Below are 72,089 nucleotides of genomic sequence, written 5' to 3'. Positions count from 1 at the left end.
CATAAAACAACTGTTTATGACTAAGCACTTAGCTCCAGATCTGAAAAGTGAGGCCCCATTTAGAGTTAAATAGACTATAAAGCAGGGTATGCTCTAGGACATGGCTACCTTGTGATTGATAATTCACTACCACAGTGACAACACTGGTTAGGTAACATAACCATGGCGTAACCCCAGATTCACCGAGTGTAAGGCATCGCCATAGCCATCGCTATTTCAGCATGTTTTCAGTTCATGGAACTTTTTCATTGTAACATTTTGCTTTCCCCCAAAAAGTCTTGAGCATTTGGTTGTACTAAAAGACCCTTTAAGGAGTCGGATGTTCAGTTTTTCTGTTGTATACAGTTGTTTTAAAGATTTCCTGTAATCATGTTTTTTGCCAGCAGCATAGACTGTAAATGCACCGTGCTAACCAAGCTAGCAGCTAGGGTTAGGGTCAGCTATACCTTCTCTTCTAAATATTGTCACTTTTGGCTTCAAAAATCCAAGATGGCGACAGTCAAAATGCCAAAATCGAAGCTTCAAAACGGGAGTCTGAAAACCAATGGATGATGTTATGGTGGCTACGTACATGCTTGTGCCTGTAATTTTTTTTTCTCTCTTGTTACCTGCCTCTTTCAGTTTATATTTTGTGGTATAATACTTTAATATATGCAGCAATTAATGTTGAAAAGCAATACTAATGAAGACTGAATCAAATGAAACATATGTAATCAAGTAAATGAAAAAGCTTATTCTACACCTGCTGATTTAATGATTAGATGCGTACTTACTGATTGAAATGTATTGTATTGTATCGTAATCTCACAGATGTGAAATGTAATCCAACAGTGTGCAAAATGTGTAACCAAATATATTCATCACTTCACATTATTTTTTTTAAAAATGCAGTAAGAGGAGAACATAATGGTTTATTTTAAAGAAGAAAATTGTTTTAAAAAATGTTAAAGGATTTGGAAAATGTATAATGGTGTCAGCAGCAGGCTTGTTGTGTAAGGTAAACATCAGGAGGGGCTCATAGGACAATGTTCGGACATGATTCAAAAATACCTGTGTCAGCAATAATTAGGATATAGCCATAGGAAGAGTAAGGATGAGACCATGAGGCCATGGGAGGATTTAGGTATTTCCACTCCCAGTTTTGGGGTATAAAAGAAGACACTGAATACTCAATGTTAGATCATTTTCCATAGACCTTGTCTGTGTATGTGGTATCGGGTTTTGCTGCTGGCAATAAAAACTCTACTGCACTCAGCTTTGAAAACTTTGAGGGATTTTTGAAAATCTGAAAAACTTTTGAACAACCAAAGTACGAGATGTCTTGACACAAAAATTTCCACTACACTTCCTCTGTGATTTTCAATGATTTATCAATGACATTATCACTTCTTCCACTTAAGTTAGTATTTTCCTTCATTTTTACTGTCCTCACTTGTTCATCCTCCTCTTTAGCATGCTCCTTTTTTTTCCTTGTTTACCTTTTTTTTTTTTACTTTGTCTCTCGCCCAGGGACTCCCCTCCCTATAGTATTATTTCTCTTCTCATTGCATCTTCACTTGCATATCTCTACCCTCATCTCTCTCAAGTTCTAGCGGTCAATGGTGAACAGGATTCGGATCCTTAATTACACCCCAGAGGAGCCTCCTCCTCTTCTCTTCTCATCTTCTTATCACTGCTGCTCCCTCATTCCCTTGCTTTGTTCTTCTCCACTTTCTCCCTCCTCTGCCTGCTCCTTGTGCACACTTACATATTATCCTACCTCAGTCTTTGTCTCCATTTCTTGAACAGTCGCTTAAACAATCTTGAACCCCAGTGGCTAACTGTGACGAAGATTAAGCCTCTGGGGATAATAGCCAATATTTCGGGGTTTGCTGGTGTAGCCATCTCAGACGTCATTTTTCAGTGTTACAAATGGAAACCAAAAGGCTATGTCATGTCTCAGAGAGTTAAAAATCAAATTGGCTTCCTGGTTTCCTAGTGCCTCACCCAACCTACTACTACTACTTTGCGAGACAGCATTCACCTTGACGAGAAATATCATCACGTTAATATCACGAGATCTCTTGGAATGACATCTTGTCACACCCCTAATAATTAACATAGGGTATTTGAAGTCAGTTACAAATGTAATGTTAGCATGGCAAAACATATTCTCATCAAATTTGCACTTGCCTGCGTTGTGCAATTGTGTGTAAGTCAAAAAACTACTGTCTGTGAACTTCACAGTTCAAAGTCAAAACTATTGCTCAGTGCTATTCAAAACAACATAAAAAATATAAGTAGAAAATATGAATCAAATCTTAAACTCAATTTAAGAAATCAAAATATATATGAGAAATATAACTCATTTTAATTACTTACTATGTTTAGAAATAATCAGAAACTCAAAATACATCACACATATTCAAGCAAATTAAATTCAAGATACCAAAATCTTGTCCCATTGACTATAAATTATTCATTCATATGCACATATCTGTTTATAGAGATTATCACTTAACCCTGCATTGTTACTCTTTTTCTCATGCAATAGCTTTCAGTCTCTGCTCATTGTCAGGATCATTTTCCCCTGCTCTCTCAATCACTGTTTGAGTACATCCCAAAAAATATCTAATCGCTATGCTGTCATTCTGTTTGTTCTTGTTGTTTATTTGTTTTCTAGTGACATGGTTTGATTTTCTTTTTTTTCTGCCATTCCATAGGGAGGTCAAAGTTCAGCTCAATAACAATTAAGCTGAGCGGATGTTTGCTGTCATGTGGGGATGAACCAGCTGCTATGCTGGCTACAAATGGTTGAGTAGCTGTTGTTTTTTTTTAAACTACATTGTCATTTAAATAACCCTGAGCAAGCTCAGTAGCTCAAAAAGTCTTCTTTTCTGATTTCTGATTCACTCAAACTGACACAATTGAGTTGAAGAATACAAGCACATCTGTACTCTTTATTGAGTTATACAGTGTGGACTTAGTGAGGTCACATTTGTAAAATGTCATCTTGTTAACAAATGTTCTCCTCTGGTTTTCATTGCTGTGTCATAATTTGAATGTGGCAGAAAAACTAGTCATAAATAAATGTTCCCACCGTGCTTAACTGATGTTGAAAAACATCAGTTACTTATCACACCATTATAAGTTACATGATAAACCGTATTGTGAGGAGAACATACAGTGGCTATGAAACTCGTGAAAAATATGACAGACCCTCTCTAGAGCCAGTGTTTGGTTTGTCCATTATGGGCTACTGTAGAAACATGGCAGGGCAACATGATGGGCTACATGGAAGGGGTCGCTCCACATGTAGATATAAAGGGCTCATTCTAAGGTAACAAAAACCGAACAATTCTTATTTTCATGTGATTATACACTAATTAAAGTATACTTATGAATATTATTCCATGAAAGGAAATATTTTTCATCTTTTATAGTAGTGCTCTAACACTCCACTGTGTATATCCAGTTTTTTTCGTGCTATTATCTTATGTAGCAATGAAATATCACTTTTGGGCTTAGGGCTCAACATTTTTGGTTTGCTCCTTACTTTAAGCTTCGCAAAGAATTGTACAATGTAAAAAAGTTGATCACCTGCAGTGTTTCTTCTTCTTGGTAATTACTGCTCCTCCAGCACACACACACACATACATACACACACACACACACACACACACACACACACACACACACACACACACACACACACACACACACACACACACACTTAAATACACAAAGAAAACTTTTCCACAGCACTTAAGAATATGAATGAAATTTAAACCAACCTCAGACAGACATCTTCTTCATGTCAAAATACCCCAAACTTGTCTTGTATCTTTATAAAGTATATATTTCCATGCATCTTTAATAGAATACCACAAGGGCAACCAAGGCTTGATCTATGCAAAACATTTCACAAGGATCTAGAGCTGGCACACCGGAAAAATTAATGTTGTAGGCATGAATTATGGCATTATTCATATCCATGTCTTGCTGCTTCAGCAATCCTATTGAAAGTGAAGCTAGCTACTGAAAGACAGCTTTAAATTTCATTACTTCATGGCGGGTGCTAGCCTCTCACCGGGCTGATGACTCATGGTGAAAATAGATAAATCAAACACTTTCCACTGTGTGTGTGTGTGTGTGTGTGTGTGTGTGTGTGTGTGTGTGTGTGTGTGTGTGTGTGTGTGTGTGTGTGTGTGTGTGTGTGTGTGTGTGTGTGTGTGTGTGTGTGTGTGAGAAATTCAATACCTATGTGTGTGTGTTAGCAGTCCATGCGTGAACATGTGTGCTTCGACTTGCTGTGCAGGGATTTCATGAGTGTGTGTGTGTGTCTCCTGTGTCTTTCTGCACACCATTCATATTCTTGGTGTGCAGCAGGGAGGGGAGACAACAGAGCGTAGCATTGCACTACCCTGCTTGTTATCAGGTGGAGAAGCCGAGGACAGAAAGTGGGCAGACAGGGCTAGCCGTTGAATGGAGGGATGAGCAGAGATGGAGAAAAAATGAGGGAGAAGGGCACAGATGAATAGAGAGACAAAAAGAAAGAGGATAGAGGGCAGCAGACATGGAGAAATGACTGAGAGAGAAGAGAGGCAGGCAGACACACTTCTCTGCTGAGAGCAAACCAGACATGAGAGGATTGATATCGATAAAGATGGAGAGAAAAGGGGGGAGGAAAGGGAAGGGAAAAACATTAGATAAGTTACAGGAGATCTTAAGTGTCAGACAGAACAGTGACAGCTATGCTATTAGTTTCCTGAAATATGAATCAGTACACTGACAAATATACAAAACTGCAATACAGATTTTGGGTTGCTCAGGCAGGCTCATATCCATATGTCCACATGTATAAAAATCCTCTGTTTAATACGGATACAAATGTACACATGTTCATGCACAAATATTGTGGGTTGCACGGCTTTGTTAGAATAAGTTTGAGAAAAAAATGCACTTGAATATTCAGTACAAATGCAATGTCTCAGAAGAAGTCCTGCTAACAGTCATTGTAAATAATGAGATTCTTGAGATTTTCATAGAAGTTCATGTAGAGGGCAAGTTATTCAAATATCCAACAGCTGTGAACTAGCAATTGGGCTGATGTGCCAGAAAACAGAAGAGTTCAAGGTTCAAATGTCTGCAGTAGCCTTATTGTATCACTGTATATACCTTACAGAAAAATGTATCATTTGTCCCATCCCTACTGTCCAGTGTTCAAAATAGTCAGTTGCAATCATGTCACTTGTGCTTCTTATTCACATTAGTGCGACACATTGCATGTGTCATCCCAGTGCTGCCATACATAAACGTTGTTTTCACTGTCTTTTACACACACTTACACTTTCAGCGTACACACACATATACACGTCAGCACATATCAAATGGAAAAGGAAGAGTATTTGTGCCCCCTGATGTTCTAATCCCTGTGAGATCCCTGTTTATACAGTGCTTAGGAGGAAAGGGGATAACAAGACAGCGTGCAGAGTCACAAATGTAATCAGGACCACATAATGCTATAGACTGACCTCTTCTAGAACAAATTCTCTGCAGTCGAAGAATTGGCCATGGGATATTATGTCTGGAAAAAAACAGCATTTATATAATCTATTTTGTGTGTGTGTGTGTGTGTGTGTGTGACAGAGGGTGTGTATTTTGTCTGTGTTTTACACATCTCTGCGTATAGCAGCCATATTTTATGTAGATATGTTGTTACGCATGCATGGCTGCGCATAGCATCACTGTGTATAGCTGCATGTGTGTGCAGCATGATAAACTTATTTATTAAAACACAGACTTTCAATATTTGATTTCCTGTGCTGAAGCTTCAAGTATGAGTGAGGTGAAAGTAGTATCTTAAATATTTGATCAAACCCAGGTAGTGCATACTGCCATAAAAAAATATGCTCTGACTTCTTGAAAAGGCTGTTCTGAGATCCCACAGGCAAGTAAATGATGCCTTATTTTCAGGCTGGCTTTTTGCATTCTTTGGCATTAAAATAAAGGGTACTTTAATTTCTGCGAGAACGCAATACAGCACTTTACCAGGCTTTAAATTGAATACACAGACAAATGCAGAGATGATTAACAATGTAAATTAAGTACAAAAATTGCATCCACCAGATGATCTGTATAGCGATCTGATTTACTGACACATTTCTGGATTTTGTGGGAGCACTGGTTTCATTGGTATCCCTATGCCTTAATGTAACTGCTTGAAAATCATATCTGAGTGCAGTTTTAAAATAAATATATCTTTTATACATTTGTATCATCCGGATGATAGCCAGGGAACTTACTGATGACATCACATCGTCCTCTCAATGGCACGATTAAAATAGGTCATGGACATGTGCACCGCAATATGCACTTATTCATATATGTGAGGCAGGTCACATCTTGTTAATTAATAAATAAAAACCCTTTTAGAATTCATTAGCTAGTATGTAGAGCATGCACTAACTAAGGGATAGCTTAGAAAAACATAACCTATGAAAAAGACAACTTTTGGCATTTCGCCTTTTCTGGAGCAGCCTGTCAGCTGCATATAGAAACCACAAACCTTCCATTAATACCAGGAAGGCAGTGGGAACACCTACCCCCAAGTGTAAAGATATTGTACAGATATTGTGTACAAGTAAGTAGTCTTGGCTTCTAAACAGCTTAGGCTATGTGTACATGATTTTCACTGACACTTTCAATGACCTAACTGCATGTCATTGAAAGTGTACAAGTTATTTTTTTTTTAAAACCCTGCGTGCTATTTTAGGCCATCTATAATAGCATTACATCCATGATTTAATCCATCACATATACATATGCACATACGCATTGACCTGTGTATTGACCTCGACTGACATAAACACTGCATTTACCTTTCAGACTGAGGTCTTGTTTGCAGTGTCTGAACCTTGTGTTGATATTTCAATTTGCAGACACTCAGTCAGACAGTGAACAAGAGTTGCAAAACTTACAGTGCCTTTTCACAGCGGTAAATAAACCATTTGCTCAAAGCTCATTGCAATGCCTCCCTCACACACAAATACAAATGGATGCACACGCACACAGACACTGATGAGAAAGGATGGTTCAGTAAGATTGTTTTATTCTACCACAGTTAAATTGTTGCCACTGAAATGGGGTTTGAAAAGATTTTTCCTCCTTTTTCATGCTACTTTTCATGCTCATTGCATAACTTCACAAATGCATGATGACTGACTGCATGAGTATTTTTTCATTACCTTTTCTTCTCTCTTCTTCTTTCTCCTCTTTTATTTAACTCCTCCTTCTCTCTTTTTTCCTGTAAATTGTATATAAATTTAAGGTACACAAGTTGTTCACAGCTCCCAACACAAACATTGACCTATTGAACAGGTCCACCATTGAAAAACTGACATTAGGCCTATCTGCATCCCAAAACGGATATAAGACTACGAGTTGTTATAGACATATTCAAGAAGACCGAAAACTACATACTAGATAGTTAAATAGTTATTGAAATGAAAAATGTCTCTCTGCTTGTCAAAGTTTCTCGGATAGGTAAAGTTTCTTGTCAGCAGTGCTGCTAAAAACTTAATCTGCAGTGCAGTTACTATCATGGTATCAAATTTACATACATATGAATTATTCATAGTTTGTTGAAAAGGGAAGAAGAAGAAACTGATGGTAAGATAGTGTGTTTGTGTGTGTCTGTGTGTTTCTGTCTGTGTCAAGAGGAATATTTTAGCATGTATTATATATTCATTAACATGCCTTGAAACACACATATGTATAGTATATTTGTTTTAATGCTCAGGGAATGTTTCACCAAAATCTAGGTGTTGAATGGTGTCTGTTTATCTGTGTGTACAACACTACATGTTTTCATTTAGAGAAGGAGAAGATATCTTAGAGACAGTGCTTCTCATTTGGTTCAAATACCCACTAGGATGTGTTTATTCAAAACAGGTTTTAATGAAGTCTCAGTGGTAACAGTTAATGCATCCAAATTGCACTCAGCATTTTAACTTAATCATGTGTGGCACAATTTTACATACTCTCATACTCATACTCATTTTTTTTCTTTTTGTTGGTGTTAGTGGTATTCTGATTCTGATATACTGTATGCTGATTATATTTAATTTCCATAAAACATGACTGTGATCTATGAGTTGCTGCTTGTGCTTTGTAGTGGAGCAGACTGTTAAGTGCTTTTAGTATGATCTGTTAACTAGGACTAAGAGTTCATCTGGAAGATTTGCTGAGGGTTACAAACCTTGCTCACACTCACACCCCCACTGACACATGACCATGACCTTTTATACAGCTACATAAATGTCTATTAGGTACACACTATTTTTGTTTCTGTCACAGTTGCATATTCTTTATCTCCTGTCACACACTCCAGAATACCTCAATGCACACATGTTCTCTACAACACATTCACTCTTTCTTTCATACACACAACACATACACGGACACAAAAAGACCCAACAGCATTTATCAGCAGCCAGAGTGTTGACAGAAAGTAAACAGCGCTGCCTCTATCAGCCGATGTGTATCAGGGCAACGGGGACCCCATTCATTCCTATTACCAGTGATTACCACCACGGAGTGCTCTTCCTCCTCCTGATTTTTATCTGTGCTTGCAAGCCAAAAGATCTTTATCAGACACACAGTACCTACTGCTTGAGGTATGAACATTCACACTGCATGCCATCATTTATCATCATCTATTGATTCATAGGTGCAGTAAGAGGATGAGGTACGTCGGCTGGGTGATGATGTTGAAATAGATTAAAATAAAATATTTTTTCTTTTTTTAAAGACTCTGCTGTGGACTTGAATAGGGAAATTTGCAGGACCTTTTTGTACATTTTACATGTCACAGTACATTACTTGGGAAATATGGGGGGGAAATATTAATGCTAGCTTTTTCCCCCAGTGTACTTGGATTATGGTTTATCCTGAACACATACTACACAGGATTGGAAACTGTTGGGTCCAATGGAAGGAGCTAGGTTTTCCTAAGAGCCTGGGACCATAAATGAATAGCTTTCAGAAAAATAGATGGATATTCATGCTTGTGAATAAAATTGTCTTTCCAGTCTCTTCATAATCTTGTAATTGAACCCTTTCGCCTATCCTGAATAACATGGAATTGTCTTTGCTTTCAGAGATTCGAAGTCAAGTTTCTATATCCTGTCAGTTGTCTCAAGCCATCAGATTTTATTATTGTCTGATGTCATAACATTAAACATCATTCAGGGCCATCTCAGAAAGGATCAGGTGATTGGGCTGACTCACATTATCCTTGACAGAGTGTTATAATGAAAAGCAAAAAATGGGAAAACGTGATAACATTTTAATTAAAAAAGAGGAACCATGGTTTGTTCAGTATGGTAGAGGAAGGATCTATATAACATAATGTGTTATATCATTTTTATATTTGAAATATATGATATTTATAACTTGCACTAACCAAAAAAACCTGCATGCCTTTTTTGTGACACCAGTGGCAGCCAAGAACACTATGACAAAAGACCATCTGTTGTTTGTAGCTGTGTTACCACACACACACGGGGGGGGGGGGGCTTTCTCTTACATTTCCCTAATCTTCCTGCTTTTTACCCATTAAGGTTTTGTATCAACCTCTTTACAATCTGATTACAACCATTATTGTCAATGTAGAAGGTTCTATGAGGACTCATCTATAAGTCAGCATATGGAGCAGGGGCACACTGCTCTTTTATCCTCTTAGCCAGCACTTAGTGACAGACACACTTAAATGTACACACACACATACACAGATGTGTGGACATACTGTAAGTCATTATCTCTATTCCATCCTTATTTTCCCCTTAGGTTCCTCTTCCTTTTTGCTTTCTTTAACAGAGAGTAATGGGAGAGATAAAAACAAGCTGCAGAGGGGATCATCTCAATCCATCTCAATAAATGACACAATTAGCATACACACATCTTGTATCAGTTATATCAAACAATACATTTTTTTCAACAAAAATATGCCTAAACAATGTTCTCTTTTGCATTTTGTTGCTGAATTATGTAAAACATACTTGACAGTCCTTGTTGTATGGTATTTTACCTTGTCACTGTCCACAAGTATACACTAAGCACAGCAGATTAGGATTAGTGGGAAGTGATTATAATAAAATATGTGCAGTTTTCTCCTAGTAGATGCATTATTCAATTAATTAAGATGCATGCAACTAAACCTGGCAATCCACCTGATATAAAGCAGGAAGCTATAAGGAATACAGCCATGAAACAGATAATAACTAAGTTAAGCATAAGAGAATTTCTTTGGAGCAGACAAACTTTTCTTAAAAAATGCTAAGTACCATTGAGAAGCAACAACTTGACCATCAGTACATGGATAAAGGCTATAAGTTGGCGATAGTTGCGGCTGAGTGCAGCAGATGTTAAAACCATAAAGTAGAAGCTCAGCAATTTATGACACGAAGAACAGTAAAGCAAGCTGTCACATACACCCACTTCTCAAACAGTTAGCTGAACATGAAGTGTGGCGAGAAAATGAAACAATGACAAACTATCATACAAGACGAAAGCCATCAGTTTCCCGTGATGCCGATATTACAGGGAAATGATTATGTAAATGAGCTGTGCACAAGACAAATCCCTAAAGCCAATGTACAATATTATCCTCTACTAGAAACCTGGTTGACAATGAGATGAAAGGAACCTCCCCACCCACCCCAAAACAACGGGGGGTAGTATACTACAAAAACTTTTTCAGCCCTTAACTCTTAATACACAAATATGAGTTCATATTACATTCATATTTCACTGCTACATAACTCGCCAGCATTAAAGCATTGTATTTTAAGTGCAAAACAACAACAGAAAAAAAGAATCTCAGCTACAATAATAAGTAATCAGATTATTGAAGAACATGCAATCCCACAGTGAGAGTTAAAGGCTCTGTTGGGTTCCATGGACAATGATTTGCTCAATTTTATTGCTATTACATTTAAAACAGATTGCACAATAAGTGAGTGAGAATGTATTTTTATATTACCAGCCACATCACAGTCTGCACTTCTGCACTTATGTCTCACTTTAAAATCTACATGCACAAAGGATTGTCTGATGGCTGGAGTATTGACATACTGTAAAATGACATAGATTTTTTTTAAAATGTGTATACAAATCTGCTAGTTTATAATGGATTATGTCCGACGTTATTTTTAGACATGTCAATCAACTGTGAGTTAATCTGAACAGGCACACAAACACATACACAGACAGACACTCCGGTGCACTGCAGAGCAAGGGGTTCAAGGGTTAACAAGCATTACATAGACAGTCAAAAACACAAAAGGGGGGTGGGGGTGGGGGCAGAGGTTAGAAGGATTTATGAACCTACAATATCCACTCATCTGTATCTATTACTAAGCCAAAAAAAATGACTGGCCTCTCACCCACCCAATGTCAGCAGATGGATAGAATGAATACAAATAGAGCATTATTACCATCACGCATAACAAGAAAAGACACTATAATGTAGGGAAATTTTCAAGCAAATATAAATCTATAATCAAGTTACCACGTTGCAGTTCTGCTGTTATATTGCAGAATTTCCAGTTTCTTTTTATGATGATAGTCTGGTGGGTGAGGTTTCTTTTAGCACTTTGTTAAGGGTTAGAAATAGAACAATTTTATTGCTGTGGTGCATTAATGCAGGTCTTTTATATGCCGCAGTGAAAATAACATCTACAAATTCTGCTGTGGCTTAATGATTACTATCTCCAATTTTAGCTCTGTATTTTACATTTCACAAATTTGCAAATCGTATTCCTCCCCTCTCCTTCATTCCCACATTCAGTGTTAGTTCCTTTGACGTTTGAGTCAATCATCTTACTCCCCTCCTGTACATCAAATCAACTCCTGCCAGCATGTTTGTATTTACTGTGTGTACTTTTGGCAGCTCACTGCACAATTTCCCAAATGACTTGACCTCCATAAATCATAAAACGAGTTTAGATAAAAAGGGAAAATGTAATATTTGTATAGAAGTGCATTAAAGATGTCATGATACCCATGAGACTCCTGTCATTCTTTCGCTTTCACTCCTCCTTCCTGCCTTGCCCTCCATGGCCTATAAATGACATATAAGAAAAGAAGGAACATATACAGCTAAAAACACACAGTCATAAGTAGAAAAAACAGCCATTGCTATAAAAACACCCAAGAGAAAGAATTTGCCATTCCAATGCATAGCCTTAGAGCCCCTGCCTGTAACCTTCAATCCCCCTCATCACAGGAAAAGTCCTCTGAGACTTGAGGAACAGCTGCGTGTAAGCCCCATGATCTAACCCAAGAGACTCAGCCTGGCCTAGCCTATCCTGGCCTTATATCCATAAATGATGCAAATTATCCCAATAGCAGAAGCCACATCATGGAAGGTTACATTAACCTGTGCACTCTGTGCTGCTGAGGGAGTGCCATGATATGACAGTGGAGTCATGTAGACTGTATCATGTTCTGGCTCAATGGCTTCAAGTTGGATGACACTGTGGCAGGATCCAAATGGAAATTTTATAATGTGGACATAAGAGAGATTCACAGCCCACTGTGATTTTATTATGCATGCTAGAAAAAACAGCACATACATATGATATGGTAAAGACACATAAGGATAGTATACACAATACCTACTGGATCCTATTGGAAAAGGTGAAAATCCTATACTTTTTGACTAGGGTATATATACTGCACAGATACATTTGGGCACACAAGCATTTTTCATAGGCATCAGTGCATCCTTGCACACTGGCACACATGTGGGCACTCTCTCACACACACACACACACACTGATTACATTTACAATATTGTCAAATGTGGCACACGTACATGATTAATTGTACACTGCCTGATGCAATGCAACAGCGCTATCTTCTGTCCTGAAGAAAAACTGCATGACTGCAGCAAATTGACTCAGTGTGAACAAGTGTTGCTCTGTTTCTTTTCTTCTCTCCTCTAACTAATGGTAACCTGCTGATTCATACGACTCAATACTTCATTCGTCTGATCCATTGAACAATAACACTTGAGCATGTGTGTGCTTGTACGTGTGTGTGCTTGATTTTGAGTACATGAATAACCCACACACATGTACAAGAATGTGAGCCTGAGGTTTTTGTTGCGTATGAGCCATATTTCAGAAAAATGCCTCTTTCAGCCCACGTTCTCTCTCCTCTCTTTACTTTCCTCTTTTTCACTGCAATCCTCACCTTACCCTTGCCCTTAATCATTCCCTCTTGTATAGCTGTAGACACATGTCTCCCTCCCCCCCCCCCCCCACACACACACACACACACACAAACACACACATACCCCATCTTGCTTAGATCTCTTGCTCATCCTCCTATATCTTTTTCTTTGGAGCTCCCTTTATCGCAGCTGGGTTTCTCTCCCCACCCTCTCCCACATATCCTTCCACCCTGTGTGTTTCTCGATCTCCGTCTGTCTCCTCACTCCTCCCCCCCCCGGCATCTATCTCCACGTCTCTCTGACGTCATGGCAACCGCAGTGTAAGATCCAGGGCTTGCTTGACAGTGCACATCATTCCATCAAAAAATTATGAAGACATCCAGACAGGGGATCACTGGAGGAGGTGGGAGGAGGAGGCAGAGAGGGAGAAACTGCCACACCCACATACTTTGACATGTAAGATGGGTGCACTGTTAGGGCTATGTGGCTGACAAGCTGTAGGCAAGGTCGACTTTAGGCTGCAGCATTTTAATGATGTGACTCACTATGGCATGGTGCAGTAAACGGAGCATGCAAGCAATGCAAGAGGGTTGGAATGACCACAGCAGCGTCATTCTGATGTGTCAGAAGGCAGAGACAGAAGGCAAAGTTTGAGGAAAGGAAAGGCTATGTAAGGTGATAGAGATTTTTGGGGGGATATCACAAGTTAACTTTTCACTGTATGTAAGACAGGATGGAGTAAAAATGGAGGAAGAATGCAGGAATTGAGGGATGAACTGATACGAAAGTAAAGACAGAGACACAAGTGATGAGCATAAAGGATTATTGGCTCCTGACTCAGGCAACTCAGGATACAACATATCTTTTCATATATACTTGTATGCACACATACGCACACGCACACACTCACAATCTTATCTTTTAAAACAAGAAATCAAAATGCAGTCTCTCTCTCTCCAAAATGTTCAGCTCAAGCATCAAAGTACCAGCTGCTGTCATGCATTAATCTTCTGAGAGATAGGAGAATAGCTTACCATTGGGTTCTAATGCCCATTTACAGTCACTCTACCCTAACTAATATGATATAACATATGGTACTGTCCCCTAAGGCGAGTCTGTGTAACATGAGCAACCAAGACTGCATTTATAATGTCTTCTCTTAGGTGTGTGTGCTATGTGTGGAGGTGGAGCAGAGGTAGCTTGTGGGGGCTGTAATAAAAGGAACATACACAGTACGCTGTAATGTTTGTCAGTGGCTGAACTTTGATGCAAATGCCATTGTGAAGAAGCTTGTGCACTCACTACAGACATATTGTGGAACAATAGGGAAAAATCATTATATCAATCATCAAGAAATTCAAGGTTTGTGGGAAAATGCAGTTCCTTGATAAAAGGTTCAACGTTGCAACCTAATTTTTCTACTTTTCATTTTGTACTGTGCTCACCTGTACTCAATCTTAGGGGTAAGTAAAGATATTATGCCAGCTTCCCTGCTGTAAAAAGCAGCATGGACCAGCTTTTTCATGCTGGTCTATGCTGTTTTTTTCAGCAGGGATATCGCTATCATTGGTTAATACATTTATGAGTATACATAACAAATTATCAATTGATAATTTGCACAGAGTTATTAAATTGGCTCCTTATCTTGAAATGGTCAAATCCGCACAATAAAACATAGGCTATAGCCTACACCAGTCGTGTCACTTGTTTTTTTCTCTTTTGCGTTTTTGGCAACATCTTAAAAAAGCATGACTCAAAGTACCATTTAAAATAGCAAAACAAACAAACAGACAAGTAACAGCCATCGGCACAAACAGATTTCCATGACCATCTGTTTTGTTGGCGTTACATTGTCTTGATGGTGCTTCTGCTTTAATCTCACATTATGATTAATACTGTGGTGAATAGTGACTGGTTGAGTTTTGTGCTGGATGAATGAGGTATGGGCCAAGAAATAATGAATGAACGGAACATACGCGTCGTGTACCTGCGTCATCCACTGCTGTGCGGAAGGATATTTTCAGTAAATAGTGTAGTTCCGGGATGTGGAGCTACTTTTCCCGATGGAAAAGAAAACCCGTGAAGGGCGCAAGGATACTACGGAGCTACGCGTCGCTAGCAGGTGCACAACAGAGGGAATTCACTAATACAGGACGAAAGATGGCATAGCATATGGTGTTTTCCCGTTTCCAACGACAGAGGACACGTCTGCCATAAACCATAACCGTGTGCTTTCACTAGAATTATGTCACAGTAAGTGAAGCTAGCAGGCTGTGATATGTGACTGTTAGCTTTAGGCTAATGTTAGCATGTATGATGGCTAACAGCTGACAACTTAGAGTGGATACATTATACGTTCTTGAGACGGATGATGGGGGTTTAACCTATTCTTATGCATATCTTATCATCGTGCTGCATGTTTTATGTTGTAAAATGCGTAAACACATTTAAATTCAGTCGACCAAACGTGTTGCCAATGAAAAATTAAGTTCTGTTCATTATACAGTCTTTATTGCCGCACCTGACGTCAGCCGGGGGTTTGACGTAGTTTTGCTATTGATGAATATATGCTGTCTATAGGGTCGTGACCGTGACATAATACAATGTACATACTTAGACACAAGTAAGCACAATACTTCCCTGATACCTCAGTTGATATGTTGCTTTATCACGTGAGAATAGCATCTTCAAATTATTGGTTTATGAGAGACCCTTTCAAAGCTAGTGAATGATGCAGTGTATAGAAAAAACTACTATCATGGTACATCCTAACATGTGCTGCTATGCTGTGTGTACTCTAACCACTAATGCCAAATCCAGCAGTCACTTGTTGCTGTATGTAATCTAATGTTTTATGGCTTGTTGTGAATAAAGCCGTGGTACACTACGCTGCACAGCTTTAAACTAGACTGATCTAGAGCTGCAAGTTGTTATAAAATCCCCTCTCCCCTGCAAAATGTGGTTTCTACATGTAAGCTCTCTGGAAAGTTGTGGATTTGGAGGGTTTTACAATATCTTCTTATTTCCTTGCTTTTGAGGAAGTGACAATCCAGTTAACTACTGTGGCACATGTCTAGACGTGATACGTGGCAGTGTGTGTGCGTTTGTGTGTGAGAGAGAGACGGAAAGAAACGGTCTGCCAAAGCGAACAAGGTCCTGTCTATCATTATTCAACCAAAGCTATCTTGGCGGGGATGGAGGCAGTAATTTGCGAACATACGCGGCCGTGTAGGTGGGCGTATACACGAAAGGAGAACATGAGTCACTATTGCTGGGGTTACTGTGAGGAACAACAAGGGGGAGGTATTTGGGAAGGGGAGGGGGTGTCAGCTGGGCAGACAGACAGGAAAACACTCAGCTTTGAAGCTAAAACTAAGATAAAATCCAACTGTTGTAAAAGGAGTAGTTTGCACTGCCCACACGTGTCCCCGTCTGTAGAGCAGGATGTAAATCTTTGCTTTTCTTGTAGCAGGGTGTTGACCAGTGTGTGCAAACACAGCTGAGCACAGCCGCACCTCAACAGTGAAAGAAATTTCCTTTTTGTACAGAGAGTATTGGGGAAGACTTTCTGTTACAGTCCCAGACAACTTTTGGTTCTATTTGGTTTCTTCTTTTTTCTGTTTCTAGTAGACTATTATATTTAAAAAAAAATATGCTAGTGCTCCTTTATGCAACTAACAACATGAACTGTAATGAATGGAGTTTGTTTTTCCAATAGATACGTTTTACTGTATTGCTCTGCTAGTGCCTTACAGGTTTTACAAGGTATAAATAAACCTATATTGCAGAAAGCAACTATTTTGATAGTGATTGTAATTTTTTTTAAAGTGCCAAATACTCTTGTCACAACTTTTTAAATGTGAAAATGTTCAGGTTTCCTTAGTCGTCTGTGATCGTACACTCAATATCTTTGGGTTGTGGACTGTTGGTCAGTACAAAATGAGACCTATAAGCTGTGTCTTGGGCTTTAGGAAATGGTGATCAACATTTATACAACATTTTATGACATTTCATAAACAAATTATTGATTAATGAAGGAAATAATGGACAATGAAAATACATTTAAATACACTTTGATACCTATTGAGTTTTGGATGCATTTTCTTAACTAAAGCCCAACTAATACTTTTGAATCAGAATCAGAATCAGAAAACTATTGATCCCACTAAGGGCAATTCATTTGCAACTAACCTCATCACACATACATCACCCAAACGACATCCAAACAACACAGTGTGTCAGAGCAGTCCGTACAGTCAGGGGTTGAAAAGGACAATCAATAATAATAATAATAAATATCAGTGAATACTACAATACGATAAAATAACGATGTAACATGTCATGTAAATAAAAAAGCGATGACACAACTCAATACTTAAAATCATTTAAAATAACTACTATCAGAGTTTATCAACCTGATAGCAGAAGGAATAAAATATTTGGAGAAACGATTAGTTCTCCTTGACGGTGCATAAAAATGACGGCCTGAGGGCATCAATGAGAACTGGGAGGACAGGGCGTGGAGAGTCTGGCTGATACTGATAATACTCTTTGCCTTCTTTACCACCTGATACTCCCAAAGAGAACATAAGTCTTTTTGTTTGACGCCAATGATCTTGGGACATATTTTAGTTTAAATTAAAAAACAAAAGCTAATAATATATGCCATCCCATATTTTCTTTTACATACTTTTTTGGTAAGGAGCATTCAAATTTGGTCATAAAATACTTAAAAAAAAAAAAAAAAGATATGTATTGAGACACTCCAGTATTTTTGATATGAAGCAATGAAACATATAAATATTATCTATTGATAGTAACATTCAACAACACAAATTAAACTTAATAATGGATCAAATAAACATTAACATGCAGCTTATTAAACACTTTCTTGCTGCAGTCCCCTTTTCCGTATCTGCCACCATATACTGAACCAACATGGTGCATCAGTATCTTAAGGTAATATTGATTTGCCTCTATTCGTGAGTGATGCTAGCGTATTACCCTGGGGTTTCAACTACTGAAACAGTCGTTGCCCACACCTAGCTACCTGCCATTAGACTCGATTTTGTCTCTGAAGTTTTTCAGATTTGCAGTAATTCTTCTCAGTGAACATAACCAAACTTTCCATTGACTCGGAAATCAAGGATTAGACATGAAAAACTGCTTTGTGTGCGCCATCACTCACTTTTGCAGCTGAATATTGCCGTTAGATTGTCAATATATGTGCAACAGTTTGCTGTAGGTGTTCTGTCATGTTGGCTTTCTTGGCAGGTGATTAAACTGTTCCTGTAAGAGAGTAACTAAAATCCCAGGACTCCCCTGAGCTATTCACAGAGCTAGCCTCAAAGTACTTGGCTATCCTCCAAACCTCAAATTGATTTCTCATCTCTCTTAAGTCCTAAATCCCTCTTCAGATGCCGCAAGCCTGCTGCTGGAATGAATCATTTTGGCGGGGTGTTTGCATGCTGCTGAGCCTCTTTTCCAGGTTATGGTTGTTATGCTGTGTCTATCTTTGTGTGTTTGTTGGGGCTTACATCACAAACAGTGTCCCCTCTTATGCAGTGCTGCATATTTTCATGTTTTCATTGTGATATTGTGGTGAAAGAGGAGAAACTGGGAGACTTTTGCAGGAATGTGCAGAGACTTTGTTCCCATGTGCGTCACATCTAATAGCTACACGTGAATATGAAACTCAGATGCCAGCATTTTATTAGCATATAAATTCCCTCCCTCTGTGCTATGGCTTGACTGATGTACGAGCTTTGTCTCTGAATCTATGAAATGGTTATGACTCTCCAATAATCAGGGGATTGGTGATTATTTTGTGTGCTCAATATTTATTGCGACAGCAGCTCATTTGATGTGGGTACTTTGGATCTGCTGTCTTTGGCTCTGACTTCCTGTTTAAATATGTGTTTATATGGAGCATGTTATTCATAACTCTACTACTCTATGGTAATTACTGTGTGTATGTCCTGGTGAGCCGAAGACAATTTTCCACCTTAGTTGAAAATAAAGATATATTCTATCCTCTTCTATTGTATCTATTAATAGGAGATATCAAATACAAGAAGTTCATATACATGTTTTTTGTGAGTGTTTGTATTACTCACCCTGCAAATAAAAATCCTGTAAATATGATTATGATAATGTAATTATAGACTAGCCAGTAGAGCAACATTCATCTATTAATTGTTGACCCCCTGTCTAGCCGTCACAGGAGGAGAGCGCTATGAAAGTTGCTGCTATTGCCATACACACAAAGCGTTGTTGTGTTAAACCTTGTGGTGAAATTGTAACAGTTGTGATGTATAAAGAGTCTTTTTTATGAATCTATAGTTAATAGCTATGTTTGTAGAATTTGCCCACGACCTGTTTTATCTTAAATTAAATGTGATCACACTCACTCACACACTCTCACACACTCACACACAAACAAACACAAGTTAATCGAGGTAATTAGCCTCTGGTAAAAACAGCAGTCATATGGCCGAGACAAGACACACCAGAATGTTTTCTTTCTCTCAGCATGATTTACCTCCTTACTGCAATTATACAGAACCGTTGAATCTCCATTCAGTCTTGCTTGAAGAAGGGACTTTGCTCTATTACAGCATTTTTGGATTTCAGTTTGGAGTCTTTCTTCATTGTTAAGGTACTTGCATAATTTTTAAACAACAAACTGCGTTTAGGCAAGAATAGGCAGGTTTAGAGAAAATATGCTGTAATAACTTGCAATCAGTGACAGAGGAGGAAGCTGAGGCAGAGACTTAACATGAAGGATTTAAGATATTGCATACAACTAAGTCAGCAATTTATGTGATGCTGACTAACTAGATGTGGTTCATTAATGGAAATTACTGTATACTCTGTAGCACGTTTATCCTCAGAAGTGGGCTATGCTTCACATTCACTGTCAGTCACATGGAGTACTTCAGGGTGCAGTGTCTGCCTCAAATAGACTCCACATGCTGTAAGGAATTGAATCACCAACCTTTTCTTTTCCTCTTTGTCTTTTCCACAGAGCGGGTACTATCTGCTGACCATCTTTCTCCGGAGTGACTGAAGTCTTTCCATTTCGAGGACATCGCTCTACTACCCAGTGTCATGTCAGGTATAGATCTGTATGGATTTAGTTTACAACTAAGCGCCAAAAGCTTTAAGAAAGGTCTGGTTTTCAGCAAGGCTTTTTCATTCATCACACAGTATTTTCTGTTTCTATTATGTGTCTCTTTGTTTTAGGTACCTACACACCAGCCCCTGGTGGGCCATTCTCTGCTCTCACTCCAAGCATGTGGCCACAGGACATTTTGGCCAAGTACCATCAAGTAAGGATGCAGCTTCATATGTCAATGTTTTAAACAAAATTGCATGTGACACTGACACATGAATTGCTGTGTTAACTGACATTTAAGATGTAAGAAAAGCTACTGTCAAGTAGTGTTGTGCGATATGGACAACATTTTTATATTATCCGACGGTTATTCCACGTTGTGTTGTACACTGCGTACCTAAACCACAACCGTTAGCCGTTAACGTTAACATTAGTGTAGCAACAGAGCTAACCCAGTACCCCACATGTTAAAATTACGACATAAACGAGAGAAGGTTATATCGTACGGTAGACATTTTTATATCCCACTACGATATATATCGTAATATCGCACAGCACTACTGTCAAGCATTATACAGCATTGTACTGTTAAGCATTATTATTGACCGTTTTCTCATCATCAACTCATCTTTCCTCTGACATGTGGACTAAATTAAATGCATGTTATTTGTTTTGCTCTACAGAAAGACCTCCCAGAACAATATGAACTCCAGTATGATGAGTTTGGCTTCAGAGTGGACACTGAAGGTAATGTTTTCACTCACCTAGACATGTGGGCACATTCCCATTTTCTAAAATGTTTTTCCATTTTCTGAAAAGCTCCTGAAACCCACTTAAAAACCATAAATGGAAATTGTCATATCTGGGCACAACGGGAACATTACATACACCAATTGGGTGCATGTGATCTCAGAGTTATGACTGCAACTAACTGAGTTGCTCTTTTAACTGTTTGTGCTCTTTGCTCTTTTGCCTCTTGTTTAAACCACAAAACACTGTTTTGTTCAAAGCTTGTTCTAGTGAAGTGATAGATATGACTGTTTTCTGTGCCTAATCTAGCCTATTTTGAGTTTAGCAGCAGTATATTTTGTAATTATTTGATTGTTGACTGGTTTAATGTTTTGCTGTAACTTTGGCTCAATAATGAAAAAACACATAAAAGCTGGTGATCTGCTAGGACTCTCCCATCAGGGAGTTGGGGTCTTGGCTTTCTCATTTCATTCAACCACTTGTGTCGTATCCGGACGTGTTTTCCCATAACCACCTAATGACACTCTCTCATGCTCTTTCTATCTTGCTTGGTTTAATTACAATTTAACTTGCTATCATTTTCCAATAACTCCTTAATTCTAGAGGCGCCATGGTACTTACTGATGTTGATATTAATGATTACAAAGAACACACACGACTATATCCTAATATATTACTCTCTCTTTGCTTAGATGGTGTCGAGCCCAAGCCTTGGCTTGGCACTGAAGGCTCACCCCAGCGTGAAGACCCCCAGCAGAGATTGCGCTGGCAAGCCCACTTGGAGTTCACCCATAACCACACAGTGGGTGATTTGACCTGGGAGCTCATCGCTCCAGTCCTTCCACGCTCCGAGCGCCTGCGTTCCCTGGTACTTGGTGGCATACCTCACAGTATGAGACCACAGGTAGGCAGTCTAACACATGCTACATTTGGTTAAAACACTAGCCAAGGTGGTCAGTTACTTTTAAATGTAAAAAGTAAGAATCCCCAGAGCTTTAAAAATGTTCTGTCCATTAGCTATGGATGCGTCTGTCTGGAGCACTGCAGAAGAAGAGGACTACAGAGATTTCTTACAGAGAAATCATAAAGAACAGCTCTAATGATGACACCACTACAGCTAAACAGGTAAAATCCCTAACCACAGGTACATGTCTGTGTGTAAACAAACATAATGCCATTGCAGTTAAGCCACTGTAAAGAGCACACTATTTTTTTTTTTAAAACATGTCAAACGAAATATTAAAAACAACTATTTGAATTAAATCATATTTATATACATGACACGATTTAGCTTAGATTTCTTAAGATACTGTACAACTTGAAAAATAATTGGATGAGGCAGAATTTAATCTATTGTAGGCCTATGCTCAGTGTGTGCAGGTTATGTCAAAGTGGAAATTGTCACTGTCATATAGCAGTCAACATTTGCCACAGTGAATCCATATAAAAAGACGCTGATAAAATGCGTAAGAGCTTTTGTGCAGCTCAGTCTTGTTTTGCCAATCAGTGGAGGTGAGGAGGGTGAGGTCAATGTAATACCCTTTATAATGATTTACTTCCTCATTAGCACACAGGTAAGTCACAATTAATTAAAATGAAAATACCCTGAAGATAGATCTTACATAAAGAGGTGATTAGATTAACAGAGATAAATGTGAGTTTAAGTTGTTGTTTTGTTTTTTTTCTCTACCTCTCCTCAACATTTCTTGCCGTTTATTGTAATATTGATTTGACATCCCTTGTTAACTTCTGTCTCTCAGATAGAGAAGGACCTGTTACGAACTATGCCAACCAACGCGTGTTTCAATAGTCTGACCAGTGTTGGAGTGCCAAGGCTGAGACGGGTACTGAGAGGCCTGGCCTGGCTTTACCCAGACATTGGGTACTGTCAGGGCACTGGCATGGTGAGAACACCTACAATGTATATGTTATGTACTCAGATTAGCATCTCTATTGTACATCATCCTTACATTTTGCTCCATCTTCCCTTTTCATTACCCCCCCCAAAAAAAAAAAAAAAAAACCCCTGTATCTTGAATCCCTTAGGTGGTTTCCTGTCTATTGCTCTTTCTAGAGGAAGAGGATGTGTTATGGATGATGTGCGCTCTGATAGAAGACCTCCTACCCCCATCATACTTCTCCTCCACCCTGCTGGGTGTCCAAACAGACCAGAGGGTTCTCCGTCAACTCATCGTTCAGTACCTGCCAGCCCTTGACCGCCTTCTGCAGGAGCATGACATTGGTAAGTGTAGGAAAGGGAGAGATAGAGCATGTGTGGCAGTGATGAATGGAAGACTTCACTGTGAGAGAGGCTTGGGGATGGGCAATAAATGCAGCCACTGCCATTGTATTCTATAGGTTTTTTAAGTCAAATAAAATAAAATTTGTGAGATGCATCCAAATTTGTGAGGTAATTACATCTTCTGAATTACTTACTGTGTTGAATGAGTATACACTGTGTAGTATATTATAGATGATCCCTTTTTTTCCCTCATACATCCAGAGTTGTCGCTGATCACACTGCACTGGTTCCTGACATCATTTGCCAGTGTGGTGGACATCCGTCTGCTCCTTAGGATCTGGGACCTACTCTTTTACCAGGGCTCATTGGTTCTCTTCCAGGTCACAATGGGCATGCTCAAGATCAAGGTATATGACGCCTAGACGCCATACTTCTGATTCTTGACTCTCTAATATAATTTATTTAGTGCTGAGATTGTAGCTTTTCATGTCAACAGATATTTCTTTACATTACATGATTATTTCTAGACATTACCATCCCACACCAACTATTCACTTACTTTTGACAAAAATATCTCTACATTTCACTTTCCTACCCCAGGAGGAGGAGCTTGTGTCATCAGAAAACTCTGCGTCCATTTTTAATACTCTGTCAGACTTACCAAGCCAGCTGAGAGATGGGCCTGCAGTTCTTGGGGAGGCTATGAGGCTAGCGGGGACACTGTCCCAGGAAACACTAGAAGCCCATCGACACAAGCACCTAGCCTACATCCTAAATGAACAGGCCCAGCTCAACAATGGAAAAAACACAATACTCAACTCCAATCTCAACAAGGTCAGTCACTGTAGACTTTACAAAGTCACTGTGATGAAATTTTTGTCAGAAGTTCAACAAGCAATTTGAAGATGTGTTCTAGCTATCCAAACTACAGTCACAGGTTACCAGCTTTGGATATTGCCATAATGTATTTTTGACAAATTAGAATGTGTGTTGGTCCAGTTTTTAATATCAAAAAAACAAATAATTGATTCTGTGCCTGTATATGTGCAGGTGGTGAGGAGACAGTCCCTGCGCAGAAAGTCCACCTTGAGCTCCCTGCTGTTTGGGGAGGATGAGGCCGAGGCTCTCAAGTCCAAAAACATTAAGCAGACAGAGCTGGTGGCTGCCCTGCGAGAGGCCATAGCCCGCACTGCAGAGCATTTCCACTGTCTGGACCCACATCATTCCAGCACTGTGAGTTCATATACTGCAGCACATGGACAGTCTGGTTTATGGCCTGTTGTGAACTATGTTTAAGTCAGTCTGCTAAAATGAGAGGGGAATCAAATGAGGCATCCCTTTATTTATTAGCAGGTCTGACTGAATATTTTAGTCCTAAATTTAATGTACCATCAAATCACAGCATTCATCGACACTTTTGATCATACTTCTCTCACCTTGTCTCTGTAGGACCTGACTCCTGACTACTCAATGGAGAGCCACCAACGAGACCATGAAAACTTCCTTGTTGTGTCCCGCAACCGGCGGAGACGGGCAAAGGCATTGCTTGACTTTGAGCGACACGATGATGATGAACTGGGCTTCAGGAAAAATGACATCATCACTGTGAGTTATGATACCCACACAAACAAACTAGATGTTACATCTCGTTTTTTGCAACCATGTACACACATTGCACATTGCATTCATAGCCCTGTGTATTTTTCTTTCTCTCAGATCGTGTCTCAGAAGGATGAACACTGTTGGGTTGGAGAGCTCAATGGCCTCAGAGGTCTGTGCTTCTTTATGTATCAACACCTACTGTTACCATCTGGATAACTGATCTTCTATCATCTCTAACACCTGATTTAACATAATTTGTTTGGCTGTTTAACAGGTTGGTTCCCAGCAAAGTTTGTGGAGATTCTTGATGAAAGAAGCAAAGAGGTATGGAAATCATTTTAAGCTTAGTAAGGCACAGTGCTTTTAAATTGGTTAGTGTGCCCAGCAGATGTTCCTTAGAAACTTAAATCCATGTGTGTCAGTTTTTATCTTAGTTTTCTTACATTTCCCTTACAGCATGCTGAATATTAATTCATAATGTGTCATGAACATTTACCGGTGTTGCTGTTTCTGTCCCTAGTACTCGTTAGCAGGTGATGATTCTGTAACAGAGGCAGTGACAGATCTGGCCAGAGGGACTCTGTGCCCGGCCCTGAAGGCCATCTTTCAGCATGGTCTCAAGAAACCGTCTATACTGGGAGGGCCTTGTCACCCCTGGTTATACATAGAAGAAGTATGAGACTTTTTTTATACCACTTGGCACCATATTACACACAGTTGTTTCAAATCCCCACAAAGGACTTAATCAATCTTTGTCCTCTGGTTTTCTCTCAGGCGGCCAGTAGAGAGGTAGAAAGGGACTTCAACTCTGTCTACTCCAGACTGGTGCTGTGTAAAACCTACAGGTAAAACACAGACACACACATTACTCTTTTTTTATATGATCTGTCAAACTCTCCGTTCACACAAACATTTAACATGGCTGTAGGGGATTGTAATCTGTCAGAAATTCACTTGCAAGTGTTTTGAGAATTTGATCATCAGAACGCTTTTATATATGTGGCCAGGGATGCATTTTCAATTCATTTTCAATACATTCTTAAATAAAAAATCAAGAAAGAATCAAGAGGCTTGGAGAGTAACTCACCTGGTTAAAGTAGGGATTGGATATGAGATGTTTATTGTCAGTTAAGAACCTAAATGTTAGCGGTAAGATGATATGTGTTGTGGCAGAGGAATGAGAAATCTACTTTCAGCATGTATTTTAGATGTATTTTAATGTTCCTACATCATTCATTTTTCTCATTAACCAGGTTAGATGAAGATGGGAAAGTACTAACACCAGAGGAGCTGCTTTACAGAGTGAGTAAGCATTTCATTATTATGTATAACTGCAATTAGTTTTAGTAGGCTCAATGTATTTTATGAACCTGAAAAGCTTGTCTTAGCTTCCAACAATAAATATGTTTATTGAAAGTAGTATTTGTTTGTTGAGGTGTAGCAAAGTCTATAAATACAGCCTGTAGAAATGAAGGTTGATAGAAATTGCATGAGCACCCTCTGTCTGCTCTTCCCAGGCAGTGCAGTCTGTCAACATGAGCCACGACACAGCACACGCTCAGATGGATGTCAAGTTTAGGTCTCTTGTTTGCGTCGGCCTCAAGTGAGTTTTCCAGACTGACACACACTCACAGCATTAAAATCATCGCAGTCCTTCTATGTTCTTTCTGGTATCAGACAGTAGAAGCTTAGAAATGTGTCCACACATAATGAGCAAATGTGCAAACACACTCAGGCTGTTTTGTTCATAACATTTAAATAACCCAACAGTGAGCAGGTGCTGCACCTATGGCTGGAGGTGTTGTGTTCCAGCATGGCTGCTGTAGAGAAATGGTATCATCCGTGGTCCTTCCTTCGCAGTCCTGGATGGGTTCAGATAAAGTGTGAGCTCAGGTAAGAAACACATTATTATTAAAACTACTGTCTTTATTTTAGAGAACAGAATCACAGCCAAACAGATAATTAAATGAAGAGGGAAGCACGGTATGTAATAAAACATGTAATGACCAGTGTACTGTTGTTGTTTCCTCAGGGTCCTATCAAAGTTTGCCTTCAGTCTGTCCCAAGATTGTGAGCTACCTGACAAGAAAGTGGTGAGTCAAGGAGATTACTTCAGCATTTCTACACAGAGCAGTAGTAAACAAGTCTTGTTTATTCAATCAGTATTCAGGGGAGAAAACTTGGACTTTGTGCTGTTTCAGAAAGTCCCTATTCTAAAATCAGAAGTTCTGGATGTGCTGGTTCAGCATCACCTCTTTAGCTTAGATCTCTAACAACTGTAGATGCTGTAGTAAAGTGATTAGTGACACTAGTTTACTTATCTGCTTACTCCATCACACAAATCAGTTCATTGTGTGAAGTTGTAAAAGAACTTCACTCTAAACTTGTACCTGTAGTGAAAGAGGCCTGTTTATAAGAGATGTTTATTTTGGCACTTTTGAGTTTTTGCAGTTCTCTCCAGTTTTTGTTGTCACCATTTATCTTCTGAATTAAATCTTTTTGTGAAGCCCTCTGACATTGAACAATGTGATAGATGTATTGGTGATATTAGTCGCCAGAGGTCAAATAATCATCATGCATTGCTCTCTCTGTGCTGAAACTTAAAAGTATGATGCATTTCTGGCCACACTCCAATCAGTGACGTCAAAGCTGATTTTGCATCAGCCCTCTTAACAACTGACGATTGGCAATTATCCTCTCTACTGTAGTGTTGACTCTGTCTTAAGATAAAAGTTGTCCACATGTCTTTTCTTTTCCAGGAGAACGAGCAGAGACCATTGAAAGAGGGAGTGCAGGATATGTTGGTGAAACATCACCTCTTCAGCTGGGACATTGACGGCTAAAAACAACAACAAAAACACTGCTGAATTCTCTCCTGTCCTGTGTCTGTGTGTATATTTTGGTCTTTTCATCTGTTTCTTACACACTGGCAACTGAAACACCATTGTCTGCTTTTATCCCCTGGATGATGATGACCCCAGAATAGTGATGACTCTGAAACTCTCACGTCATCATAAGGTCCACTAGGAGGTATGAACTGAATTATGTGTGCATTAAGGTGCATAATAACAAGGCAGTTTTTATTCAGACTTGGTGTAGGAGGTTTTGCAACATGGTTGAAACTATATAAAGTTACATAAGTAAAACACTCCTGCAGTACAGAACAGTCTGTACCCACTGGACTGGAGCAAGTATTTCTTCAGTACTCACTACACTGGCTGTTCAGCTTTTTTAGCTATCTGGGTATGCGTTTTGCACAGGAGTGAGGTGCACAGTACATACTCTTGCACTGGTTTGTCTCTATGTAAAATGCAGTGTCAGGTTACCCCACAGCAAACACTGGACCTTTGGCATCATCCTAAATTCCACATGATCCTGCAAATTTCCAAATATTAAGACCAAAACAGAACATTCCTAAACATGTAGGTGTAAAGTTACAAATTATTTTTGAGAGGAATGTTACTTACCTCAATATCATGAATTCCACAAAATATTGCATTAAAGGCATACTATGCAGGATTATCCTAAAACAAAAAAAACATCTAGACTCATACAAAAGTAATCCCTCTCAATCATCACTTTTCATGTGTGGGATGGTGTATTTAAATACAGAGACTCTGCCATCTGTATTTTCTTCTTATTTTGCTGTGTTCGTAATATTTCTAGCCTTCAACCTTTGGGCAGTAGGTGTGTAGCCCCTAGCCAACAACAGAACACAGGGTGAGTGTTGGACTCTATAAAAACATAGCAACATAGGCAAGAGGAAGATATGAAAATGGTGGCCACAGCTCTGATGTTATGGTGCTCTGAACAGTAAAGGCAGCGAGCAGCCGTAGTGAACAACAGTGAAGTTAAACTTAAAGTCTGATTCATTCTGTCTGCAGTGGCCTCTATGCTCTGCAATAGTCTTCTGTCCATTGTGTATGTTTGTGTGTGTGGGTGTGTAGCTCAGCTCCACCTTGTGCATAAAACTAGAGAGCAGTGAGAGATGATGAGCCAACTTTAAATGTTGTGTTTTCAAACTACAACCGCCAAATCCTGCATAGTGTGCCTTTAAATACTAATGTTGCACATACCAAGTAAAGCCTTTTGAAACTGTGATATGAGACTATGGGTGTGTGCGCTGCCTTAGTGGTAGTCAACAGTATGCACTTGTATGACATAATGTAAAAGAAATTGAAAAAAAATGTTACATACATGTTTTACTGTATAGAAAGTAAATATCTGTCACCTATGACTACATGTTCATTGAAGACTTTTATCTTTCTGATCTTGACATACTGATTTCCAGATTCACCTCCAGTGCTGACTGTAACCCACACCAAAATACAAATAATTGCCCATTGATATTTATTCAAACTGTGGACTAATGATATATGATGAGTGAGATTTAAGAGGACTGATACGTGAACAAAATTGTAAAACTTTGTGTGTTTGTTACAACATATTTGTTCATAATTAATTATACTTTTTTGACACTTGCTGTTCATAACTTTTAATTTCAGGCAAAGATTTTGTTGCATCAATTGTTATTCCTGCCAATCAGATCTTGGAAGTGACAAGTTTGACATTTTCATGTAATTTCAGTCAAGAATTTTGAGGCAACATTGTTATCTGTAACTTTCCCATGTGCAGAAAACACAATCAGCTTAGTTTCTGATGTTACATGATGTTATTGTAGCCTGTAAAAATTACATTATCAGAAATGTACAACTGAAAGACAACACTTAACTGTGTGGTGGTGCCTCTTACAATCTTATGAAAAGACTGAGACCACACAGTACACTCCTAGTGCTAGGCTTACTGTATATAAAATATGACAAAGTATATTGGAGAACACTATAAACAGATGGAAAAACCCTTCATTGTCCTGTTGAGTTATTCCTAATTTAAATATTTTACACACTATCATGTGAATAGCATACAGTTCAGATTCTTAATTTGTAATGACAAGTGTGAGGAAAATGCAAATATAGAAAAAGAACCGCTAATGAAATTTCAGTAAAGCCATTTTATTAATGGTCAGTTTTTTTAGCGGCAAAGTGTGTTTTAAAATGTCACAACATGTTAACAGCAACAGGCCATAACGCATGGGGTACTAGAGTTACAAGTAGCACTGCAAGTACTGTATGTCTTACAATCATGAGCAACTGTTGGAGTGACAAGAGTATGTGCTGTATTTGTTAGTACTAACACTATTGATATAAGGTTTGTAAAATGGATGACTAACAGTGGAAGCATGACGTATACTACTGAATCTAAGAGCGCAAGTGAGAGAAGGTTGAAAGAGTTAAAACCATCCAAGAGTCGACGTTCTGCATGTATTCCAAATAAATAACTGACAATTATAAAATGTAACAGCTTATATCATCTATATATGTAGAATTTGAAATCACTATGTGCCCTCTGCTACATTCATTTGTGATTTGCATACATTTTGTACAATGGCATCTTTCCAATAGGGGCACAGCTAACAACTAATTTACATACGCAGTATAAATAGTACATGAACTGTTTTTCATTGCAAATACACAGGGAATGCATGGGTGGAGTCTCATTTATAGCTGCTCATATTGACTGGACCTTGTTTGGGTTTAGACTCCCTCCCTGCCACTGACATTGAGCCAGAGGACTGAATTGTAGATTTCATAGGTCCACATAAAATATGGATAAAATTAAATAAATCATCATCCTGAGTGAGGCTCACCTCAAAAACCACACTGCCTGCTTTCCATCACACAAACCACTTAAAAAGGTGAAGGCAGCTGACATTAAAATGCATTAAGGGCATATCCCTTTGTGTTCCCTTTAAAATAAAAACCATAGGGCCTGGTATAAAAAGGCAAGGAGAGTGTCTTGCTCTAAAACATTGATATCCTTCATGGTAATGTGGAATGAAGACACTTGGAGTGATAGCAGAGAGGGAGGTATGCGAGGGGCAAGAGGGCAGTTCAGCAGCCTCCTAACCCTGATGAGGAGGGAGCTGCCGGCGAGTTGGTGCTGCTGTTCTGGCCTTTTCCTTTGTGCCTCTGTCCACCCCTTCTCCTTCCACCTCCTCCAGACTTTGGCTACAAAGGAACAAACAAAAACACTTGACAAGGGAGCTTCAAACTGTTCATGTTAATTTGAAAATGTAACTAATACTGGTCCAAATAAAAATCAGTGCCAAGCGGTAAGATTTGGCAACATGTCAAATACATTTATTTAGGAAACAAGATTGCAGGGCAATGAACGTGCTAAGTAAAACATGATCTCCCTGTTTCAAGTTCTCCATTGTTCCAATTTGTTTTCTATCAGCCCATTTTACCTTGTTCTCTTTGTTGCCCTCCTTTATTTGAGGGTCTTCCTCTCCCTCTCCCTTAGGAATCCAGCCATGCAAGCAAAGGAGAGGAAGAGAGGGTGATGGTGTACAACAAAGTTTGTATTTAAGATGAAATCAAAGAAGGATGTAATGGATGGTGGATAAGAAGTGGAAGAAGGAGGACACACAGTAGTTAGCAAGTTAGAAAAGAGCAGCATTATTAGGGCAAGTAGACAATAAGCAGGAAGTAGTACTGTAGTACTCATAAACTCATACTCCAAAACCACAAAATACAAACTCACAGTATTTTTTTTAATAATTTGTTTTTAACTCATGCCTCACCGGTTGTGTTGTGTTTGGGCCTGCCGACGGTGCTATCGTTGTTGCATCATCACCAGCTGCTGTGGTGCCATCCTCTTTTCGGAGTTGTGCCTTTTTTGTAGATTGCATTTTAATTTGTGGGGGTTTGGAATTTGATGGCAAATTGTTGGTGGATTGCAGCAGCTGAAAAGAATGCAAGTCAATATTTGAGTCTCAAGATACAGAAATCAGCTTTTGTCAGCACTTGTGATTAGAAAAGCTCATTACAACAGCATGTTCTACAGAACTTAGCTTGTAAATATTGTTTTTCTTCTGGTCTGTAACCTTTTTTTAAGTGCTAAAAAGCAGTTTGTGTGAATTAAAATTCTTGATAAATGTATCAATCTTCTTGTGAAACGGTCCTCCCAAGAATTCTCTCCTCTTATCCCGTAGGAAACGCTCATCCACATAACAGATTTCCTTTGATAAAAAAAATTACAGATACTGTCAACAAAAAGTATTTCATCCAATTAAAGTTTTAGGTACTTGCACAACATTGAGCATTTTCCATCTGTATTATGCCATCACACTCATCATTTTAGCCAGGTTAGCATAGGTCCTTGATGTTCTAGAAGGCCTACCTTAGTGATTGTCCCCACAGCCTTGGTGCGTCCCTCCCTAAACACCAGCCTCTGGTCACAGTGCAGGTATTCGGGGGTCTTGATGAAGCGGAAATGGACAGAGGCCTTGTCACCTGTCCGTAAACAGTCTCTGTTCATGGACAAGATGGTGGCTGTCTGCCTTATGCTGCCACAGTGGACTGAGTGGAGGGAAAGAAAAAGAGACAATAGGGGGAAAATGAGTTTCTGCATATTGTGATTACCACAATGAGTCAGAAGCAGATGCTTTCTGAGCAACCCATGTGCCTCTCTGTGCCACTGTTACCCACCCATTGCCTGGTATCTGGGGGATATCGTAGTGGGATGATGAAGTACCAGGATCTCAGCCTCAAACTCCCAAGTGGCCTGTGGGCTCAGCCTCGGGGACACCATCACCATGCCTTTCCTTATAGAAGACCGCTTGATCTTTACGAATGGTCATGTGGTAGGAAGGGTAAAGACGACAGGAGACACAGACAGAGGAACACAGAACTGTTAATTATTCCACAATGTAGATCAATCAGTTCTCTAAATCAATTTCGGCATTGCTGCAAAGTTTAAATGCATTAGAGCATGATAAGAAAGAGAGAAGAGAGAGGAAGATGACCGCGCTTGCCCAAAACAACAGCTACAGTAGATGGTTTTCACTCGAGGAGCAGCAGACTTAAGGGAGAACACAAAAAAGGTCCAAACTTTCCCACTAGTTGCTACTATGGGAGAACTTAATTCTCCTACCTTTTTGAGAGCAAACGATGCAGTCTGACCACCTCTAACTTCCTTCACAGGCATTCTCTTGCGGTGGATTGATTTGACAGCAATGGGGATGAAGCTGCCCAGAGGGTCTGGCCCTAGCAGCATTGTATCATTCAGACGTATGAGTCCACGTAAAGTAGTTCCTGATACTACTGTTCCCACTCCCTGAGACATAAGCAGAATACAATTGGTTTTAGCTTCCTTAACTATGTAACATACATAGTATAATTAATTTCATAATAAGAGTTTGTCAGTGTATGTACCGGTACAGAGTAGGTGTCGTCTATCTGAAACTCAGCCGGCTGGTCGTCTCTGTAGGATGTTCTGGAGGAAAGCAGGTTGAGGAACATCTTAAGCAGGTCCATGTTTTCTCCGGTCACATTAGAGATCTGAAAAATGGGACACATCCTGGACACACACACACACACACAACATACAGAAGTTATGAATGAGCTTTTTCACTCTTATTGTGAATCTGGCAGGGACAGACAGTACCTCTCCGAACTGAAGTTTGAAGCGGTGACTATGACGTCATCCTTGTTCTGTACCAGGACAGGGATCTTCCTACAGCCAGGGGACTTCAGTAACCTCTGGAGCAGCTTCAACGTCTCTGTTAGGATCAAAGTAAGACCATAAGAATTACAACACATGCGTCTTAATAGCACATAATGTAGTTCATGTCAGATCTTGTAAGCAACTATGTATTAAACTACTAATTAGCCAACACATCAACATAAGCTGTTCCTATTGTTACTAACATGTCATGCATCTGAGGAGTACGGTTAAGACCTGCTCTATGTGTAAAGTGCCTTGAGATGACTTTGTTGTGATTTGGCGCTATAAAAAATAAAGATTGATTGATAAAGATTGATGCAAATGAGAACTATGGTAAACAATTAGACTCAATACTAACCTTGCAGGATGTTGGCTGGACACATGTCTATCTTGGTTACCACTACAAACACAGGCACATTCAGAGCTAAGGCCAGACCCAAGTGCTCTTTGGTCATCCCTACGATGCCTGCATTACTGCCCACCTGGGGGTAAGGGGGGAGAGAGAGAAATTCCAATATGTTTTCAATAAAAAGCCTTATTTTAAAATTGTCCACACTGAACATGAGGCTCACTTCACATCTTGGTGTGTAATAAAACTGGTAAAGGTTTACGATATTTAACTGCGTATGATTAAAATGCTTTATATACATACATTCAAATACATACATACATAATACATAATACATTTTTATATTTTTTGATATATGGCATTCCGGTATGTCCTATTGCACACACCATGAGCATGCAGAAGTCGGGCAGGTGTCCAGTCATCCCAAACACAGTGGTCTTGAGGTATTTCTCATGGCCAGCCAGATCTATGAAGGTAATGACTTTAGAGGACTTCTCGCAGATTTTGGTCCAGTCCAGACTTCCTCCATGACTGTCTGGTTTGTTCACCACCTACAGACACATAGAAGGGAGCAAACTTATATACTCAGCATTCATAATGTCTCCCCCTATTTTCTCACATATAACACATTTGAGCACCTCATTGTACGGCACAAAAGTCCATCATATAAACTGTTATTTTAAGGTTGTAATGTTCCATCAGAGGTATGGCAACCTTACCTGTCCCTCCTGGTCAAACCCGAGGATATCGTTGCCCACACTGCTGGTCCTGCCACTCTCCATCTCATGCTTGTGTCTGAAGAGCTTCTGGCGAGCAAAGCCTCTGCCATTATCAAGTTCTCCGTGCGTTAATACTCCCAGAAGAGTACTTTTACCAGCATCTACATTCCCCACCACTGCAACCCTGAGGGATAGCAGAGTACCAAAATATCAAAAAAGTAAATCTTAGATGAAATGGTAAATAAACCAACAGGAACCATCATTGTAGTCTAGGGTATTGTGAGTGGAATCAGAGTAATTTCCTGTAAATGTGTCACGTGAGTTTGAAAAGGAAACAGGAAGTGTATACCATTTCATACTATTTGCTCAGCTTGTAATGCGTGATCTTTTGTTGTACAGTATCTTGGGTGGAATCTGATCTGTGAGCACTCACCTGACCTCCAGGAAGTCCAGCTCACCCACGCGCCGGCGGATCAGATAGTCACGTACCAAACCGGCAGCCTCATTGCGTTCCCGGAGTGGGATAAGGTCGGCGTCAAGTTGCTCACACATAGAGTGCACAGTGGCCACTGAGGCCTCCATGTCCTTCTCATCCAGACCCCAGTCACCACCATCTACATCAAAGACATGGAGGAGGAGGGAGAATAAAAGTTAAGTAACAATTTAACAAGAGGGCCCTACAACTTGTCCAGCCTTTATTAACTGCGCTGAACTATACATTGATTTAAAAAAATAGGGGAAAGGGAAAAAAGAGCAGTTTTAAATGAGTTCAGTGTGTGAACTGTTTGCGTGTCTCTCACCTGAACCCATCCCAACCACATAGATGGTCTCTCCGCACCCCTCTTCCATCCTGTCCCGTAGCTGGCGAAGTAACGAGTCATACTGCTCTCCATTTGGGCTAACAAGCGCCAGCTATTGGGTTTGTGGATGCGGAGGAGGAGAAAGAAAGAGAGGGAATATTGGCTAATGTTGACGTTATGACCCTGGTGACTACTATTGATGTTATATAAAAAAGCACATCCTTCATTTAGTGAGTTGCCTTGAGTGACAGTAACTGTTCAAAAGCTGGTTGAAATTGCATCAGGTGCGGCTGCTTTCAAGAAACACAATGACTGGATCTTTGAGTAACTCTCACATTCAAAATGTAAGCCAGAAGAAAAGTAAACCTAAAGGGGAATGGCAAATTCAAAAGCTGCTCTCCAGACACAAACACAGCTGTCTCTCTTCCCATGAAACACCTCAAGGTTATATGTAAATACCATACTATCAGCCCTGCTGATATAAGCTCCATTGTACAAATCAGCACAGTAAAACAGCTTAAGGCTGTTGACAAAGATTAATGAAGTAACATTTTATGGTGTTTCAATGTGTCAGAAATTAACCAAAAGGTTAATATGACAAATGAAACAAATGTACTTTGCTATTGAGTAAGTATGATTTATGTTTTTTAACCAGTCAAGCAGTTCGACTTCAATTACAAACACAATATACTTGGGAGGTGTGGACGACGCATGCTGTGCCTTTTTTTGCTTAACTATTAAAATAGAGTCCCTGGAAAATATTTTTATGAGATACTACAAATATCACACACAGTTGGAATTAGAGTGAAGCATGAGTATCATTGCACTGCATTGAGCAATGACATAAGGTACAATTTTTTTTTATTACAGAAGCAACTTTAAGTATATAGATTCATTGATAAAAGTTACCACACAGCATACCGGCAGCTGACACAAACCAAATAAATCGGAGCCAGGAGCCAAAGGTGAATGCCTGATGCAACCATGTGCAATCTGATTATGGGACTTCTAAAACTATTGTAGTGTGTGGAGGTATAAACCTGATTGTCCAGATTGTCCAGGGTTGAAATAAACTATTCTTTTTCATCACAGATGAATAGTCTATGAATAGTCAGAAAATAGTCAAAAACATCCCCACAGCTCAAAGAGATGTATCCAAAAGGTCTTGTTTTGTGTGACTAACAGTCCAAAATACAAAGATACTCATTTTACTGTCATATCAGACACAGAAAACCTGCAAAATCAGTTGAGAAGCTGGGACCAGGGATCATTTTTGCTTGATAATGTACAAAAACAATGATCAAAATAGTTACCAATTAATTTTCTATCAGTTGACCACTCCATTAATCAGACTAAACATTGCAGCTCTCTTGGTATCACTGTCATGTAGCCAGGTTACATCAGCGAAAACTCATTTGACAAGTCTGAATATGTAATAAATACTGTCAGTGATTCAAAAGAGATCTGTTTATGTTTCTGCAAGCCTAAGTTGTTGCTCATGGGCAACCTGGTTGGTTCAGCTGGATAATTACAACTACTCTACTTTGTTGCCCTATGCTTGCATCAGCCTTCATGTTATGTTTTTGTAGTAGTGTGAGTCACCACGTCCATCAGTGTTATGGTTTGTTTGACAACAGAGTCATTCACAAGGCAATGCCTTGCTTTAGTTTAGACAGTAACGTTACAGTAACAGCAACATTGGTGTAGTAGTCAATGAGCCTGCTGTGTTAAGATATGGTGCACTGTGCTTAGACTGAAAGGCAACTTATGTTAGATCAGATAACGTGAAGTGTTCAAGCAGTAGCGGGAGCTAACGTTAGCCATAACTAGCTATTTTATGTCAACGCCTTCAAAAGCAATTCCTGAAATCCAGACAGCCCGCCGTGAATAATATTTGGTAGCTACTAATGTAACTACTCTGTTCCTACAGTGTGGAACAGCACAACATGTATGGTAATTACATATATGTAAGAAACAAACCATATGTTTCATTCATTCATTTGGCAGCGCAGTGACATCCAAGGCCTAGCTTTTACCTTGCTAGTAAAGTCAATCCTGCGGTCCTCGGGCTCGCCATTGATCATGTCCCCGTCATCGAAGCACTCGTCCCCGGTGTCGTCCCCGCCGCATCCTCCCCGGTCTGGAGCGAATATACTCGCCGGGACTAGAGCATCAGCCAGCGGTATGGAGCCTGGGCTTATACCTGGCTCATGCGCCGCAGCTACTGATGCCATTTCTATGTGAGTAGTGCAGTAATAAATCTCAAGCTGTCTCAATTGTTGTGATGACGGCTGGCAACCAAACATACACACACTGATACCCCGCAACCTCTACACGCTAACAGTTAGCAAGCATTAGCTACACCCAGTTGTCTCTTTTGCTAATTTTACAATAACCTGCTGCTTATTAGAGTGCTGCAGGTTATAGTCGAGCCATTTAAAAATAAAACTGCCTCCACCTCGTCAATAGTAATGAGGAAGGTGTGGATGAGTGTACATACACGCCTTTTTTGCTTAATTCACCAATGGTGTTTGAGTCAGTGCAAATATGTGAGCAGTGGACCAATACCAGTGAGGGGGTTGTTCATATGATTATCAGCTGGAGCAACAGTCCCTCACAGGGCAGCAGGGCAGCTCATGTCTGTGTAATGTACAGCTGTTGATGCAATGATCAAAGAAACGTTGAAAGACTTTGTGAAGGTGATTGATTAACTATGAAAGTTATCATAATTTAACAAGTGTATTCCTCTTCATGTAGACTAACAAGTCTTCATCTGTGCAACCATAATTACTCTGGTCTGTAGAGGTTTGTTGTGACAAAACAAAGGAAATAGGAGTTGATTATAGTTTGACCAAAGTTGATAATTTAAATAAAATCAAAATCACTGAAAAGAAATGACTGATTCTCTAATTATATACCTTTTTTATAACCTACACACAGAACATAGAGAAAAAATGTCATGTTCACCCTGTCATGGTTGGGATTAGCTATAGACAAGTTATACAAGCCGAAAACTGATTAATGTTATTATTATTGAGTTGATTTGTCATATCTCCAATGGTAATTATGAAAGGAGGATCCCTGAAAAGGCCACTCCTTGATTTCTCTCTTGGTAATAAATACAGCTCTTCTGCTGAATGTTAATACGAACCTAGAACTGTTTATCTAAATACAGCAACATGTTGTTCATAAGTGAAAATGTTCCTGACCTCAAACTTGAGCTGTAGCTACAAATCATGAATGAAGTCTAATAATACCAATTAAGTAAGTATCTAGATGAGAATTGTTACTCACAGACATTCTTTGTTGATGATATCCAGCCTAAAGAACTTTTTTTTTAAATTCAAAAGGAATATTTTTCTGAGGTAATATTGCACAATACAATTGTTACTGTTAAGAAATAAACCACAGTTATTATTGTCAGTAATTCAATATGTTGTATTTTTTTATTAAAGCATATCTTAATTGACATTTCTAATGTTATTGTTGTTGTTTTTTAATCTCACTAATAATTCATTCTATATATTGCCCGCAATTACAGCTCCACAGGCATTAAAAGTCACTCATCAATTGAATGCAGTGTTGCAGTTCCCAACATTGACCACTGGAGGGCAGTGAACACAAAGCAATTTAAATACACTCTGGTCAGCTGTCAATTCCGCCCAGCCTCAATTAAATCAGACACATTCAATACAATACTAATTTAATACAGTCAAAAGCGACTGCTGTACTTTTAATATTCGGTCCACTGCCCAGTATGGACATTTAAATATTCACAAAGATAGTTTTGTTGCATATGTTTATATTGTTTAAAGCATAGTGTATATTATTCATACAGCATATGATTAGCACATAATGACAGAATAGCATACTTTTATTATCTATAATATTGATAATTAGCTATAATAACAAAAAATCTGTAAAGCATAAATATCAGGATATTATTCCCACTAAAAGAGAAACTGACACTGATGTAATGTTGTAAGTTATAAGTGTGTAAGTGTGTGTGGGTGCTCTTCCTCTGTTTTCAAAGATCTCTATGTCATTAGATCTCCTGACTGTCTTAAGACTAGGTCTTGTGGCAAGAGGAAACATATCAGATTATTGTGTCCCTATAAACATCTGATGCAAGATCTGCTCTTCCTACATGGTGATAGACCATATTTATATATCTTCCAAGAAACTGATCGTAGCAAAAGAGATCAGCCTATAAATTGAGTTACTATCCAGAGGATGATGTGATGAGGAATGCACCTCTATTTGTTAAGGAGGAGGTCAAGAGAGCTGTGGATCAGACACTCAGTTCATTGGATCTCTGATACATGCCAGCTGTTAAGGACAGCACTCTGTTTGTCAGCATACAGTCAGAAACAACAGCTGAACGAAGTTCTACTGATATGCACTTGGAAGCTGGTGTGTAATTTTGAGTGAACATTATAAAACAGATGTGTTGTTCATAGTCAGCAGATATACAGATAATCGGTGTTAACCCACGGATGTGATTATAAAGACAATACACATTATAAAAATGTGACAAAATCATCTCAATTAAACTGAGCTTCAACTTCAGCTAATAAAGACGGATTCACAAAGAGACAAAACTCTTATGCATGGGACTCCAGCTTAAGTTAGACAAAGAGACAAAGAGTGAGCCACAGAATGTTATAACACACTGTCAGACCACAACCTTGGCACCTAAATTGCTCAACAGTTGGTCCTTTGTTCATCACTTATCAGTGTTTCATTCAGGAGGAGTTCAGTCTCCACATCCATCTGCTGGGAACTGGAAGTTGAAGATCAAGTCAAACAGTTTTGCTTTTAACATTTCTGCACTTTCTCACTTTACCAGTAAAATGGTTTCACTCACATGCATATCTAAGTATAAACACATTAATCGTAAAACAGTATAACATAAGAGTACACATTTCCGTTACATCAGCAAAAGCAGCTGAACCAGTTGTTTGCATCAATAACCAAAACAAATCATGAACATGTGATCATTTTAAATGATGATAAGAGTTTTTTGCATAATTATTTGTCTCAATGTGGACTAGCCCCATGTCTTTAATACCACAATTGACAGAGTGCATTTCAGCACAAGTGAATCATATGATTTAGAATCAAATGGAGTAAAATCAAGGCTATTGTTGATACAGATTTTAGTCTACAAATCCCTGTGATTTAACATGACAATTTTGGTCACCACAGAAACAGGGAAACAGAAAAATAAATAAATATGAAAAAATACACAATGGTTGACAGTTCCTCCTCGTGATTTTAATCTAAATTACATTGGGCTGCATTGCAATGTGTCTGTCTTATTGCCTTATTGAGTCACTGCAGCTATGTCAGTTGTATGTCAGCAGGTGAAAGTTAAGCCTATTGCTGGCTGTGACTCAAATTTGAATCATTCTGAGGATTTAACTTAGTTTCAACATTTGACTCTAGCTGATTTCTCTCCTTACCAAAGTTTTCTCTGAGATGGACTGAACTCACTGCCATTTGATCCTGTTATAGGCTACATGCAGTACAGTGTAAGTGGGCATTATGGCTATCGACTGTGCCAAATATTTGGTCGTCTCCCTGGCAACAAATTCATGTCTATTTTTGTCCGTCATTCTGGCTAGTGTTCCCCCTCGCAGTCAGACTCAACACCACCAAGCAACAATGTAACATTCAGGTGTAAACAAATAATCTATTACTAATTATCCTTGCTTCACTAAGGGCTACAATCACTTGTGAAGCAATAAATTAGTTATTTGTGGTATATAACTACACTGTGAAGTCATTCGTCGACGTTCTGTAAAGGCTTGATTGTATTGGCTGCTTGAAATGTCACTCAGATTAAAAGATCCTCCCACACTGTATAAACCCTCCTGTTGGGGTGCAGTGAGGCGAGGCCCTGCAGTACTCTCACTTCTTCTCTGCTGTAATTGTTGACCACATCTGCCAGCACAATGCCAGTAAGTATGATTTTAATAACACTATTGTGCTCCTGCATGGCTTTTGCTCTGTATTTTATGACTCAGATAGACAAGCAGTGTCAAGCCATTTTTTAAAAGGGGGACTGACAGCTGTTTGGCATGTGTCAGTTCACTCTATGCCATGTCAATGTAAGTGAACCAGCTGGCCTGTGCTTTAACAATTCTTTAACTTATTGCATCTAACATTCATTTTTTTGCGATTGAGAGGTCTGGACACATGGATTTCATTGATTACCTTTTATGGTCAAATTATTCACTAGTGGACACACGTGCACATTAGTCACCCAATGACTGGATTCTGTGAATTCTGTGCAATTGCAAATGCATACATGAGTCAGCTGTTTAGGTCGCTATAGTCGTCATGAGATAATTTAGTTTCACTGTGACAGGATTTCTTGATATGATTTGTCTTATTCCATTCATGCTTCCTCAACTTCAGTATCAAGAACTGAGAGCTGAACAAAGGCAGAAAATCATTCTGGTCACTTTGGACTCATAAACTGAGTAGATTACAATAAAGGCCTTGTATCATGTCGGCTTTTTGGCTTCTGGGGTGAACATGTGTTTGTTGGAGGGCACAGCGAGGAGGGGGAGGCCGGCTTAAATCACATTAAAGGATAAAATGAAATAAAATCATCATGTGGATGGAAGAGTCAATGCTGCAACACTGTGATTCTGAGTTTCACCACTCGGGATCAATAAATCCATTACATCAGTGAAATATTGTGAAGCCTTTTTTTTTAACTCAATGAAAGCATGGCTCTTTGCACTATAAAAAGTCTGATTTGATTTGGGTCAAGAAATAATTTCCTTGTTAAGAAATAAGAAAAATAAATAATTCAGAAAGATAAATGTATTACTTTTTCAACTTTTCTCTAATCTTTGCTTCTTTCTTATGGAAGACTGTATAGTTTGACCTCTTTAGACTTCTTAAAATAATTCATATGAAACAACCTGAGAAGGAAAGATCTAACTTTGAATGAACTGCTCACAATATATACAGATTGTTGTCTATCATGTGGGGTTTCTTCGTATGAAAGGGTCACAAGCAAAAGCAGGTTGTGAACCACTGCTTTAGACATGAAGCAGTGTCTAGGAGATACAGGGTGGCTGCCAGGTCTGATCTCAGCCCAGCCCCAGACAGTTCAAGCCTTAGTGATATATGTTACTCTTTACAGCTGGTTTCCAACATGGAAAGAATGTACCCATGTCATTCTATCCCCTATACTTCCTTTCATTTCATGGTTTGGTTTATCTTTCAGACAAAATGTTTGGATTTTTCTCCAGATGTATCCTTTCAGGCTCTGCAAACCACTAATCACACAGCTTTCATCCTCTTTGAGTTTAAGGACTGAGCAATATCAGTAAAACTCATCGGGCAAATATACTATTTTACTCTAATCCCTGTGCAAGTTTGTCTACCATGTTAGTCGTTTTGACCCTGAGCTTTATCAACTAAATAAACTGACTTTCAATCTATTTCAGGTGGGAATGTTTGGTCTCTTGTTGACTGTATTTAAACATTGTTAATGTTCACTGGGATTAGTTCCAGCAGCTGCAGCATGTAAAACCCACTTACTCCTGTCCCTGTCCCCTGAATGGCATGTGAAAGGCACTGATGAACTGTATTTTAACAGTTTAAGCTTTTAAGATATAAGGAATATTCAAATATAGGTGGCTGAACAGTATATTTGTGTCAAACCTTCTCCAGTTTAATTGTCACTGGTGTTTCAGACCAAAAGATACATTATTGCAAAGCTCTAAGAGCTCATGTTTCAGACTGTTGCTACTCCATCTGCTCAGAATTACTGTTTTTTTTCTAATGTTTGACATTAGTGCATACGTTAATCTATATTGTGGAAAAATCCTCAAAGGGCTGCTATATTTGTACTTGTTGCCTGTTGTTACTGTTAATGGTTCCCTAGATACGTCATGTGACAAATGTGACAAAATGTTAAACAGCGGGGATCCATGTTTCACAACCAAATACTAAATTGCTCAATTGTAATTTCCTAATCATGACACAACTCAGTATTCCCCTGCCACATGTGCAGAGCATTTCTGCTATGCTTAGCCTTTTTTTCCACTGTGCACTCACCATTCAGCATTGAACTTAGGAAAATATGACTCATTTTAACAACAGTAGTCCCCCAACCTTTTTTTTATTTTTTTGTTGACATTTTTTAGCCTCTGCCAAAATCAGTGTAGAGGAAAATGGGAGTGGTACCAAGAGGACATTAAAGAGCTGGATTTTTGATGTCCACCAATGGGAATTTAATGTGAAACACATGGTTTGTAATTTTGGGAGGATTTGAGACTTCATTGAGGCTAGTATAACTTTTTTTTCCTGCCTAAAGCTGAAATAATAATTGGATCTTGTAAAATCCAGTAGTTTCACCATACAGTAATGTAGTAACCCCCCCCTTTCTTTTTCTACACAGGGAATGGTTATAAAGAACATGTCCTTCAAGGTCGGGCAGACTCTGACCATTGTTGGAGTCCCTAAGCCTGATGCTACAAAGTAAGTGCAAATGTAAAGCACTGTCTTGATATTTTGAAGTATCTTTTTCTTCCTCTGTGCTTATTTCATTTTTCTTGTGTAATGTAGTCCCTGAACTCAAAACAAGGGGCATTTACTCTCACTTACTACTTGACCTCAGAAATAAGGGGGAGATGAAAGACAAACAGATGAAAAGAGCGACCATGCAACTGCCGAGGATGTCTCTATATCTCACATGTAAGGATCCATATCAAAATCTAATATCTTTTTTTTCTGTGCAGTTTTGCTGTGAATATCGGCCCCGATGAGCAGGACATTACATTTCATATCAACCCTCGTTTTAACGCCCATGGAGATGAGAATACAGTTGTCTGTAACTCTTTCCAAGGAGGCAACTGGTGTGAGGAGTACCGTGAAGGAGGCTTTCCTTTCCAACTGGGAGAGGAGTTCAAGGTGAGAGGACCAGCGCATACTATTCTGGTCCTGAATGTGTGGCTGCTGATATGCATTCTGTCATATACATCTTTTTGTCTATTGGTGACCTCTCATGGAAAGTGTGTGTCCCTGTCTCTTTGATAATTTGACCATAATCAATTGAGCATCAATATATTAATTTGCAGAGATCTGTGAAAGCCAAAGCCAATTTTTTTTTAACCAAATTAACCATTTCCATGTAATTATATTATGTTGTAGTATGCTTGAGCTTTAATTAAACCAGCATATGTATGGGAGGAGGTGTTAAGGTTAGTTCAAGTCCAATAACGTAGCAGAAGTTCAATATGTAACACCTTTCTTGTCTTTGTCTATATATTCTTCCTCTCTTTCTCTCTCCCTAGTTCACCGTCACATTCACCCCTTCAGAGTTCCAGGTGAATTTATCAGATGGCTCTACAATTAATTTCCCCAACCGCATGGGTGCGGAGAAATACTCATTCATCAGCTTTGATGGGGAAGTTCGCATCCTGAGCTTTGAAATCAAGTAAACCTCTATCCTCCCAGGAATCATTGGATTCGAATTCCTTTTCTTTTTGCAATTTGCCAGGCGTCTGGTCATATATTGTTGCAGCTTTAAATTTCTGGTATCAGTAGTGCCTTACAAATGCTTATCACACAACATATTGTACAGATTCAATAAACTACAGAGAAGACTACAGATAAGATAGAGACATACATAGTTGTTATGCTCAGTTGGACACAGATAAATACATACAGCAATATTATAACTGCATTGTCCTTCTTGCACACCTGACAGAAAAGCAAACCAAACATAAAGTAGCCCAAAGCCCATGTTATCTGAGTGCTATTTGCTTTGCAGTTTCCAAAGTAAAGCTGAAAAAACATACCACATAAAATGTGATTGTCATTGAAGGTGCCTTGAAAATGCATCATGCTTTTTGTCTTTCTCCCCCACATTCCAGATTTGTAACTGAATACAATGCTTGCTTCTAATAACATGTATTAAAGCAGGATAAAACATGGACTCTTGAAAATTATTGTGAAATTATTTTGATTTGACCTCTCCGAAAAGTTGCATATTACTTTTTACTCTCTTATTATTTCCGTCACACTGACACACTCACGGCCCTAGCCTACAAGTTTTTTTAACAAGCAAATTCTGTGCCCTCTGCTCGGTTACACATACACATTCTCAAATATTGGTCCACTCTTTAATTAAAGTCACAAAACATACACACCAACAACTGACACGTGTAACAATTATTTCTCATCCATATGTGAACTATAATGTTGCAGATTACTAATTAATCTTGTACCAACGTTGATGGTTTGGAGTTTGCAGTTTCCTCACAATGCAGGTGCTTGTGCAGTGTATTTAGTTATTTTTCTATATGAAGACTGAGCTCATAGTTTCATATGGGATTTCTTACTACTACTACAAGTAAACATGATTTCTTGAGCAATGAACCCTACTTCAACAAAGATGCTTGGGAAGCTAAATGCTACAAAACAAAACATCATCTACAAACAGCATTGTTCTCATTGTGGTTTTGTAAATTGTAAAAACAGAAAAACAAAAACAACAAAAACAAAAAAAACCTCATAATTGATTTAGTAGATGTTAGGTACAAATGAGTGAGGTCTGCACACTACTAAGCACCCAATACATTTTGTTTCTGTTTTTAGAGGCAATGTTTTGATCTGTAAAATCTTCCTCAGGCTGAGAAATATAATATTTTTGTGTACGAATACAAAAACAGGTGGGGAAGTCTGAGGAAGATCTTACAGATCAAAATGTTGCATGAAAAAGAGAATGAAACTGTTTATTGGCAGCCTAACAGCATACAGACCTCACTGCACTTACCTGCATGAAAGAAATGTGTCTTGCGCCTGAATAATTTGCCTGGATGTGTGCACACTTGCTCTCTCTAGCCAGTAGATGTCAGCATTGCTGTATTAATGCAAGCAGCAAGCAGTTGGTGGGAAACATGTTTGATGACACACATTGGCTACAAAATGTAAGTTACTTTTGTTTTTATGTTAATGAATTATTTTTCCCCTATAAGAAATGTCCACTTGTTTATGTAGCAAATATCTGACCTTTTTTCACTTTTTATTGTCTCTAAATGGCATATCTACATTTGTATGAGTCACTATAATCAAAGCACGAGTTGTAAAAAAAAAAAAAAAAAAAGGGTTCAACTCAAAACTGTGAAGAAGATATGTTACATAAACTAATATTGTATAGTCTGGAAATGATTGATCTCGTGGTGGCCAGCATAATTGTCTGCTGCATGAACTCCATAGTTCAGATATTGAAATTAAAATTAGAACCGAGACATACGTGGATCTCTGCAGTATCTCCAACCAGACACTATTTTGAATGTGCAGGCTTGTTTGAGAGACTTATGAGTATTATCATAATCTAATATGATGTAACGGAAAGCAATGTGCATATGTGTGTGTGTGCATGCATGTGTGGCTAATTCAGTGAGAGATGAGGAAGAGAGAGTGAAATGCACAGGAGAGTTTCTGTGTGAACAGGTTCCCATGCTCTGATCCTTCAGGGCAAATGCTGACAGGATCATGTCAGATGACCTTTCTTTAGTTTGTTAGGACTCATAAATGACAGTGCAGCGTGTGTGCTGTGTTTATATATGTAATCAGTATGTGTGTGTGTGTGTGTGTGTGTAGTAATCAGTACCTAGAAACTACCTGCAAGTGTCGAACACTCTGTCTCTCTGGAGGATGAGAAAGAAGAGATTTGGTTGCCATGATGACCACAGTCTCTTACTCTTTCCCCCTATCTTCACTTCCCCCTTTATTTTTATTTATTTATGTTTTTGTTATTTCTTTAAGATGTTGTCATCCAGCTCATTTTCCTTCCTCCATCTCTTCTGTTTGATCATGTTTTCTATCTTCCTTCCTCTGCTGAGTTGTCTATCTTATTCTCCCCATCTTTCAGACATGGCTGTAACTCATAATGCTTCACTATTTTGTGCCAAGATCAATATATAGGGCTGTGTTGTGAGTGTACTACAGCATCCACTTAGATCGTTTTAACATGGCTTGAGACTCATCTCTATCCCTTACTCTATTTGTTCACATTTCCCATTCTGATAACAAAACCAATGGTATACATGCACGTGAATGTGACTAACACGTATATTTCAAAAGAGGTGTGAGCTTAGAGACACAAACCTGTGTACTGGAGTGAGTGTTGTTCAAATACACTGATCCATACTCTTCTTTCTAGCAAAGACTGTGACGCTTCTGGGAAAGACAACCCTCCAGCGCTTCAACACACATCCAATCAATGATGTTAAGGCTTTGATGAACATATTCAAATCACCTTGCTACACACACACACACACACACACACACACACACACACACACACACACACACACACACACACACACACACACACACACACACACACACACACACACACACACACACACACACACACACACACACACACACACACACACACACACACACACACACACACACACACACACACACACACACGTAAATTGTGATTTCAACAAGCAAACAGCAGGCTTATGCTTCATTGTCAGTTCTCTAAATTGCATGTACTATTTCATGTAATGAGTATTGCCGATTTTTAACACATTCCCGTGTTTCGTTCACCTGTGTCATGTCACTTATTTAATGTGAGTAAATGTGTGGACTAGAATGATTCACCTCAGCTTACATAAAACCTTTGTCTATATTTAGCGCCAGCATGACTCCAGATTTCTGCACTGAAGCTATCAGCCACACATTGAGATGTGCGTGGGCCAGCCCTGAGCTGACTGCAGTCCTGGATTCATGTGTTGCATGCCTGCTTCACCTCAGGCTTGGTTTTTATCTCAGTAGCATAATAACACATAAACAGAAGAAAACCTGTTGGGTTGTAGCATCATGATTTTGTTTCCTTGGGGAGTTTAGATAAAGATTATAGTTCATCTATTTACACAGAAACAAAAAAATAGAAAACATAGAAAACATAACAGCTGTACAGGAGAAGACAGAAACCAAGTGGGGTTATTATAGCTGTCCCTTTAGAGCACTGAAAATCAAACAGAAATGTAAGCAGACAATAACAACAGTATAATGTAACCCACTTGTAGGAAACACATTCAATGACTAGGTTCGGAAAGAGCTCATTTGTCATAGACCTATATAACCAGAATGAACAACACCAAACACCCAGAATTTGCAAAGGTAAACTCTTTAGTGAGTATAATCAAGTAAAGGTTTACAACATTTACATAAACAGTAATATGAAAAATAATAAAGAAAATAAAATGGCGCCTTTCAAATATTAAAGTCTTATTCCCCTTTTAGTTAAGTACCGGTACTGTTTTGTGTTTCAAGATGTTTCTCTGATCAATCCATGTGTGTTGTCCCTTTATGTATCACTGTTGTGTGACAGTCACCAACTGTAGTTAGTAAAACTTCTCTAGGATCTGCGGGAGGCTCGCCATCTATGGATCATCGAATCATCGAATCACTCCATCCAAGCTCTGGATCCTCTTCATATGCAGGGACTTCTATGAAGACCAGGGGTCTCCAAAAAACCTGACCTGTTTATTTAAGTAAACAGGACCCTTAAGTTAAATCTAATTATTGTACAACATAACTGAAGCATAATGACAGTCTCCTTTAACTTTTAACCTACATTACACTAAAGTTCAATTATTTCCAAGTTATAAATCAAGTGCTTTTAAATGAATCATTGAATAATAATTCAAACATTTAACCAGAATTTTAAATCATGAGAAAATATATTCATCATGTGTTTCATTTTTAAAGATCATGAGATTAACCTTTTAACTCACAACTGAGGTTTTAAGTGCAATTCTTAACACTATAATACTTATAACAAAATAAATTCCCTTTTCTTAAAGTTAGAAAAATAAATCCTTCAAACATTTCCTTTAACACATATTGACAGTGCTAATCACATAAACACGTACTTTGTGCTGCCTGCAGTCACATGTACTAAAAATTATATTGTTAATTAGCAATGTTCATTTTAGTGCATTAAATACACAGACTAAAGAATCAAATAATTATCCAATGAAACATACTGCAACAGTGCACTAAAGTATCTCCACATAGCTAACCCGTTAAGACATAAGCAGCAGCAGCGGCTAACATATCACTCTCACCGATGCACTTTCTTCCAATGCTGAGTGTCGTCGGCTCTCAGCTCTCAAGAAGGGAAAAGCGGTTCGTCTGCGTTACCGCTGAATCACAGTGTTAAACTGTAAACAAAGAGACTAATTGAAGCTAACAATAACTTAAATAATTTGCAGTAGCTTTACTACAATCAATATCTTACCGCTTTTGCTCAGTAGACAGCTGTCTGTTCGCTGCTGCGGCTGGAGTCAAAAGGAAGTGGACACATGCTGCTTACTGACTTATTTTTTACAAAATAGGTTGAACGTGCTCGCTAATTGGCTATTCGACGGTTAGCCGCATTTGTTTGGTTAAACCGTGAACCTGAGTGCCGCCTTCAAGTGCGGTTGAAAACCAGTGTTGCATTCAAGTGCGACTAGGAAAAAACATGTTACATTCGAGTGCAATTCGGAAAAAACATTAAAGATGTTTTAACACATAAAACAGTAAATTAAACATTAATTTCCTTTTCAGGATAGCTCTACAGTTTAGTTAACTGGGTTTTACACCTGGGTTACAATAACACTACCAATAAATGCCAAAGTCTAAATATGAATGTATATCTTCCATGTGTGTGGATGGCAGATAAGTGAGGGTAAAGGGAAGACAGTAACGAGAGTACAATAAGGAGGACAGAAATACCTTTATAGACACAATCAAATGAAGAAAGGTTGGAAAATGGCAATATTGTTAGACAAGCCATTTACACTCTGTGGATGATCTCAAACAAATATGTAATTTTAAACTTGTTGAATGCTTATACAATCATTCCATGTCACCCTTCATTAGTTATTACACCAAGGTATTGAATGGACTGCCTTTGAGTCAATCATCACTTATTGGTTTAGAAATGATTTGGTGGTTACACTTTTTATTATTTTTTGATTCAACTTCGTCAGTGATGATTTATAAAATAGAATTCATTTGAGAATTTAAGAATTCTGTCATTAGCCTGACTAATAAATGTAAGTTTCTTAGATACAGAATTAAATTGTAATCATCTTCAGAAGGAAAATACTGTATATTCAGGGCACAATGATAAAGAACAGATGTTCAAGAATGGAACCTTGTGGAACACCATATCTTAATTTGTTTTCATTCATGAACAGAAAGGTACTGAATATCATATTAAACACAAATTGAATAGAATATTTCAGATAGAAATGTATTAGCTAATTACAGAATTAGTTAGGCTTCCCTACATGCAGGTAGAGTGAGAGAAATTCATGTCATGCTTTTTCAAACATTTACACATACTTCTTTGTATCCCTTTCAAATTTTTTTCACTGCCCCACTTTTCTGTGGATATGAATATGTTGTGTTTATCAAAGCACCTTGATTTTCTGGATCAAAATACTGGAGAAGTTCCTCACCTGCAATCTAATATTCAAAATGATATGACTAAATTTGATATACTTTTGGTTGCACACTGTAGCTGATAGAACCAGAGCTGAGCTGTGACCCTGAAACACAGCTTGTTTCTCAGAGGAGAACCATATAAAATGTCCATTTATAAATATCTATCCGGCTGAGAGAAATTCATTGTGCACTCATCTCCATTTGGTGACATGAAAGGGCTTTACTGGGTTGGAACAGTGATTATGTTAATTAAGTTGTGTGCCTTAAGTCTTGTGCCAGTGTGAGCATACAAAAACTGCTTGTTTTTGTTTATTTAGCTCAGTCATTATCTGTCTGAATAACTATGTGTTTCTGTATTTGTGAGAACTACCATGTACAAGTCAGCCCAAGGGAAATTTTCGTTTTGTCCTGGGCAAACCGCAGAATAACCCTGACAGCTTGGGAAAGTACACTGTCATTGACCTGCCCTACAGTGACAGTGTGTGTGTGTGTGTGTGTGTGTGTGTGTGTACTATGGGCAGACGTGTATGCACAGCAGCACAGGTGACCTTTTACATGGACTAAACCCTTTCAAATATCAAGTATCAGTCCTGAGATGTACTGCACATATATGTAATGTTTGAGAGCTAATGTTAACAAACCTTGCAGCCGGTAGAAGCAGCTGAATAAATTAGGTGGGACAGAGACAGCACTCTTCTCAATTGGTGGATGTCTTTACAATATTATTGAATGACAAACATATGGAATACATGAATCTCATGTACATATCTCAGTTTAGCACAGGGCTTACACTCTGTTGTAATTCCACAATACATATTTGCAGGACTAAAGGATTACTGTCTGCTCAGCCAAATCAGTGCAGGCTTATGTGTAAATAAAGTACAGACCAGTATGCTTTACTGAATATGTGGTGTTCTTACACCATTGATAATGAACTTTTCTTAGTTAATGTACCAGTGTCCTTAGCACTCAGAATTATCTGCCAGTGTGCCCTGTTGATGCCCGAGGAACATTTTAAAATTCATTTTAGATAAACATATTTGCTAAATGCCGTAGGAAAGTTTTGAATTTAATTTGGGTCGCAAATTGCAGAATACAAATAATGGTTTTATAACTTAAGCCTTCCTTACAGTGCATTGATCTATATTTATTTACAATCCAATGGGCACATGTGTAGCCTACCTCTAAAAACTATGTAATGAGTCACATTCAGGCTATGCCTTCATAATTTAAAGGCCTAGTCAACCCTAAAACAACATTTTCATTTAATACCCCCATAAATGGTTGTGATGCTACAGTATTTTGAATCTGACCACTTTTAGATATGACAACACAAGTGGAAAAAAATTATGATCTATTACACAGTCCATCAAGCAAAAACATTCAACAGAAGCTTAACTTCACTGTCTGTTTTTTTTTTTTTTTTTTTAAATTTATGGCTATCTCACAGTTCCAATATTCTGGGGATGTTTATGTCCCCTCAACATTGAGTACACTGTGGGCTAAATTGTGGGAGTAACATGATTCATACTGTATTTGAAATATGTCTGTAAGAACAATATACTCCTCATAGAGGGAAAACAGGTTCTCCCCAGTTTAACGAGTCAGTAAAAAAACATATTAAGAAAAAAAATAAGTTTTGTCTTCAGACTTTGTGAGAGCAGAGCTGTCAAATGAAGCGATTGTTCTAAATGACAAAACTACACTGATGGAGCTGACAAGAAACACATTGAAAATGTGGGTGTACTGTACATCAGTGATAAAATAAGCATTTAGGAGCCATAAGCTCTGCTGTGGTGTAAAACCAAATACTGGAGCACCCTTGTTAGTAACTGCAAACACAAGAAGTTGTGTTCCTTATTGACTTGTCCTTATTGTAAATCACTTGTTTTTATTTATGTCACTTCAATCATTTTATATTACAAAAATGTTAAAATGTCAAGTTGCAATGTTTACCTTTGATCAAGTATTGGTTTTATCTTAAGTTTATTCATTTTTGCTTTTATTTTGAAGGGCAGCTTTTCCCAACACTGCTTTGGTTAATAAAATGCTCTTCATTTGACGCAAAACTCTACCACCTAGCTGGAAAGTGAACAAGGTATGAGTTTTTTGTGCTCTAAAAAATGTAATTTTTTGCACATGTGAAAACATTTGTGTATTTATCACTTGTTTGAGTGAGTAATGGGAAAGTTATGCTTGAGCTAGCTCAACTTTGGCTACTAACTTATGGTAATACTTAAGCCTAAGCTACTTAAGCTAGTCCTAGCTATATTTCAACTAAAATGCGCGCAGACTCAAACACCAGTTATTACGGTAGCCATTTAACGCATCGCCAGAGAAGACGTCGTATGACGTACAGACGTTATCAGGACGTACGACCAGACGCAGCAGCGTCAACAACAACAATCTAGAGGCGGCAAAAAAGGAAAGAAAAGAAGACCAGCGGTCATAAATGGTATGTTGTGTATGAACTTATTTATTTTGCAGTAGACTTGGCTGTGTGTGTGTGTGTGTGTGTGTGTGTGTGTGTGTGTGTGTGTGTGTGTGTGTGTGTGTGTGTGTGTGTGTGTGTCTGTGTGTGTGTGTGTGTGTGTGAGAGAGTGAGAAGTGATGTAACGTTAAAGTAAGTTGTTTATCTGAACTGAAGACCTAACGTAACTTTATAAAAGTCAGTGAACGTTAACATTATGACAATGTTTTCATATCTGTCATTAGTGACGCTGTAACGTTAGCATGAGATTACCAGGTGATGACATTGTATGTGGCTCTGTTTTGGAAGAGGGGGAGGTGGAAGACTGCTTTGGTAACATATGATTTTCCTGTAGGCATAGGAACATGAGACTCTGTTAAAAATAATAAATTAATTAATAATAAATCAATGGTTGATAGTTGTGTGTGTTAGGCTAACTTCTGTATTTTGTGTCGGGCTGTGTGGGTAACTAATTACTGTAGTAGTTATAAATGCAGACCATCTGTTTAACTGATGCCCTGAGTCATGTATAATATTAATATACTCATATGTTTTGACTTGGTAATTATTATTAATTACATCTTGATGATATTTACTAGCTACTGGTCTGGCAGCTGTCTTTGCACATGACACTTAACTTTGGAAGAGAGATGTTTTTTCTAAAGTATTCTACATTTGTGTTTTTGACACTGCTGTGCGCTACTGATACATGATATTTGTGGGTGCTGATATTTTGATTTATTAACCTGGTCCTTTTGTGTAATAAAAGCTGGTTAAAATACATGAAAAAGTACTTGTCCCCATTTTTTAATTCATAATGATAATATTTAATGATTTTTCTTCGCCGCATTGAAAATGTCCCCGATTTTCATTTCAGAAATCTGGTCACCTTAAACTACTAGCTTAGCACAGTCTTTTGTTCAGGAGGCCGTTACCACTTGCAGCCTTTATAAAAGTAAGCTAACGCAAATCACTGTGAATAAACTTGTGGTTAATCTGTATTTTGTGTGTAATTTGTAGCGTGGGCTTGTTTTGTATTATTCAAGTAAATGTAAAGAGAGCCTAGCTAATTTAAACAGCATAGCTTCCTGGTGTGCACATATCCTGGCTTTGTTCAATGGCTATATAAGAACTTGGTCATGTTTTAATGACGCAAATAGACAGTAGGATGTACATTTTTTACTTATTGACTAATTTTGTTTCAGTTTATTGTAAATGTTTATGGTTGTTTTTTTCTGTGTGAGTATGGAAATGCAGACCTCTCAAATCTCACGCATTGGCCGTGATACACACGCATTTCAAGCAGTTTCCCACGCTCACACGCCAGACCTATCATTTCTCACGCTGAGAAATGGAAGATCCCACCACAGAGAAATTAATATATTATACACAGAATGTAATCCATACATCCCAACTCTCCCGCATATTGATAGCGGCTCCCTGATGCCCGCAAATGAGATCCAATCTCCCGGAATCTGGGGCGAACGAGCAAGAGCGCGCGCTAGAGAGTGACTGTGCACGTGTGTGACTATCAATGCAGCGCGTGTGAGAGCGCAGCGTCCTTATAGCTCTGTGTTGCTGCTTATTAGACAGCAAACCCCCCCCCCCCCCCCCCCCCCCCCCGGAACGGACGTCCCGGATGTCTGTGTACTCTCACGCCAAATTTTTCATGAAACTTGAGAGCACTGGAAATGTATTATGACAGCTTTATTGTTTTCATATTGAGCTCTTATAGTGTGGTTGTGAATATGGCACTGTATGTTCATAAACATTCAGTTTGAGAGTTGGCCATAGTTCTAGCTACATATGCTACACACTTGTGTTTAAATACAGTACAGACAGAGACATAATCAAATGATTATAAATCTAGTGTGAAAAGACTGCATTTTGAGGGAACTGAAAGAATCTTAGCAGCAATGAGGTTTCTGCACAGAAAGCTAATCCCCGTAAAATCAAGCATGAAGATAAATCTTAGTTAAATCAGCAACATGAAAGAAAGATGAGGTTGGTGGAGGGAACTGCAATACTTGGATGTGTAACCACCAGCAGGTTAAAAATAAACCCCCACCTCAGTTTCTCACGTGCACAACTCGGCCAATTCAGTCACTTGTCACGGCCAATTCAGTCACTCAGCGCAGTAAGACATGAATAATAATAATAATAATAATAATTAAAACTGCAAGCAGTGTCGAAGGGCCCTCGCACATCTACGCACGTCGGACTGTGGCGCAGTCGGAGGGCGCGCAGGTAGGTCTTCATACGCAGGAACGTCAGTGCTTGTCGCAGTCGCAGGGCATTGACAGCAGCCATGTAAAGCTCTTTGCTCCTGCTGCTTCAATGGAACATTGTGTGATGGGGTTAATATCTCCACTAGATGGCACACCAAGACCAGAAATGAAAGGGGATAAGGTATTCATATAATGGTTAAACTTTGAAATCTTCCAGGGGGCGCTGTGGAGTCATTTTCTCACTTAAAAATCCCAAACTTTGTCAGTAGGCAATATGTGTGTCTGTTGACGTATGTGTACAATTTGGTGATTCTGTGAAGACCGGAAAGTCCTCTAAAGGCAGAGGGAAAAATGGAAAATTGACGCAGGAAATGCACAATAACTCACTTCCTGTAAGAGCGAAAATTTTGAAAAAAATAATTTGGGGGTTTACCCAGGAGTGCTATGAGTCCTGTAAATTTCACGAAGATCAGACAAAGTTTGTGGTCACATGACCTGCTGTTAGGGGGCGCTATGGAGACCCCTTGCCACACCCACCCCCAATGATGTTGAAATTGAAACGGCGTCACCAGGTGTGACATTTCACGCGCTGCATGTATAAACATCCGACAATGTATGGAGGAGTTATAAGGAGTTGTTTGTTTATACAAACAAACGACTGCCACGCCCACCTGGTATAACGTAGGTAAAATCTGTTGTCAAGTTTACATAATCAAGGTCTGAGGATGATACAGTTCTAATCTGAAGTCTCTGCAGTCAAAACTGCAGGAGGAGTGCGTTAAAGTACGCGGGCTGAAAAAATGCACCTGTGGCGGAAAAAATGCACCTGTGATCCAAGATGGCCGACTTCCTGTTGGACTTAGGGTATGGGTCCAAGAGGCTTTTTTGTGCGTCTGGTCATGATATATATGAATCCTAAATTTCGTTCATGTATGTGCATGTAGAAGGCGGGGCTTCAACTTTTAATGTTCTAGGGGGCGCTGTAGAGTCATTTTGCCACATAAAAGGTTGCGGTTATACCAAAAAATAATATTCGTGAGTCTTGACGAGTGTGTCCAATTTGGTGAGTTTTAGAGCTTGTCAGTACATCCTAAGTGGGAAAAGGCATTAGGGGGCGCTACTGAGCTGTTAGGGCAAAATATTGGGCAAATGTGGTATCAGATGAAAGAGCTCATGATTTGAAACCTACGTGGCAGGTTTCATGATTCTGTGAACATCATAAAGTCCTCAAAGCGGTGTTCGAAAAAATGAAAATCGGTGCACGCCACGCCGCGTGGACGACTTCCTGTTTGGTAAAAAAATTCCACAAAATTAATTTCCCAATGATCCGATGTGAGCTGTAACATATTTAAATTTCATGCCGATCCGAGAGGATTTGTGGTCACATGACCCGACGTTAGGGGGCGCTAGCGAGTCCCCTTACCACGCTTGCGTCCAATCACGTTAAATTAAATACATTTTCACCAGCTGTGACGTGTGTGCAGAATTTCATGAGTTTTCATGCATGTTCAAGCCGCCAAAAATGCGCTCAAAGTGGCGGCATAAGAACGTGAAAAATAATAATAATAGGAATAATAATAATTAAAACTGCAAGCAGTGTCGAAGGGCCCTCGCACATCCACGCACGTCGGACTGTGGCGCAGTCGGAGGGCGCGCAGGTAGAGGTCTTCTTACGCAGGAACGTCAGTGCTTGTCGCAGTCGCAGGGCATTGACAGCAGCCATGTAAAGGTCTTTGCTCCTGCTGCTTCAATGGAACATTGTGTGATGGGGTTAATGTCTCCACTAGATGGCAAACCAAGACCACAAATGAAAGGGGATAAGGTATTCATATAATGGTTAAACTTTGAAATCTTCCAGGGGGCGCTGTGGAGTCATTTTCTCACTTAAAAATCCCAAACTTTGTCAGTAGGCAATATGTGTGACTGTTGACGTATGTGTACAATTTGGTGATTCTGTGAAGACGGGAAAGTCCTCTAAAGGCAGAGGGAAAAATGGAAAATTGACGCAGGAAATGCACAATAACTCACTTCCTGTAAGAGTGAAAATTTTGAAAAAAATAATTTGGGGGTTTACCCATGAGTGCTATGAGTCCTGTAAATTTCACTAAGATCAGACAAAGTTTGTGGTCACATGACCTGCTGTTAGGGGGCGCTATGGAGACCCCTTGCCACACCCACCCCCAATGATGTTGAAATTGAAACGGCTTCAACAGGTGTGACATTTTACGCAGTGCATGTATTAACATCCGACAATGTATGGAGGAGTTATAAGGAGTTGTTTGTTTATACAAACAAACGACTGCCACGCCCACCTGGTATAACGTAGGTAAAATCTGTTATCAAGTTTACATAATCAAGGTCTGAGGGTGATATAGTTCCAATCTGAAGTCTGTGGAGTCAAAACTGCAGGAGGAGTGCGTTAAAGTACGAGGGCTGAAAAAATGCACCTGTGGCGGCAAAAATGCACCTGTGATCCAAGATGGCCGACTTCCTGTTGGACTTAGGGTATGGGTCCAAGAGGCTTTTTTGTGCGTCTGGTCATGATATATATGAATCCTAAATTTCGTTCATGTACGTGCATGTAGAAGGCGGGGCTTCAACCTTTAATGTTCTAGGGGGCGCTGTAGAGTCATTTTGGCACTTAAAAGGTTGCGGTTATACCAAAAAATAATATTCGTGAGTCTTGATGAGTGTGTCCAATTTGGTGAGTTTTAGAGTTTGTCAGTACATCCTAAGTGGGAAAAGGCATTAGGGGGCGCTACTGAGCTGTTGGGGCAAAATATTGGGCAAATGTGGTATCAGATGAAAGAGCTCATGATTTGAAACCTACGTGGCAGGTTTCATGATTCTGTGAACATCATAAAGTCCTCAAAGCGGTGTTCGAAAAATGAAAATCGGTGCACGCCACGCCGCGTGGGCGACTTCCTGTTTGGTAAAAAAATTCCACAAAATGAATTTCCCAATGATCCGATGAGACCTATGACATATTTGAATTTCATGCCGATCCGAGAGGATTTGTGGTCACATGACCCGACGTGTGGGGGCGCTAGCGAGTCCCCTTACCACGCTTGCGTCCAATCACGTTACATTAAATACATGTTCACCAGCTGTGACGTGTGTGCAGAATTTCATGAGTTTTCATGCATGTTAAGGCCACCAAAAACGCGCGGCATAAGAACGTGAAAAATAATAATAATAAGAATCCTGGCAAAAGCAATAGGTCCCTCACTGACTTGTCAGTGCTCGGGCCCTAATAATTCCGGCAAAAGCAATAGGTCCCTCACTGACTTGTCAGTGCTCGGGCCCTAATAATGACTTCGATTTATATAGCGCCTTTCAAGGTACCCAAGGTCGCTTTACAAGAGTGGGAGTAGGGGGGTAGGGGCAGGGTGGGGGTTTAGGGAGGGTAGGCAAGAGAGAAGAGGTGTGTTTTGAGGTGCTTTTGGAACTGTGACAGAGAAGTAGCGGAACGGATAGGAGGGGGCAGGGTGTTCCAAAGGGTAGGGGCAATTACACAGAAAGCCCTGTCACCAAAGGTCTTGAGTCTGGTGCGGGGAGTGCAGAGTAAGTCCTTGCTGGTGGAGCGCAGGGACCGTGACTGGGTGTACTGGTGGAGGAGGTCGGTGATGTACTTGGGTGCCAGTGAGTGAAGTGATTTGTAGGTGAGGAGGAGGATTTTGTAGCTGATGCGTTGTTTGATTGGCAGCCAGTGGAGTTTCTTGAGGATGGGGGTGATGTGCTGCCAGGGCTTGGTGTGGGTTAACACCCTGGCAGCTGAGTTCTGGACATACTGCAATCTGTCTAGGGCTTTGTTGGGCAGCCCAGACAGGACACCATTGCAGTAGTCCAGACGGGAGGTGACGAATGCATGAATGAGGGTTTCGGTGACTGAGTCGGTGAGTGACGGCCGGAGTCTTGAAATGTTACGGAGGTGAAAGAAGGCAGATTTGGAGATGCTCTGGATGTGGAAACTGAATGAGAGTGTGGAGTCCAGGGTGACGCCCAGGTTCCGCACTTTGGGAGATGGGGAGGTGGGACAGCCGTCGATGACCAGGGTGAGGTCTCCAACCTTCCTGAGCAGTGGTGCTGGGGCCACCACCATGAGCTCTGTCTTGTTGGTGTTGAGTTTCAGAAGGTTGTTGGTCATCCAGGTTTTAATATCGTGCAGACAGTTGTTGAGTTGTATTGGTGGGAGTTGTGAGGAGGGCTTGGTGCTGACGTACAGTTGGGTGTCGTCTGCGTAACAGTGGAAACTGAGTCCATGGTTGCGGATGATCTGACCGAGGGGGAGCAAGTAGATGGTAAAGAGGAGGGGGCCAAGGACAGATCCCTGGGGGACACCATGGTTAACTGTTGCAGTGGTGGAGTAGGAGCTTTGCAGAGTGATGTATTGTTTACGGTTGGAGAGGTAAGACTGGAACCAGGAGAGAGCAGTGTCGGTGAGGCCAATGAGCTCAGAGAGACGGGAGAGCAGGATGGAGTGGGAGATGGTATCGAAGGCAGCAGAGAGGTCAAGGAGGATGAGGATGGAAACAAGGCCGTTGTCTGCAGCAATCAGGAGGTCGTTTGTTATTTTGATGAGGGCGGTTTCAGTGCTATGATGGGGTCTGAAGCCCGATTGGAGAGGTTCAAAGAGCTCATGGTGGGACATGTGATGTTGTAGCTGGGCAGCCACTGCTCTTTCCAAGATCTTGCTCAGGAACGGAAGGTTGGAGATCGGACGGTAGTTGTTGGGGTCATCTGGGTCCAGGCCTGTCTTTTTGAGTGTTGGGGTCACGGCTGCCAACTTAAAGCTGGAGGGTACCACACCAGAGCCAAGTGAGGCGTTGATGATGTCAACCACCGGGGGGCAGATGGTGGGGAGACAGGCCTTCACCAGGGTCGTGGGTAGTGGATCCAGACTGCAGGATGAAGTCCTGGCTTTGGTCAAGAGGTCGAGGACTTGATCAGCATCCAGCAGGGAGAAGGTGGAGAGGCGGCGCTGTGGTGGGCAGGCAGAAGGATGGTACATGTCCTGCCGAGGTAGTGTGGCCGGCGGGGAGGGTGTAGATGCCTGGAGCTGCTGGTGGAAGGTGGCCACTTTCTGGTGGAAAAAGTCCAGGAACCTGGAGCAGAGGTCAGCGGCGTCGGAGGGTTGTGGAGCGTCGGGAGGGTCAAGAAGGCGGTTGATGGTGGAGAAAAGCATTTTCGGATGCTTTTGTTGGCTGTTAATAAGTGTGGAGTAATGGACTGTTTTTGCCTGGGTGAGAGCCTCTTTGTAGCACTGGATGTGGTCTCTGTAGGCTTCGAGGTGGACAGTGAGGCCGGATCTTTTGTGAAGCCTCTCAAGCCGGCGCCCCGTGGACTTAAGCCTCCGCAGCTCTGGGGTGAACCAGGGAGCGGGGCGGGTGTAGGAGGCCAGTTTGGTGGTGAGTGGAGCAACAGAGTCCAGGCTGAGGGCGAGGGCGCTGTTATAGTGTTCCACCAAGCCGTCAGCAGTGCAGTTAGAAGGGTGGATAGCGAGGTTGGCAGCTAGGGTGTTAGCCAGCGTAGGTATACACACACGCTTTGTGTTCCTGTATGTGATATACCTTTTTGTAGGCTGCTTAGGGAGGGACACTGGGACAGAGAACAGGATGGCTTGGTGGTCGGAGACAGCTGGATCCGTGCAGTAGAGATGGGAGGGGCTTAAGCCAACACAGCACACCAGGTCCAGGGTGTGCCCCTTGGCATGTGTAGGGCCCTGTACATGTTGTTTAATGTCAAAGCAGTCCAACAGTGAGAGGAAATCCACAGCGACGGAACAGCTGCTGGAGTCTACATGGATGTTAAAGTCACCCAGTATGAGAGTAGCTGGGGACATGGGGCAGACTGAGGCCAGCAGGTCCGAGAACTCCTGTAGAAAGCAGGAGGAGGCCTTCGGGGGGCGGTAGACAAGAACCACCTGGAGCTGTGTGGCACCAGACAGCATGAAGTGGAGGCACTCAAATGATGATGTTGTGACTGGGATTTCTTTTAGCGGGATGTCAGTGCGGTGTATAACAGCCAGGCCGCCACCACGGCCGCAGCTGCGAGGCTTTTGGATGTAGGAATATCCAGAGGGAGTGGCTTGATTGAGTGTGATAAATTCATGGGGATTCTGCCATGTTTCAGTCAGGCAGAGAAAGTCCAAAGTTTTATCCAGAATTATTTCATGGAGGAGTAAGGCCTTGTTGTTGAGTGAGCGAACATTCAGCAGCATAAAAGAGGCAAGTGGAGGCACTGTGATAGCAGACACAGTATTGGCAGCCACACTAACCAGGGGGCTCAGAAGGACAGGTGGTGGGCGTGGCCCAGGTCGATGACGTCGCCGAAGTGAGTTTGCCCTGATGACCGGCACAGCCATAGTTGTGGCCAGGTAAACAAACTTATGCCTGGTAGCCCGATGCACGTAGGGTGGACGGCGGAGGAGCCGGAGAGATTTTATCACCTCAATACAGTCCGGGAGCGCGTGCGGGATGATGTTCCTGAGTTCCATTGCGGAGTATTTGAAACGAGACATGATGAGATGTTCGGTTGTTAGCAGCCTAGCTTGGCGTGCTACTAGCTCCAGGCGAGTTGACAAGCCGGTGAACGAACCGCAGCTGTAGCCCTCCGACGAGATGTTTGTAGCCTACTTTGTCCAGGCGGTACAGCAGCCAGCCGAGATGGAACCAGGCCATCCACGTTGAAACATCCACGGTAGGAGAATTCCAATATAACGTTAGTAGTTTAAACAGCCAGGAGAGATGGAAAGGTCGGATGCGAGAAGCGGCGACAAACACGCCAGCGTCCTCTCAGCAACCAAACTGCAATACTATGGGAAGTGTCCTCCACATTTTGCTGCTGGGTGTCCCTGTCAAATCCTTCTGTTGTGTCAAAGTCCATTCTGCTGTCAATATGTGTTTTCCCTTACCATAAACTGCAACCGTATCGCTAACCCCAGCTAGTCATCTTCTGGGATGCTTAACCTGACCGGAACCTTACCTTAACCCCAACCAGCTACACCTAAACATAACCTAAGTCCTAACCCCAACTGCGGAGGTGGTGCTGTGGAGAACACACATTTGACAGGAGGGGGAGTAAAATTATCATTGTTTTTATTACTTCCTACATCATTTGTTTTAGTCTTGCCAGACAGCACCACAAGCCATTAGCTCAACGGCTTTTTCATTAATACCAATGCAAATACAGAGACTGAAAATGAGTACATTGAGTTTCAGCAGCATAACAGTGGACTTAGCAGCCAGCATTTGGAAGTCATAAGTATTAATAATTCATGCTAATCACAAATTGAATCTGAACAGCAACAGTGCAGCAATGAAGCTCAACTGAGAACATAGCCAAAAACATTGCAGCCTCATTGTTTACATTACAAAGCAAACACAGCCTGTACTGAGCCAAAATATGCAATGATACTAGGAATGAATGAAAGCATAAGCAGCAGATACTTCACTTGCTGGCATAAAATTAGTCAAAGGCACCTGACAGTAAACACAGTAAATTGTTTTGGCATGAGTTTAATCAGAATAGTAACAGTGATAAGTGTGAGGTTATGATGCCTGAGCCTTTCATCTGCATGCATATGATTGGACATAACGAGGGACACAGCTGTGGTTGAGCCAATGAGTGTGAAGGTTGTTGAAAACAGCTGATGCCAAAGAGCCGGTACAAGCACAACTTCAGTGCTGTGCCTGAACTTATGGTATGCTTCATGCATACTCAGTGAGGGAGCTACACTGCACTGTGAGTGTGACCACAGTCCTCTGTTACTGCGAAAAACATGCTGTGAGAAGATCTTTTCAATTCATTAAAGAGTGATCAAATAAGGAGTACTTTTGAGCTAAATCTTCTCTGGGTAGTCATGTGATTTTAACAACTTGTAGTCTGTCACTGGATCTTTATCTGGTCAGGATCTGTCTTTGTGTTTTTTGACAGAATGGAGACACACATCTAACTGATGATCTATTTTACGGCTAGGTACCAGTGATGTATGCATGATCCATTATTCGTTCATTTCTGTTCACCTCTCTTCTCCCTCCTCCATGCCTCAGCCAATCCCTCCCTATCACCATGGCTCCTTCACACCCATCTCTGATTCATCTCTTCCTTTATCCACTCTGTTGCCTCTTTCCACCACCTTTTTCTCTCTCATCCTCTTTCTACCAGTGTCTCAGAAAAAATGTCCCTCATAATATCTCTCTTTTTCTTCGGGTTTACTTACACACTCGCCCCCTCAGTCAGGGTGAGTCAAGTGTGACCACATCTCTGATCAAAAGAACTGCCTAGGTTAAACATCACACACACACACACACACACACACACACACACACACACACACATGCAGATAAAGTCCAGTCTCTACACTGTATAGATACACATTCCACAGATTTCTCCTCTGTTTATGGGTTTTCATATCTGTCTGGCTATGGTCGCCTTCCTATGACTGTCCAGTGTGTGCCTGCAACATGAAGTAAATTCACGTCTGTGCACTGTTTAAATGATATGCATGCTGTCAATTTGAATCGGTGTGTTGTGGAGCTCCGTTTGCCCACACAGTCAGTGTGTTTTTAAAGTGTCAGTGCATCAGAACAAACCAGCACACACAAGTCTCTCATGTGTATAACTTGAAGACAGATGCACTTTGAGTACACTGATGTGCAATTTATATGAATATATTTGTCACCTTTGCTGTTAATGCTATATATATATGAACACACCAAGGCATATTTCCTGTATTGATGTACTGATAATCTGGTGATCAATTCGAGTGAGTGATAATTGACTTGCGGTTTACAATTGGATGCAGTTGGAGCCCCTTCCTTCTATCTCCCCCGTTTTCATTCCTTTATTATTCTTTTTTTTTTCTTTTTCGTACTTCCTCTACCAAAAGCAGCCCCCCCCAACCTCCCCAACCCCACCACTCCCGCTCTCCCACCTTTTCCCGCCTCCACCCTCAAACCACTGTGACATCCGCTGGGCTCCACTTGCTACTTTTCTTGCATGTCTCCCTGAATGTTCGGATCGATAAGAGCCGGCTGCGTAATAGAATTAGGCTCTAATGGAAAGTACAAACTAGCTTTCTATTTACTAAATCCCTCCAGGGGGGTTCTGGGTAGGTAAAGAGCAGACTGTGAAATGAGACTGTAGTCGAAGATGTATGTGCACAATTTTCTCGTGTATGGTTGTGTGTTTATGTGTGTGTTTATGTGTGTGTGTGTGTGTGTGTGTGTGTGTGTGTGTGTGCATACATGTCTGTGCATTAAGGGAAGAGAGACACTGTAAATAGACTTGAAAACATGTAAAATGGGATTAAATTATTGGCCTGTTTGAGCATCAGGTGGTGGAATTTTTCCACAAGTGATGTGTGGCTGGGGACAGCAGGAATGAAAGAGTTGTCTGTTCATGTATGTTATTAAATACAGGTTTTTGTGAGTGCAAACATCTCTAATGTGCACAAAGACTGTTTTAGGCTTGCAATTAGTCCAATCTACAAGGTTAATGTGCAGTCATTTATTGTTTTAACAGGCATAAACAGGCAGCAGTTTGTTCAATAAAGGCAAGTGTACGCTTATTAATAGTACTAGATATGAAAATAAACAATGTTGGTGCAATATTTTGATTAAATATTACAGCATCTACACTCCAATGCACGCAAAACACACATTTTCACAACCAATATTCAGCTGCAGTTAATGTTTAAACAACACTCCCAGAGATTATATGGTTATATTCACAGTAGCTGAAACCTGATGTGGAAGAATTAAAACTATGCAATTAGAAATATTGTTTAGTATGACTTTTTTGTTTGAAACAAAAACACTCGCTGCCAAAGCAACAAAGCTAACAGCACACAGCTAGACAAACAATCCATCAGTACACTGGGCAAAACATCACAGCTGGGGTTTAATGGAAGCAGGGTTATTGTTGTGTGAATTGTTTTTTTTTGTTTTTTTGACAACTCAGTCCTCTTAAATGTTAACATTTTGAAATAATGAAATGACTTGTTCCTTTCTTCTATCCTCCTCTGTACCTTCCCTGTCATCACACCCACTTTCTTTACTTTCTATATCCCTATTTCTCTCTCTCTTCTTCTCTCTCTTTCCTCTCCGACAGTCACTTCCTCTCTTGGCATTGAAACAGTAACATGACCCTATTGCAAGGACGCCTCAGCACAGCCTGAGACATGACTGATGTGTTACACACCCGCACACACATTCAGAGGTTTATCCATTCAAAGGTGAACATATGTCCAGTCAGCTGGGACTGTGAATGTTTCATAACAGCACAGGGGGGCCACAGATCAGGTTTCAGTTGAGGTGTATGTGTGTGTGTGTGTGTGTGTGTGTGTGTGTGTGTGTGTGTGTGTGTGTGTGTGTGTGTGTGTGTGTGTGTGTGTGTCTGTGTATGTGTAGATGGAAAAGGACTGTCACACAAAGAAAATTCAAAGTGCTTTACGTAAGACGTGACAAACATTACAGAGGAGGAGCCTCACAGTTGAAACAAATGTTTAACGTCACATGAGATTGTAGAGATGAATGTTGTTTACACGCTACCTACTAAACTCAACTCTTAGAAGCGTGTGTACATCTCTCTCTCACTCTCTGTGTATGTGCATGATTGCCTGTACTGACACATATGTCAGTTTAGCAAACGGACACACCAACAAGCTACTTGCTTGTGTGTACATAAAATGTGCATGTGTGTAAAACGTGTTTTAAGGTTAGTGTGACTACTTGTATAGTTACAGTTGTGAGTGTGTGATTTGATATAGTGACAGTAATCACTTTCCTCCAGATCCTTCCACGCTCCAGGTATCTCCAGGACTCCCCCTTATCTCTACCCAGGTAAGTTGAGAACTCATTCTCACACACAACCACATACACTCACAGACCTTTGGATGTATCTTTTTCCCAGTAGCACCGGAGGCTGTGTACAACTGGCATCTCTGTGGAAACCAACTTCTATCTGCATGGTCATCCAAACTGACATACCTGATTGACCATACAACTTATTCAGGCATGTTGGGTTTGTCCTGTTCTAAAAATAGTGTCAAACAATAACCACTGTTGTGCTGTTTCCTGCTTGTAATCAACTGTTACACTGTATTAATGCTGAGCTAGAGGCTGAAGTCTTACTTTTTGGATCAGAAGCCAATGGGCCACAAGCCAAGGAGGTGTTTAAAACTGTTTTCATAAAAGCTAAGCAGCACCTGACAATTCACTTTGTCAGGTGCATTTAGATGCCAGAAACAATGCCAGAAAGGTTGACAGTAAGTCTCTATAAGTGTAAGTACTTGCAGTGTTCTGTCCTGGGAGAGTAAGTGTTTTTATTTTTGCATTAGTCTTCTGCACAACTGGGTGCCGTATTTGTTGTATAAATATGCAGATTGTGGAAAAATTATGGTCCTCAGTTTCCCCACTACTATAAAATTGATTAAAGCTTTTGCAGACTGTGGTAAACATGCACCTGTTTTACTGTCCTGAATTAAAAAAAGACCATCACATGGATTATTATGTTAAACTTCTGTGTTGCTTCCCTGTCTCAGGTTACTGTGTTGTTGCATTGCTCTGTTGTAATACACTGCATTGTGACATGAAGTGACTCGATGGAATGTGAGCAGATGTGATGAGTTTTAATGTGACACTAGGTAACATGACGTGACGTAATGCAATACAATATTGATATTCACATTTGCACATTGTTTCTATTCTATCTGTTTCATTGTTGTTCGTTGTTACAGTGTCTCCCCAAAGTGGCTCTAAGTCAGTGATACATCCATTGTTAAGAATATCCAAACTAGATAGAACAAGACTGGTTTGGTAGCTTGTTCTTCATCATTGAGACACACAGGGTACCTACTTTCACTTCTTTGTTCTGCCTGCTAATTGCCTGACCCAAGCATTGTATTTTCTCATAAGTGCCAACCCAGACAAAGCATACGGTCAGCAAATATCTAACAGCCACCACCCCCCCTTCCCCTTTGTTCCTACCGTGCTCCCTAAACCTCAATTATTCACAACTTATGAATAACGCACTTTACCCCAAGCTAGCAAGTGGGGGTATTTTTGCACATGGCGCCTTGAATTAGTCATAACCTCACAATGGCAAAACATACAATTTTCATGCCTCCAGCCTTTCTCTTGTGCATTGTATGAAAGTGCCATAATAAGTATTTTGCTGTCAATACACGTTGGGAGTGTCTAAAACTATACCATGTGCATAAGCTTCTAAGCGAATAGCTCATTCTGCTTTCAGTGTGGCTGATTTGAAGTAATGTGGTCATGTTTAATTGATTTGAAATCTCTGCAACCTCACTCTTTATACTGTATGGATCAGCATTATTTCTAATGACTGTCAAACAATATAAATACATTTTTGGCTTATGGAGCACTTACATAAGTCATTGGCGCAGACATTACATATCTTTGAAACACTGACAAGGTTTTGAATCACTGTCCTCAACCAGCCAATGTATGATCTGATTATTAGTTATAAAAAAAGAATTTACCAAGTAAACTGCTGCTGCTGCTGTTGTTGTTTCTATGTTTGTGATTATTGTACATATTATTTTATGCATTATTTAATTTGTCCTACCCCTGAAGTCATGGTGAGGGAAACATGATCTTCCAATGCCTTCCAAAGAGAATCATTCATTTAATGGAAAAAGTTCTGAAAGTAATTGACACTTGTCATCTCCAATATCAGTAGGCCTAGTGGATAACGATGGTTAACCCAGAAATAAAACCCATGGAAAGGAACCTCAAGAGTCTGGAGAAACCTTGAGAAAGTTGACCAAGTTCCCAGATCCCTCTGTAGAGGAGGTTAAAGGTTCTACATTCATGTGAGTCTTTCCAAATGAAGAGACTCTTTCAGCACACTGGACAGCGCCCCTAGTAGCTGCTCATGTTGCTAAAAGAATGAAAATTACAGCATGAAGGAATATGAGGTCCTATACAGTTGCGTACCACTTCCAAATGAAATTTTCCTTCCCAGATGATTTATCATCTTTCAACTCCATGTCAACTCCCACTTCTCACCACACATACACACACACACTCCGAAGACACACATATAGAGTCCCGTTTCCATAACTTCAGAGGACATTACATTGACTTACATTAATTTCCTTTAGACTTACCCTAACCTTAACCATAACATAACATGTCTGCAAACAAGTCTTCACTCTCAAATGAATGATGTATGTTAAAGGTACTTGTTTTTGTCCCCATAAGGGAGGCGATTCCCCACAATATGACTGCATGAATAAATTTACCTCCCAACAACGTTAGGAATACCAGGACCACATACACACACAGATCTCTCTCTCTCTCTCTCTCTCTCTCTCTCTCTCTCTCTCTCCTCTCTCTCTCTCTCTCTCTCTCTCTCTCTCTCTCTCTCTCTCTCTCTCCCTCTCTCCCTCTCTCTCTCTCAGTTAACTCCACTTTCTTCTGTTTGCACACGCCCTCTCATATACATCTAATACAATACACAATATGTTATCATATGTAGAGGTGTTGCCACCCGCTATACATCAACATGATCTGCGAAGCACTGGGCCCAATGCACCCTCGCCGCCCCGTGGTGTTTGAATCCAAGTTGTTCATGCGTAAGTCGTTTGCATTCACGCTGTGGTGGTGCGCTCGCTTGTCCGATCTCATGAAGACACAAAATGCTCAACCTGATTAACCACCGCTGTGTGTGCGCGCGCGTGCGCGTGTTTGCACTTAATGCCACGTTACTGCCGTGTTTCAAGCCAGAATGCGGCCGTGAACTGGCTATAAGATTCAAAACATGCCTCATCATATGTTAAATCCGCTATACAACATTTTCCCATAGACTAGTGTCTATGGGAACACACGCGCGCATGCACAGAGACGCGTGCGGAGTGAAGCCTTTTCATCTCCCTTTCTATATGGTGTGACACTGAATTCAATTTAAGTCAATTTGGGGAGTAAGCCATAACACAAGCACTTTCCAAATGGGGACTAAATAAATCAGTGCGTCCCCTGGCAGGAGCATGCCCCCCAATCAGCATTGTTAGTCTTCATTCAATAGCTTATGGTTGCCCATTTCCCTAAATCTCTCTCTCTCTCTCTCTCTCTCTCTCTCTCTCTCTCTCTCTCTCTCTCTCTCTCTCTCTCTCTCTCTCTCTCTCTCTCTCTCTCTCTCTCTCTCTCTGTGTGTGTGTGTCTGTGTGTGTGTGTGTGTGTTACACTCAGAACTCTTCGCTGAGTATTCAACCACAAGACGAGGTTTTGCCGCGCCGCCGGAGACAAATTAATAAACCCATGATCCACTTTCACCCACATCTGTCCGATCGTTTTAAGTGGAAGACAGTTGTTTTCATGGCCTATACATTTGTCCGAAGCGATTCTTGGGTGAACCCTCGTTTGATATTTTTGGCTGAATGAAGAGACCTCCATCGCGTATTCCATCGAGAGCAGGACTGGGCGCATGATGAAGTGAAGCCTATACTCCCATAGATCTTTTTTGTATTTAAGCCTGCAGGTGATTAACTGTTGCCATTGGTTTTGAAGGCACGCCTTTTGGATACAAGGTCTGGAAATAAGAAGTTTGGCTCTGAATTTTGTGTCTGGATGGTCTGAGAAAATGTGAAATGTTCTCCGTGCGAATTTCTGTGGGAACTGGAGAAAAAGGAGAAGATGGGTATGTTGTTAAAACTAGCGAGGTCGGACAAATATTTCTCTCTTGCTTCGTAGAATTTTTTTTTGCAGTGTGCTCAGTCAACGTGACCGTGGTTAAAAAAAAAGTGTTCCCAAATTCCTCAGCGCTTACAGCTTAAAGTGGAACTGAAAATGTTGATTTTCTTTGACATTTACTGTCTCGAAATGGCCCTTTAGTAGCCCCTGAATGAAACTTAGCTGGCGAGAAACACTGTGAGAATTGCCGTTTGATCTTCTTCTTGGCTTTCTATGGAAATGTAAGTCCAGTGGAGACCAGTGCGCACCACACAGAGCCGCCAAGGCTGCAACGCACAACCCAATTTTCCACCGGGGATCCAGGCTTTGCGCCGCAGCATCACAACGACGTTCTCGCTTTTTCTCGCCAAAATGCCTGCATGTGTGCCGATTCCATAAATGGGCAGTGGATACTGATTGTCCATGGTGTTCACCGGCCAGGTGTCTGAGAGAAAGCAAAACCTCGGCTGGTTTGTTCAGTAAATCCTGGACACACCTTTTTTAATGTCAGTCAAGGTAAGTTTGGCCTATTTCCACTTCGCATTGTGCTGTATTTATTGGACTATTTCAGGTGTTTGATGTTGCATGGGTTTTTGGAAAAGATGAAAGAAAGCGCACTGATGAAGCAGTGGTGTTTCTTGTTCATTAGACCTGTGGCCCCACTAATCTGACAAGTAATCTTTCTCTTTTTTGCGTTTTTACCTTTTTCACAGAAATCTGTTCAAATTCAGTAACTCAAAGAATAAAATTGACAACATTGAATATTTAGACAAATATCTCAACTGATTTCTCAGAGTCAGAACAATAATTTGAGAAATTTTTTGAGACTATAGTTTTTTTTTGTTTGTTGCTGCGTTTATTTCAGGGATGGTCTGCAATATATTGGACACACACTCTATGAAATGGACTCCAAAATTAGGATTCATGCAATAATTCTTTCTTTATTACATCAAGAATATTTTGAAACTATTTTCTTTCTGATTCAGTTTGCAAACAATCAGAAATTAAAATGTGTTTTACGCTGTCCATGGTGCTGAACTGCATTCTGCTGCTCACATGCACTGATGCACACAAAGTTGTTGAGGGCCTCCTGAGTTATGTCTTGCAGACGGATTAAGAAGAATTACACTACCACATGCTGCCAAGAATTAGTATTGACAAAATGTAACGCCAGAGACCCCACTGCTGTACATTTTGACCTTGTATCTTTCCTATTTTCCCATTTAAAAAAATGTGCCCAGTTAAAACAGTACTGCAAACATCTGATCAGACAGACCATGATCTCACCCTAGTAGACACCCTCTCCTCTCCTCTCCTCTCCTCTCCTCTCTTGCCTGCTAATAGAGAAATGTTCTGCTATATAAACCTCAATGTTGTCTATTGCACCAAACTTAGATGATTAAAACTAGATGTTGTCAATCCAAATACTGAAAAATGCTGTAACAGCATATTTTTATTCACACACAGCATTGTCCTCACTTAGTTAGTTGATCATTTAAGGGTAAAGGGACATTTATTATAGTGTATTTATCATCTGGGCTGATAGCCTTTGACATACTGCACTCTAAGAGTGGTTACTTGTCATTTTTCTTGAAATGTAAGTTCACTCTCCTGCTGGCTGCACCCATTGTAAGTGACTCCGCATAAGACTGCCATCTTAAAGTCACCAAGTAATATAATTGGACTGCACACACAGGCACACACATTGTATCTCGTATTGCTCCCAGTTGAACAGGGACTAACCTACAATCTGCCATCCCAAAATGAATCTTATTGTTCTTGCTAGTAATAGCAGAACTGCTGCCAATGGCAAGGGTGCTCATAAGGCCTTGCA

At 40.1% G+C, this 72,089-nt stretch overlaps 3 protein-coding genes across 7 annotated transcripts; 2 read left to right on the top strand and 1 right to left on the bottom strand.

Annotated features, from left to right (window-relative positions):
- Positions 1–15,312: 15,312 nt before the first annotated feature.
- On the top strand, positions 15,313–30,283 carry sgsm3 (small G protein signaling modulator 3). Of its 3 annotated transcripts, XR_009927373.1 has the most exons (22): positions 15,313–15,472; positions 20,247–20,336; positions 20,465–20,550; positions 21,020–21,083; positions 21,779–21,990; positions 22,104–22,211; positions 22,847–22,990; positions 23,133–23,328; positions 23,590–23,735; positions 23,929–24,162; positions 24,379–24,561; positions 24,778–24,933; positions 25,045–25,099; positions 25,205–25,254; positions 25,451–25,603; positions 25,705–25,775; positions 26,184–26,232; positions 26,448–26,533; positions 26,701–26,823; positions 26,963–27,023; positions 27,690–28,731; positions 28,777–30,283. XR_009927373.1 is itself a non-coding variant. In XM_062438343.1 (21 exons), exons 2-21 carry the CDS (start codon positions 20,330–20,332, stop codon positions 27,771–27,773), a joined length of 2,268 nt encoding a protein of 755 aa, XP_062294327.1. In that variant the 5' UTR covers positions 15,313–15,472; positions 20,247–20,329; the 3' UTR covers positions 27,774–30,283. The 3 variants fall into 3 exon arrangements, 2 of the variants coding, with proteins under 2 accessions (XP_062294327.1, XP_062294328.1); XM_062438343.1 differs by having other exon boundaries at positions 27,690–30,283; XM_062438344.1 differs by lacking the exons at positions 26,963–27,023; positions 27,690–28,731; positions 28,777–30,283 and having other exon boundaries at positions 26,184–26,236; positions 26,701–26,822.
- gtpbp1 (GTP binding protein 1) lies at positions 29,410–37,801 on the bottom strand. 3 transcript variants are annotated; one of them, XM_062438345.1, is made up of 14 exons: positions 37,403–37,801; positions 35,367–35,478; positions 35,000–35,180; positions 34,567–34,750; positions 34,234–34,398; positions 33,857–33,980; positions 33,439–33,553; positions 33,207–33,351; positions 32,926–33,108; positions 32,481–32,616; positions 32,173–32,351; positions 31,574–31,735; positions 31,238–31,288; positions 29,410–30,998 (listed from the first exon to the last, which is right to left on the bottom strand). In XM_062438345.1, exons 1-14 carry the CDS (start codon positions 37,670–37,672, stop codon positions 30,882–30,884), a joined length of 2,124 nt encoding a protein of 707 aa, XP_062294329.1. In that variant the 5' UTR covers positions 37,673–37,801; the 3' UTR covers positions 29,410–30,881. The 3 variants fall into 3 exon arrangements, with proteins under 3 accessions (XP_062294329.1, XP_062294330.1, XP_062294331.1); XM_062438346.1 differs by lacking the exon at positions 31,238–31,288; XM_062438347.1 differs by lacking the exons at positions 29,410–30,998; positions 31,238–31,288 and having other exon boundaries at positions 31,593–32,011.
- Positions 37,802–41,242: 3,441 nt separating this feature from the next.
- On the top strand, positions 41,243–45,328 carry LOC133999603 (beta-galactoside-binding lectin-like). The gene is made up of 4 exons (XM_062438847.1): positions 41,243–41,329; positions 43,792–43,871; positions 44,132–44,303; positions 44,687–45,328. Exons 1-4 carry the CDS (start codon positions 41,324–41,326, stop codon positions 44,831–44,833), a joined length of 405 nt encoding a protein of 134 aa, XP_062294831.1. The 5' UTR covers positions 41,243–41,323; the 3' UTR covers positions 44,834–45,328.
- The last annotated feature ends 26,761 nt before the right edge of the window (positions 45,329–72,089 follow it).

This window comes from Scomber scombrus, chromosome 18, assembly GCF_963691925.1.
Source record: "Scomber scombrus chromosome 18, fScoSco1.1, whole genome shotgun sequence".
NCBI lineage: Eukaryota > Metazoa > Chordata > Actinopteri > Scombriformes > Scombridae > Scomber > Scomber scombrus.
Note: the sequence above shows the minus strand (reverse complement) of the source record. Positions and strands in the feature narration are given on the sequence as shown.

Bases quoted from the DNA above. Each gene is read 5' to 3' on its own strand.
- sgsm3 (XM_062438343.1), top strand. The intron at 23,736-23,928 runs GTATATGACGCC...TTCCTACCCCAG, and splicing joins TGGGCATGCTCAAGATCAAG to GAGGAGGAGCTTGTGTCATC. The intron at 26,824-26,962 runs GTAAGAAACACA...TTGTTTCCTCAG, and splicing joins CAGATAAAGTGTGAGCTCAG to GGTCCTATCAAAGTTTGCCT.
- gtpbp1 (XM_062438345.1), bottom strand. From the start codon at position 37,672: ATGTTTGGTTGCCAGCCGTCATCACAACAATTGAGACAGCTTGAGATT. The intron at 33,554-33,856 runs GTTAGTATTGAG...TGATCCTAACAG, and splicing joins TCCAGCCAACATCCTGCAAG to AGACGTTGAAGCTGCTCCAG. The intron at 32,617-32,925 runs GTAGGAGAATTA...CCATTCGTAAAG, and splicing joins CATCGTTTGCTCTCAAAAAG to ATCAAGCGGTCTTCTATAAG.
- LOC133999603 (XM_062438847.1), top strand. The intron at 43,872-44,131 runs GTAAGTGCAAAT...TTTTCTGTGCAG, and splicing joins CCTAAGCCTGATGCTACAAA to TTTTGCTGTGAATATCGGCC. The intron at 44,304-44,686 runs GTGAGAGGACCA...CTCTCTCCCTAG, and splicing joins AACTGGGAGAGGAGTTCAAG to TTCACCGTCACATTCACCCC.